At 35.0% G+C, this 57,274-nt stretch overlaps 1 protein-coding gene, 2 long non-coding RNA genes and 3 pseudogenes across 5 annotated transcripts; 4 read left to right on the forward strand and 2 right to left on the reverse strand.

Moving 5' to 3' along the window:
* The first annotated feature begins 6,779 nt into the window (after positions 1-6,779).
* Positions 6,780-7,696, forward strand: LOC147391733 (benzyl alcohol O-benzoyltransferase pseudogene; annotated as a pseudogene).
* Positions 7,697-10,368: 2,672 nt separating this feature from the next.
* On the forward strand, positions 10,369-13,447 carry LOC147391734 (benzyl alcohol O-benzoyltransferase-like; annotated as a pseudogene). Its single transcript, XR_015182611.1, has 2 exons — positions 10,369-10,864; positions 12,355-13,447. The product of XR_015182611.1 is annotated as a benzyl alcohol O-benzoyltransferase-like (transcript).
* A 2,650-nt stretch (positions 13,448-16,097) lies between these two features.
* Positions 16,098-27,931, forward strand: LOC147391735 (uncharacterized). The gene is made up of 4 exons (XR_015182613.1): positions 16,098-16,210; positions 16,295-16,339; positions 27,271-27,415; positions 27,618-27,931. It is a non-coding gene; the product is annotated as an uncharacterized LOC147391735 (long non-coding RNA).
* LOC147391736 (uncharacterized) lies at positions 20,545-26,650 on the reverse strand. Its single transcript, XR_015183179.1, has 5 exons — positions 26,293-26,650; positions 26,050-26,208; positions 21,261-21,530; positions 20,763-21,170; positions 20,545-20,663 (listed from the first exon to the last, which is right to left on the reverse strand). It is a non-coding gene; the product is annotated as an uncharacterized LOC147391736 (long non-coding RNA).
* A 3,898-nt stretch (positions 27,932-31,829) lies between the features above and the next one.
* LOC147391737 (benzyl alcohol O-benzoyltransferase-like) lies at positions 31,830-35,101 on the forward strand (annotated as a pseudogene). The gene is made up of 2 exons (XR_015182612.1): positions 31,830-32,352; positions 33,821-35,101. The product of XR_015182612.1 is annotated as a benzyl alcohol O-benzoyltransferase-like (transcript).
* Positions 35,102-36,910: 1,809 nt separating this feature from the next.
* Positions 36,911-52,769, reverse strand: LOC147391738 (uncharacterized). The gene is made up of 14 exons (XM_086459103.1): positions 52,548-52,769; positions 48,757-48,858; positions 46,375-46,548; positions 44,621-44,707; positions 43,605-43,754; positions 42,924-42,974; positions 41,821-41,919; positions 41,526-41,582; positions 41,381-41,427; positions 41,156-41,299; positions 38,017-38,083; positions 37,889-37,932; positions 37,437-37,461; positions 36,911-37,021 (listed from the first exon to the last, which is right to left on the reverse strand). Exons 10-14 carry the CDS (start codon positions 41,251-41,253, stop codon positions 36,911-36,913), a joined length of 345 nt encoding a protein of 114 aa, XP_086315229.1. The 5' UTR covers positions 41,254-41,299; positions 41,381-41,427; positions 41,526-41,582; positions 41,821-41,919; positions 42,924-42,974; positions 43,605-43,754; positions 44,621-44,707; positions 46,375-46,548; positions 48,757-48,858; positions 52,548-52,769.
* Positions 52,770-57,274: the final 4,505 nt, after the last annotated feature.

The following is a 57,274-nucleotide window of genomic DNA, read 5'->3' on the forward strand; positions in this document are numbered from 1 at the left end:
CTGGTAACAAAGTAAAGCAATGGAATACACATCCATCATTGGGAATCCTTGCGATCGGGTTGACGAGTTGATTAATCAGGCGAGTGCAAAAATGGGGTGTCTACAGTATATTTTCATGAAATGGTATTATTGTATGTGTTGTTCTATCAAGTTGTGTGTGTATTTACCTCACACCTCGAGATTTTGACTGATGAATCCTCGGGATTCATTTTCAGATTTCAAGGTGAGACAGAAAATGTGGATAGGATTCTAAAGCTCTTTATCTATAAAGACTCTCAAAGCATATGGACTCTTCAAGGAATCTTTAAGTATTTGGACTCGTCATACGTGTGTCATCCATACACCCCCACAAGCGTAACGATCTATGATGGATAGTAAGCTTGTCAGGAAGTAGAGTAACCCGTTGAATAATAAAGGCCTTGGTCATAGCATCGACAACTTGATCCATAGAGGAAATGAACCAAACATCAAGAAATCGTTGTGAGACTCTTTCTCGAACATAATGAAAATTAATTTCAACATGTTTTGTACTAGCATGAATCCCCGGATTAACAGTAAGATAAGTGGCTCCGAAGTTATTACATCATAAGGTAGGTGGACCATCAAGAGGAACACGAGGAACATATTGAATCCAAGTGATCTCAGTTGTGGCAAGAGCAAGACTTCGAAACTCAAACTCAATACTTGACCTTGAGACTGTGGGCTGCTTATGAGAACTCCATGAGATGATGTTTGGGCCGAGAAAAATGCAATATCCACCTTGAAAATGACGGTTGTCTGGGCATCCTACCCAATGTAAAAGACAATTTAAGAAGATCAAACAATGTGACTTATTAGGCTTTTATACCATGACAATGTAAATGAAAATTTGAAGATTCTCTCAATACATTCACGTGAGAGAGAACTATTTAATATATATAAATAACAAGTGATTTACATTAGATAGAACTCCTATCTTTTAAGGACTTTAGAAACACGAGACTCTTCAATAGAATGTGTGGATAAGACTCTAAAGAGCCTTATCTATAAAGACTCTTAAAGCATGTGGACTCTTCAAGGAGTCTTCAAGTATTTGGACTTCGTACATGTGTCATCCCTAAGCTACAATGTGGACTCTATCAAGTATGGCATGATGTTTCAACATCCAATACTGGTGAGCATAATTTGTAATCACAAATCATCAACAATATTGGTTATATTCAATACTTCTCTTTAATGATTTGTGTGGTTTTTACAATTTCTACTCATACAATTGTATGGCCTAGAATAAAACACATAGCATTGATATTTATAATAAGTGATTGTTTGCTCACAATCCAACACCTATTTGACATGTGGCGTTTATGACGTAAGTAACAAGAGAGAAATTTATCTCTCCTGCCTACACATACACTGTCTAGAAATCTTAGGCCTCATGTGGATACAAGAGCTAGAAGTACTTGGAACATAAGTACTCCCAGAAGTACTTTTTGAAGTACTGTCTAGAGTAGTCCTGACAGAGTTTTATATTTGGATGGAGAATCTAAGAAGTACTTCCAGAAGTACTTCTAACAGATTTTTGTGTTTGGGAACTATTCTGTATTCTGTTAAAATGACCAGAATATCCTTATATGTAACAATATAAAATAGTATAAACATGTTGTGAATATTGAAAATGATTTAAATCCTCAATACAAGACATGCTACGTAAAAATTTCTCAATTGTAATCATTGATTCCTAAAAATTCCTAAATTGATTCGCTACAAGTTGGATGAGCAGACTGATGAGAATCACTATTTTTTTTTGGTACTGGGTGTTGGTTTGTGAGCAATGGAAGCCAGTGTAGGTTTACTTGCATGTTCTCACGATAGGGTTGACCTGATTAATAAAATTCAATTCCCATGCAAATACATAAACCCAATACAAGCACCACAATCACACAAGCTAGAACCCAAGTCACCTGCAAATACATAAACCCTAACCCTAAACCCACCAAATAGATCAGGTAAAGTATGGTAAAGTAAGGCGATTAATACAAAAATTGAAATCATATAAATTTAATTCAACCATAGAGGGCTAGCGGGTATGGACTTTACTGATTCTATTAGAAAACCACAAAAATTCATTAATTGTGTCACCAGGGACAATTGGACTTGTATTGTTTGTGAGACTTTTAATGTCTTTTAATGGCGGACAAGAAGAGAAGTTGATGCAAGTTAATTGTTTGCATTTTTTATGAATATCGAACTAGTTGAGAAAGAGAGACGGAGAAAGAAAGAGATAAAAAAAAGAGAGAGAGCTTATGGGTTGAAATGGGTTTCATGATGATGATGACAATGAAGGAGCGTGGAGGGCGAGATGACTATGTCTCTATCGATCTGCAATCTTCGCAATAGAGAGTTCTCAACTCTCACTTCTTACTGTGAATGATGAGGAGATGATGAATTCATTGCTACAACTGTTAGAGAGATCGCCGCCAAAGTCACCTGAGGGAAGAGATGCGAAAAGGGAGAGGGTTTATGTCGAGGATTTCCACAGGTGAAGGGTTTTTGTTTTGATGAGTTGACGAGGGATATATCGAGTAAAATGTAAAATTTCGTGAGGGTATAATTGGAACTGCAACTTATATTTGACGAACAAAATTGCTCCGCGCAAAAACAGTTTTGAGAAGTATTGGTCTCGGTACTTCTCTCAACAGTACTATTTTTACTCTTTTGTGGAATTATTTCTCTAAGTGCTTATATATTCAAGTGATTGATATAGTGCTCTAGCTCCCCGTAGGAGTCAGAAGCACTTGGAGAAGTCCATCCAAACATGCCCTTAATTTTTAGATTTCAAATCTTAAAAAGTATGTGAGATCTATATGGATAATATTGGCAATCAAACACCACAGAATTCTAGATTTCATGAAAAAACTCATGGTAAAAAAATGAAAAAAAAAAAAAAAAAACAACGTTTTTCAAGCTTTGATCAATGGTGTAGAAAAATGACGGTTACTAAGCACCCAAATTTAAAATTAAAAAACATTGGTGAAAAATAACTTTTTTTAAATTCTATTTTTTGAAATTCATAGAATTTCATCCTCTACAACACTGTTGTATTGGATCATGATTTTGAAGACTTTAAGGTGATCTTATTAAGAAATTTTGGCTTTTTACAATGTGCAAGAGGGAGAAAAATTCTCCTTATGTCTTTGTGTACCATGTAAGAGATATCCAAATGTCTTTGTGCGTATGAAAGTAGGACTTTTCTAGTATGAGTTCACGGTTGGGGTTCTCAATTATATTGGAGGTTATAAGCATGGCCTTAAAACTCGTCCGAGACAGAGATGTATCTCCCAGGTCACCCAAAAATGAAACAGATAGACATGTATTTTGGGTTTTACGGAATCTCACAAGACAAATAATACGTCTCCAACGAGGTATCAAAAATCTCATCCAACATATCTGAGATGAACGAGATATATCAGTTTTCATCTCCAAACACTATCCTTTACACCTACAATTTGATTTTTTTTCTCATCTCAACCATGTGAACCAAAGAACAAAGGGGTTTGGTAAAAAATTTCATCTTCCTCCTCTACACCAAGAGGAAATCGGAGAGGGTTTTCAGAATTTTTTTAGATTTTTTACATGGCTTAAAATTATTATCTCATTGCTGAACAAGACGAGATGACACATTCAAGACAACTCAGTTTCAGACATGGATGATACGAAACATGAAACCGAATTTTAAAACCATGATTGTTAGTTATTGATTGAAGGGGAATTACTGGTGGAAGAAATATCTCTTGTATCATGTTTAAAAACATCACATTGTTCAAGTAAAAAATTGAAAAGATATTATTGATGGAAGAATGACTAGTGCCTTAGGAATGTAGTTTCAACCAACATTAATGCTGGGGTGACTCAGGATTTACTATGATTCTCACAATTCTGATGTAGTGCTGCTCACATAACCGTAGATGTGATAAAAACCATCTACGGTTATGTGCGCAATGTATCCTTACCATACTACTTCACACAAATAAAACAATAAATGTTGTCCAAACTTGCCCATATCACACGTCTATCTCTCTGTCCCCCTTTTTTTTTTTGATAAATAGTGTTTCATTCATATAACAGAAACAGGTCGGTCGAGATGACCAACCTGACGAGACCTTACAAATCCACGCTAAACACCACTAGAGCAATAAATCCCATTCTAGTTATGCACAAAATCCTTGAAGAATAAACCCCTAAACTCCTTATAGACTTTGGACCAACAAAAAATAAACTCCAAAGTGGAAATAATCATATCTGAGCAATCTTTTTGTTTCCCTTCAAAGATACGCCTATTTCTTTCAAACCACACCCCCCAACAGATTGCGAATGGTGTGATACTCCACAACCTCCTTTTTGCACCACCAAAAGAATACCCAATTGCCAACCAAGAATTAAATAAGTCCCTCACTATTTTAGGTAAGCAGGTTAGTACCCCATATAACTTTAAAAAATGAGTCCAAATATGTGAGTGAACCTGCAATGAAGAAGAAGGTGGTCTGATGATTTTCCATTGTCCATAAATAACACACAACAACTCGCCCCGCACCATCCACGCCGCATCAAAAAGTCCACCGTTTGAATTCTTCCTAAGGTCGTCGTCCATGTGAAGAAAAAGACTTTACTTGGCATGTTTGGTCCCCAAATTGAGATATGAGGAAAACTGTCTAAACCTCCAAGTCTACCAACACAAATTCACTACAAACAATACATTTATCCCTCTTTGTTCTCCCATTTTTCAGAATGGAAACCTCAACTTCTCTCTAATGTTCAAGGTAAGAAGGCGTGAGCCCGAATTAATTAAACCCGCTAAGCCCACACCCCATGAGTTCAAGCACCTTTCGGATATTGATGACCAAGAGTTTTTTTGGTTTCAAATTCCTATTGTACAATTTTTTGAAACAATGTGTCAATGGGAGGGAGAGACCCTGTTGAGGTAATTAAAGGCGCTATTGCTAAAGCACTTGTTTTTTACTACCCATTCTCAGGTAGACTTGGGGAATGGCCAGGCCGGAAGCTTGTCGTGGATTGCAATCTTCTTTTAAAAAATCTGTCATCTTCAATTTCCTCAAAATCGTCTCTTATTGTTGAGGTTTGAATATTGAATGTTGAGGTTGAGAGGAGTGTACAAAGTTTTACAAACTAATTGCGAAAGGTGGATTTTTAGAGAAAAACAATATCTTTCTTACAAGAGGTTGAAAATGATCAGTTAACTTAGATCATTTTCTGTTGTCCTTAAGAAAAGGGAGTCACAAATGGTATCTAAGTAAGTAGTTTTAAGAAAAATGAGAAAAACAATATCTTTTTCAGAAGAGGTAGAAGATGAGTAAATTTAGATCATTTTTTGGTCTGTCCTTAAGCAATGATAGTGACAAATGGTATCTCAATTGAGTGATTGTTTGCTCACAATGCTTTGAGCAAATTTGCTCACTGACCAACACCATTTTGGCGCTGATGACATAAGCAATAATAGAGATTTTTTCGCTCTCCTGCCCATGGTAAAATTTCAAAATTTCCTAATAAGATCATCTTGTCACATTCAAAAAAAATGATCCAATATAAAAGTGTTGTAAAAGATGAAATTCTATTAATGTAAAAAAAAAGGTTATTTTTCACCGTCGCATTTTAATTTTAAATTTGGGTGCTCATTAACCGTCCATTTTCAACACCATTGATCAAGCTTAAATTTTTATTTTTTAACCATGAAGTTCTTCGTGAAATCTAGAAGGTTGTGGTGTTTGATTCCCAATATGATAATTTGTGTGGTTCTCACAATACTTTTTAAGATTTGAAATCTAATAAAGATTTCTGGGCAGTGATTGTGTGGGCAAGAGTGATAAATTTCCTTCTTATTACTTACGTTATCAGCACCACATGCCGAAATGGTGCTGGTCTGTGAGCACTGTGAGCAAACAATCACTCTATCTCAAATATTGATCAAAACTAGAGGTGTATGTCTATAATTATATTATAGATATAGTTACATATAATTCAAGAATCCTGATAATCTGACTCCCCCACGTGGTATACTCAAAATACTCTCCTAATGTGGCATGTGCTAGAATTGTAGATCTTTTGCCTCGGGATACACATATGCACATCCCCATAAATATGTTTAGTTGTGTATCCCAAGGCAAAAAAGCACATGCCACATAAGGAGAGTATTTGAGTATGTCATGTGAGTGAGTCAAAAAATCATTACTCAAAATTCAATGAACTCGGATCGAATTCAGGTTTGTGGTTTGCCACTCTAGATTGAATTCGGATTGTAAGAGTAGGTAGAGATAATTTGTTTCTTGGTTTTCTTTGGTTCCTAGATCGGTTCATTAGGTTGGTTGCTAATGTATATATAGAATTCAATACAAGTTATAAGTATCATTGTAATGTTAAAAAATTATAAGTTCGATAGATATAAATATTATAATAATTAATTTTTAGATATAACAAATGAAAAAAATATCTATAATAAATTGTTATCAATTAAAAAATGATTCCAAATCTACATGCTTTGATTCGCCAAACCGACATGCTTTGGTTAGTTGAGCCCAATCAAAATACAATGGGTTCGTGGTCCACTTGATTTTATGAACCCATCCAAACCATACCGCCAACTAGTTTGGTTCATAGCGATTCATGGTAATTAGGCCAATACTAACCCCTAAAAAAGATAATTAATAAAATAAATAATCAAAAACTACATCTTTTACTTTGATTAGTATAAACTATAAATGATTCGAAAAAAAAGAAAGTAGGAAACGTATGCAGGTGACCCGTCTGTTGTGTGGTGGATTCATTTTTGCTCTTCGCCTAAACCACAACATATGCGATGGTTCGGGTTTGGTCCAATTCTTGACCGCATTAACTGAAATGACCCATGGAGCAACCACCCCATCAGTTCAACCCGTATGGCAAAGAGAACTCCTCAACGCACATGACCCACCACATGTGACATACGTGCATCACGAGTACAATGATCAGGTGCTCCAACCCAACACCAAGAGCACACTTGTTAATGAGATGGTTCACCAATCTATCTTCTTTGGCCCACAAGAACTATCAGTTCTACGAAAGCACTTGCCACCTCATCTCTGCACGTGTTCAACGTTCGATCTAATCACCGCACACCTATGGCGATAACGCACCATAGCACTTGAGTTCGATCCAAACGAAGAAGTCCGTCTCTACTGCATTGTGAACGCTTCTGGATTCTATGGTAACGCGTTCGTATATCCAGCAACGTTGACCAAAGCAGGGAAGCTTTGTGGGGATTCATTTGGTTACGCGTTGGATTTGGTGAAGAAAGCAAAGAGTAGAGCCAATGAAGAAGATTACATGCAATCAGTGGTAGATCTGATGGTGATCAAGGGTAGGCCCCACTTTGTGACTATACAAACCTTTATGATATCTGATTTGACACTTGTGGGGTTTGGTGACGTGGATTTTGGGTGGGGAAGTCCGTATATGGTGGGCGTCCAAATCCAGTAGTCAAGGGATGGTAACGTACTACGTACCAGCAAGAAATAGGAGAGGAGAGGATGGAGTTGTGGTTCCTATTACTTTGGAGGGGCCCACGATGGAAAGATTCCCAGTGGAAATAGAAAGAATGACCACAGAACCTGCCAAGGTTGAGGTCCAGTATAGCAGGAACTCCACGTTTATCACATCGTCACTCTAGTTATTGGTGAAGAGTAATGCCAACCGTCACGTTAATTAAAGTTAGCGAGCAAGTGATATACTGTAATTTTCCTGCATTAAATGTTGCGAATTGAAATTTCTAGTTTGACGTGTTCGATTGGTCATGTCAATAGCAAAATAGGTCCTTACCTTCATTCAAAATCAGTAAATTGTGAATTTCATTTTCTCTTTCCTTACCAGGTTTTTTTTTTTTTTCTCACAAGGTCGTTATCACTTGTCACCTCAAATCTAAGGGAAAAAATTTGGTGAACTTTGAAAAATGTAATTTTTTATTATGAATTTCAATTTTAAATTTTAGGGTGTATGTGAAAATTCAATAGTCAGTCTATTTCCAAAACATTAAATCAAATTCAAAAAAATATTTGATTTTCTATAGAATTTAAAGGGTAGTGACGTTGGATTGCACATGTGATAATACATCTCAGTTCAAGGATCCCTAGTAAGAGTTAAAATCTTAAAAAGTAAGGAAAGTATTTTTCTTTAATTTATGAGAGAGTAAAGGGGGAATTCTAATCTTTTAATGATAAGTCTGGATCTTATGCACCTAGGGTGAAGGATTGAAATCCTCCACCACTTCAATATATGTCACATAAGTCACATTCTATCAAATTAATGCCTAAAATATCTTTTTTTATTAAAATTTCATTGAATTGTAACTAACAAGACATGTATTGAGGTGTAAGAGGGTTTCAATCCTTCTGAACAACGATTTGCTATTAAAAAAAATTTGTGCTAATCAATGGAATGACATCACATGTATTGAAAAAGAGCAAACTTGATTGATTGGTGGAGAGAAAATTAAGAAAGAAAATATCTGAGCCGTTAAGAGTTTGGATTTTACTTGTTTTCAATACATGTGGCAATATCTTATTGATTCATCAGCTTATCACAAAAATTCTTAATAGCAAATCTTTGATCCTCCACCTTGCATACATACAATCTTGACTCTTTTCTGAGAGTCCCCTTTCATAATTTTAGTAGATTTCTAAGTTACGCTCTTCTCCTAAGTCCTAACTCGGAGCAGATCGTCTATACCTCTTTGTAACTCTTGCTCTACAATCCATAAAACATCACATTTAACAAAAACAACAACTCAGTCATCTTTTACTCATGATTCAAATTAGATTTGAAAGGAAAAATAAATAAAAAAATTTAGGGTATTTCTTTACAGAAGTTAGTTTTAACTCCAGAAAACTAGTTTCTAAAAGAAACAGAAGTTCAGAGCCTGGAAAGTCACATCTAACAGAAGCTTGTTCTTTACAGAAGCACATAAATCAAAAATTGATGTTCGTTTGATAGCTTTTTATTGTAGAATTTTATCAAAATGACCAAAATACCCTTAATGTTGATAATGCATCCAAAATGATCAAAAATAAGCAGAATACCTTAATAAATATATAATTATAATATATATATATATATATATATAATAAATTTATATTAAAATTTTATAAAAATAATTATTTTCAATTTAAATAAAATTATAAATTTTATAATTCTATCAACTTAAAAATGAACATATGATAAAGAAAATACCTGCATAATACACAATCCAACAGTCACATAAAAATGAAGGGTATTTTGGTAATCAAGAAGTGATGATGAATTGGTTTTGATCTTCGTAGTAAAGATGAATGTATGTTGGTAAAGAAAAATGTTATTTTGATAAGTCCCTTCTATTTTTTAAGGTTAAATTTGATTGGAAATTTAATTAAGATGAAGGGTATTTTGATAATTTCGTTTTGTTTTTAAAGGTTAAGTTTGATTGAAATTTTGATTAAAGATGAAGGATATTTTAGTATAAATGAAGGAAATTTTGAAAGACGAATAGTATTTTGATAATTAGTAAAGATGAAGGGTATTTTGATAATTTTTATTTTTATTTTTTAAGGTTAAGTTTGGTTGAAATTTTGATTAAAGATCAAAGATATTTTGACAAAAATGAAGGGTATTTTAGAAGATGAAGGATATTTTGGTAAAGATAAAGGGTATTTTAATAATCTCATTTCATTCTTTAAGATTAAGTTTGATTGAAAATTTTGATTAAAGATGAAGGGTATTTTGATAATTACACTTGAACCGTTTTACATTTTTGACTTCCCATAAAATTCATTTGAAGAAGTTTCTCTTAAACGATTTCTTGTAAGAACTATTTTTAGATTTCAATTGAAATTCATGAGAGTCAAAAATACCCAAACGAACTTTATTTACCTGACTTTTTTGAATTAAAAACAAAAAAAAATTGACTTTTGAAGTTCAAATGAATTGGACCTTATTCTCTAATCATGTGTTTCAAAATGACCAATGATAAAACTTCTAAATTTAAATGGAAAGATGTAACCATGTTGATGATGTGGGACACATCTCAACCGTTTAAAATAACTACACAAAGCCACATAGATATCCAAATATTTTTGTGTGTATGAAAGGACTTTTCTAGTATCAGTTCACGGTTGGGGCTTTTAATTGTATATTGGAGGTTGTAAATTCTGCGCCACCCCGGCACGACTCTTCAACCATATCTGTCCTTATCAAGCTCCTTCGCACAAATAAAAATAAATAAACGTTTTCCAAACTTGCCCATATCACACGTCAATCTTTTTCTTAGGTTTCTATAAATAAGTGTCTTAACCCCTAAGTCTACCAACACAAATTCACTACAAACACTACATTTATCCCTCTTTGTTCTCCCAATTTTCAGAATGGAAACCTCGACTTCTCCTCTAATGTTCAAGGTAAGAAGGCATGAGCCCGAATTAATTAAACCCGCTAAGCCCACACCCCATGAGTTCAAGCAGCTATCAGATATCGATGACCAAGAGGGTTTTCGTTTTCAAATTCCTATTATACAATTTTATAGAAACAATGTGTCAATGGGAGGGAGAGACCCTGTCGATGTAATTAAAGATGCGATTGCTAAAGCGCTAGTTTTTATTACCCATTCGCGGGAAGACTTAGGGAATGGCCAGGCCGGAAGCTTGTCGTGGATTGCACTGGGGAAGGTATAATATTCATAGAGGCGGATGCGGATTTTAGAATGGCACAATTCGGTGACGCACTTCAACCACCTTTCTCGTGCTTTGAGGAGCTCCTTTACGATGTTCCGGGGTCCGGAGGTATCCTTAATTGTCCTCTGCTGTTAATTCAGGTAACTACTATATTGCTTTTGCCTCACTCGCCCTACCATCAGCAGCTTGGTTTGTGTTAGTAATTAGTGTTATTTGTAAGCTAAAAATCCTTACAGTTTCTTTTAAAAAATCTGTCATCTTCAATTTCCTCAAAATTCTCTCTTATTGTTGAGGTTTGAAGATTGAATCTTGAGATTGAAGAGGAGTGTTTAAAGTTTTACAGACTAATTGCGGAAGGTGGATTTTTAGAGAAAAACAATATCTTTCTTACAATAGGTTGGAAATGATCAGTAAACTTAGATCATTTTTCTGTTTGTCTTTAAGAAAAGGGAGTGACAAATGGTACCTAAGTAGTTTTAAGAAAAATGAGAAAAACAATATCCTTTTCACAAGAGGTTGAAGATGAGTAAATTTAGAACATTTTTTGGTTTGTCCTTAAGCGATGATAGTGACTAATGGTATCTCAACTGAGATTTTTTTCTCACAACGCTGTGAGCAAATTTGCTCACAGACCAACACCATTGATCAAGCTCAGTAACCGTCCATTTTCAACACCATTGATCAAGCCCAAAACGCTGTTGGTCTGTGAGCACTGTGAGCAAACAATCACTCTATCTCAAATATTCATCAAAACTAGAGGTGTATCACTATAAGTCTGTTATAGAAATAATTACATATAATTCAAGAGTCCTGATAATCTGTGGCATACTCAAAATACTCTCCGACGTGGCATGTACTAGAACCATAGATCTTTTTGTGTCGGGATACACATAAGCACATCCCCGTAAATATTTCTAATTGTGTATCCCGGGGCAAATAGATCTATGGTTCTAGCACATGCCACATAAGGAGAGTATTTTGAGTATGTCATGTGAGTGAGTCAAAAATTCATTATTCATAAGTCAATGAACTCGGATTGAATTCAAGTTTGTGGTTCGCTACTCTAAAATGAATTCTGATTGTAGGAGTAGGTAGAGATAATTTGTTTTTTGGTTTTCTTTGATTCCTAGACCGGTTCATTAGGTTGGTCGCTTATGCATATATAGACTTCAGTACAATTTATAAGTACGATTGTATATATATGTGTATATAATAAATTGTTACCAATTAAAAAATTATTGCAAATCTACATGGTTCGATTTGCCGAACCAACATGCTTTGGTTAGTTGAGCCCAATCAAAATACCATGGGCCCGTGGTCCACTTGATTTTATGAACCCGTCGGTAATTAGGCCAATACTAATCACTAAAAAAGATAATAATAAAAAATAAATAATCAAAAACTACATCTTTTACTTTGATTTGAATTTTTTTTTTTTTTTTGAAAAATGTCAATTCGCGATATTACAAAATCTGAGATTGACCAATAACATGAATAATATGTATTTAGGGCATTTTCAATTTACAAAACTACCCTCATTAGGCTTAATTAGCTGGATTAGTGACTTTTCTGTAAGGAAATATCTCTCACAAATGACTTCTCTTAATTTAATAAATTAAAACGTATGCAGGTGACCCGTCTGTTGTGTGGTGGATTCATTTTTGCTCTTCGCCTAAACCACACCATGTGTGATGGTCCGGGTTTGGTCCAATTCTTGACCGCATTAACTGAAATGGCCCATGGGGCAACCACCCCATCAGTTCAACCCGTTTGGCAGAGAGAACTCCTCAACGCACGTGACCCACCACGTGTGACATGCGTGCATCATGAGTACGATGATCAGGTGCTCCAACCCAACACCAAGAGTGCACTCGTTAATGAGATGGTTCACCGATCTGTCTTCTTTGGCCCACAAGAACTATCAGTTCTACGAAAGAACTTGCCACCTCATCTCCGCACGTGCTCAAAGTACGAACTAATCACCGCATGCATATGGCGATGCCGCACCATAGCACTTGAGTTCGATCCAAACGAAGAAGTCCGTCTCTACTGCATTGTGAACGCACGTGGGAAGAATCATCGAGCGTTACCTTCTGGATTCTATGGTAATGCGTTCGTATATCCAGCAGCGTTGACCAAGGCTGAGAATCTTTGTGGGGATTCATTAGGTTACGCGTTGGATTTGGTGAAGAAAGCAAAGAGTAGAGCCAATGAAGAAGATTACATGCAATCAGTGGCAGATCTGATGGTGATCAAGGGTAGGCCCCTCTTTGCAACCGTGCGAGCTTTTATAGTATCTGATTTGACACGTGCAGGGCTTGGTGACGTGGATTTTGGGTGGGGTAAAGCAGTATATGCTGGGCCTGCAAATACGGCAGCTAATGGGATGATAACGTTCTACGTAACATCAAGAAATAGCAGAGGAGATGATGGTGTTGTGATTCCTATAACTTTGGAGGGGCCCACGATGGAAAGGTTCCTAGTTGAGATAGAAAGAATGACCACAGAACCTAGTAAGGTTGACGACCCACATTGTAGGAACTCCAGTTTTATCAAGTCGTCACTCTAGTTAGTGGTGATGAGTAATGCCATGCGTCACGTTAATTAAAGTTAGCATGTGCTCCACTCAATTATCTAATAGTGATGCCTACTATCATTAAACTGATATACAGTAACTTTCCTGCATTAAATGTTGTGAATTGAAATTTCTAGTTTGGTGTGTTTGGTTGGTTGTCCATGGCAAAATAGATCTTTACCTTCAACCAAAGATTCATGAAAGTGTGAATTTCATTTTCTCTTTCCTTACTAACCATTTGCTTACAAGCTCTCTATTACGTGTCACCTCAAATCTAATTAAAAAAATGATGTGATCTTTAAAAAATGTTATTTTTTAACTTTTGAATTTTAATTTTAAATTTTACGATTTCTATCAAAATTCAATGGTTATCTATTTCCAAAACCTTGGATCAAGCCCAACAAAAGTATTTGATTTTCTTTTTATCTAAGTTTTTCTGTAAAATCTAGGGGAGGGTTGGGGACGGGGACAATGGATTGCAAATGTGATAATACATCTCGGTTCAAGGACCCTTTTGAAGAGTTAAAACCTTAAAAGGTAAAGAAAGTGATTTTTTTTTATTTATTTATGAGACAGTAAAGGGGAATTCTAATCTTTTATTAATTTGGTTATGAGTCTATGCACCTCTTCCACTAACACCTCAATATATGCCATGTAAGCCACAATCCGTCGAAATAATACCTAAAAAATCTCTTTTTAAAATGTTCCTTGAATTGTGAGAGTCTGTTTCATAATTTTAGCAAATTTTCCAAGTTACACTCTTCTCTTAAGTCCTAACTGGGAGCAGCTCTGATATAGCTCTTTGTAACTCTTGTTCTAGAATCCATAGAACATCGCATTTAACAAAAACAACAACTCAATCTTCTTGTACTCATGATTCAGATCAGGTCTAAGAAAAAAAAATCATTTTTTTCTCTAATTATGTGCTTGAAAATTGACGGTGAAAAAAACTTCTAAATTTAAATGGTAAAATATAACTGTATTGATGATGTGGCACACATCTGAACCGTCTAAAATAACTACAGAGTGCCACAGAGAAAACGGGCTACAAAGGATCTGCTCGCTTCCTAATTTTATGTGCTAAGCTAATGATACAATGGCATGCAGACATGTGTTTTAAAAAGCAACAATGATTGGTTAATGGAGAAAAAAATTTGGGAGAAAATTTTGTAACGGCTTGTTCGTTTGGATTTTACTTGCTTTTTTCAAATAAACGTGGCTGCATGCCATTGGTTCATCAGCTTAGCATATCACATTCAAAACAGCAAATCCATATTCTCGCTAAATTGACTTCATTTGTGATATAAATCATACAAAAAATGATTAAAGCTTCTGTCCAATCAAACTCCTTGAAAAAATTTGCAACTTTTGGACTTCTTCAAATTATTCATGATTTATTCTTTTCTTGGATTAAAAAATCAAAAATACTTTCTACAAAGAGGGTTAAAAATACAAATTAACCCTTATTTTTATAAATAAAAAATTTATGTCAATATTATTTTTTTAATAAGAAAACAAATATTATAATAAAGGAAAACGAGATGTTTGGGAGACCGAATTTGTCCCCAACAAAAACCTTGCAAGCCAATAATGGCAAATGATCTACAGAATAAAAAACAAAGGACATTTTAGATGTAGAAGTAAGAACCGCTAACCCATTAGCCTCCTTGAAGACATGTCTAATATCCCATTCTCTCTCATTCAACATTGACAAACAATTGTAAAGGGAACTTTCCAACATCCAAGGGTGATTCCCACGTTTAATAGCATTAGCAAGAAGACTTGAATCTATCTCAATCAATACCTTAACGCCAACAAGAGGGATAAGCTTTAAGCCTAACAAGAGAGCATTGAATTCTGCAAAGTTATTCGAGCCAAGACCCAAATAAGCACTGCCAACCTTGACCAACTCCCCCTCTTCATCACGAAAAATAAAACCAGCCCCTGTATGGCCAGGATTGCCAAGACTCGAGCTATCGATATTCATTTCAAGAGCCCCATTGGCGGTCTTTCCCATTTAACCCAAATAAGACGATGCCTGGTCTAATTATGAGGAGAATGAAAAATAAAACCAGCCCCTGTATGGCCAGGATTGCCAAGACTCGAGCCATCAATATTCATTTCATGAATATTTCGCTAAAAATAGGCACCACTATAGAGCACGGTTGCGTGCGAAATGTAATGAAATTTCGCTAAAAACCCCTCTGTGTGTGTGTGTGTGTATCAAGTTCATCTCATCTCCTCTACATCTAGGGTTTCGATGTTAATGGAGGAAATCTTTCTTTCTAATAGGTCTCTCTCTCTCTCTCTCTCTCTCTCTCTGTATCAAGTTCGTCTCATCTCCTCCTCACATTCTCTGAAGTTTTGAGAATCGAAATCTCTCTCTCTCTCTCTCTCTATATATATATATATATAGGGTCCCTTTCAGCAACAAACATTTTGACAAACATTTTGGCAAAACATTTTTCAAAACATGGGTTAGAGGTTTTGGAATGGGCTGATTTTTGGTGAGGATGATCTCTACGGTGAGGAGATCATCCTCACCAAAAATCAGCCCATTCCAAAACTTCTAGCCCATGTTTACAAGTTGAAAAATTGTGAACCGTCCATTTTTTGTAAGTCATTTTTGATGGGTTATAAGTTTTGGAATGGGCTGATTTTTGGTGATGATGATCCCCTCACCGTAGAGATCATCCTCACCAAAAATCAGCCCATTTCAAAACCTCTAACCCATATTTTGAAAAATGTTTTGCCAAAATGTTTGTCAAAATGTTTGTTGCTGAACATTTCCCATATATATATATATATTAAATTCGTCTCATGTCCTCTTTACATTCTCTGAAGTTTTAAGAATCGAAATTGGAGATTTCGTAGCTCTTTGAGGGTTTGAGAAGCCAAATCGTAGAACGAGGTATGATTTTTATAATAAGATTTCTACGATTTCTTTCTCCCATCGAATTCAATGGACTTATGGTTTATGATTAATTTTTTCCAGATTTCGTAGCATTTGGGGGAGATTTTCATCAGAATCCCAACTGAGGTATGTATGGAATTTTCCTTATCTTTCCTTTGAAGTAATGAGCAATTGTGATATAGTTTAAAGATGATTTTGTCTTTTGTACATTAAATGAGGACTGTTTAAGAAGATCATTGCCTTTGAATCTGAATAATTGTAAAAAGAAAATTTATTTTGGTTTGTGAATTTGAAAGAAATCAGGATATTTTGTTCTTTGGCAATTATCATAACTCCAATCAAGATAATTGGCAAAGGCCTTCTCCTTACTAGTTTGCTTTCTTCATATTTGTTATTTCTGATTTCTCACATCCGAAATTTTTTTGATAGAATCGAGTCTGAATTTAATTTCTAGAACCCATCTTTGACTTAGTCTAATATTCCTTACTAGAGTATTACTAAGTGGCATGTTTGAATGATTTTCTGCACCAGTTTTCGAGATTGAATCACAATTTGTATGTTTGGAACCAATTTTTCAATTTTTCAATGGAGTGCATAGCAATATAGGGCATGTCATAACTTTTCTGCCCAAAAACACCTTTGGGTAATCTTTTTTGTGTGTGTGAGTGTAAGCTACACTTGAACCCATGACACAAAAATGCATTTTAGTATGTCAACCAAACCAAGCCATAAGTCCAAAGCCTTACCTGCGGAAGCAAATCAGACCATTGACGAAGAAGATAGTAAGCCTCCCCATATGGAGATGCATTGGATTAAGTTGGTTTTGGGATGATGTTATGCTTCTGTAAGCATTTTGGAAATAATTGTGTTAGGCTGGGGTGTGATCTTAGTGAGAACTTACCCTGTCAGTTTGAACATGATGTATACACATGTAGTAAGTTGTCCCCAGATAGAGATGTGCATTGGATTAAGTTGGTTTTGGGATGATATGTAACGGGTTTGTTAGCATTTTAGGGATAATGTTGTTAGGTTGGGTGACTAAATGACAACTTTCCATGTCAGTTTGAACATGGAGGGCACTCAGGTTTTGTGGGGTCCAACTTTGAAGCTACCAAGCCGCTTCAAAGAGAGGGTTCTACTGAACTTTTGAAGCGAGGGATGGGCGCTTCAAAGTTTTTTCCGATTTTGTGTGTCAGCTCTATAATTAGATGTTCACATGTTTGATGTTTCACACATGAGGTATACATGTGGTACATATCATAAAGGACTCAACAGACAACAATACAAGTTAACTTTCTATATCAGAGTATACTATAAAATCATTTTCATAAACATATTAGGATACATAAACATTTTAATTAATAGGATCCATATTAGATCAGAGTATACTAAAAAATCATATCAGGATTGATATGGACCCATTTCGATATCTAATCGAATCCAATGGCCCAAATACCCCAATCCATATCCAAACCCAATGTTGATTGATCCGATTCATGACAATTCCAGAACACCTTTAACCTTTCATAAAATTGGTTACAAGGATTTAAACGTGGCAGATGAACAAACTCTTATACAATAGTTTAGTAACCCATTAACTGAAACACAACAATGTGCAGGCCACCATGATCTCTACAACTGGTTCTCACCATCATCTCATTTTGCAGAAACTGCTCTCTTACGTGTGCCACATGTGATGTAGTTAATTATTATGTTTATCATGATCAACATGAGCTGAATGGTAATTCTTCTTTTTTGTTTTTTTTTTCTTTTTTCTTTCTTTAATTATTTAATTATATTTATTAATCTGATTTATCCTTTTATGTTATATCTTTCAACCTGGCTTATGAATCAGTCTTTTTTTTTTTATGTAACATAACGAAGGTGCTTTGGCTATGTGGAACATATTGTTGAAGGGGAGGGATGAGTTTTGAGTATTTTGGAAGAGTCTAGAGCTGTTAGTTGCTCCAAACAGAAATATTCTTTTTTTATATGAATTTAAGTTGTATCATCTGTAAAAAGATGGGAGAATTGTCTCATACATGATATGAAAGAAAAAAAACAGTCAGTAAAATCTTTCTTAATGCCATCAAACCCAAAATAGCATTGAAAATAACAATAGATGCTAAATAGAGAACTTGGTAAGTTGAGATGATTAACTACTTAGAAAGCAATATATTACCAGAACAACCCAAGACCTTTTTATGGGGGGCGGGGGAAGGTAGCAAAAGAGCTTCTACAAACAAATGTCAAATGTGGGTTGAGTTAAAAAATAAAAGAATAAGCTTGAATATATGGTATAGGAGCTACTTCTACATAGAGAGATTCAATAGAAATTGGATCATTACCTTAACCTTATTATAGGGAATGGATGGGTATCATGTTGCTCTGTACTCCACTGATGTCAAATATGTCAATGAAATGGAAGCAGCATATGAATCTTAAGCCATTTAGCAAAACTTACAAGCAAAACGTCACAACTTTAGAGAGAACATCACAAAAGTAGACCTTGAGCTGCCCAACCAACAATAATTTTGATCGTAGAAGAATAATCACAGAAGTAGATCCTTGGCATCCCTAACAACAGAATGTAAGATTGTGGAAGACTTGGACTAAGCTTCAAATGAAGACGAAGACGATTTGGAATGCTACCACCAAAGATTTACTATATGATAGATGGTTGTTATCAACATTTACTACATTCCAACCAAAGAGACAATTACTTCAATACAACTAGCAAAAAACATGAAACAACACTACCAACACAGGTAAAGACCAACTAAATAACTTCAATAGAACTTCTACATTTACTTTATCTGATGTAAACTTCTACCATACCACATATGTATATTAGATTAAGAGGCAATACCAAATAATGCAAAATGAAAGAACCCAACAATGCATGCCAATTAGATCTAGAAAGGAGTACTTGGTGAATAGTGATCTTAGCCGTGAGTTGGCTGATGAGCAAAAGTTTTAAACCTCACATTATCCTTGATAAAATGTTGGGTCTAGGAAGCTGTCTTGATCATAATAGATGCTCTGTGTCTCTTGATGCTTTTTATGACCAATATTGTTACTCTGAAAAAGGGTACCGGATCTCTTTTGCTTCACGTGCTTAATTGTCTTAGACTTGTCTACTCCTATCAGCAGCCAGAGTTAGTTGGTCCATACTTCACTACAAAATTTTAGGTTTTTAGCGGGGGTCAAAAACCGTCGCAAATACCAAAAAACCGTCGCTATTAGTAATAGTGAGGGCCACGTGTAACGCCACTATAGGTGGTGTTGCTAAAAGTCATATGAAGCTCTATAGTGGCGGTCAAAAACCGCCGCTAATTGATATATTACCGTCACTATAGATATGAGTGAGACCTATAGTGACGGTCAAAAACCGCTGCTAATATATTGTATTACCGTCGCTATAGATATAAGTGAGTTCTATAGTGACAGTCAAAAACCGCCGCTAATTGATATATTACCGTCACGATAGATATGAGTGAGATCTATGGCGATGGTTAAAAACCGCCACTAATTAGGTTTTTAGCGTAGCTATAAATACAATTTTGAATGCTTATAATGGCCACCACTAATAAGATTTATTTATTTTTTAATTTATTTTATTTTAAAATTATTTATAATTAAATACCTATTTTTATACAACCTGTCAATTAACACAATTACTTAGTAAATCAAATTAGTTAAGAGACAAGTACAACAAAAAAATAAGTCGATTGAATTAATAGTCAATGCTTATAAATCCATGTTTGATGCTTATAATCCAAGTTTATCACTCAAAAAACAAAAGCTATCTATCATGGTTGTTGTTGTGGACACTGATCATTGTCGAGTTGATTGTGTTGCTCATCAACCTACAATTCGTATACATTAATCAAATTAGTCATATAAATAAATATTTATTTATTAATAAAATATTTTAAAACACAACATATTCTATTATCGGTGAGAATTTACTTTTCTCATTAGAGTAATGATCAATTCCTTGAGTCTCTCCACCTCAGCATCTCTCACAATCTGTTGTTGCTCCAAAGACTCTAATTTCTTCTTCAACCTATGTACCTCAACAGAATCGCTAAAGGAATTTTCAGTATATGATGCAAATAATTTGCTAGGAGTCGGTCCCAGGCCGACACCACGAACACGACCATGTCTATCAGGACCCAAGACTTGAGATAATACATCATTTCGACCTGTAATGTCTTGAGAGTCTTCTGGTAATAAACTCAAAAGTTCTTTTATCTTGTCCTGCAAAATATTTTAAACATGCTTAGTATCTTTAAATTCAGATATTAACATAATTGATTAATGCTTGATGAAAATTATTTAAAATTAAACTTACAATCTTCTCTATCGTGGTCAAATCATTGGATTTGTGTGTCATGAGAAATAAGATTGCTCGACTTGGCTCAGTATTCGTTAAACTCTTTAATTTCTATGTGCATCACATTCAGACAATGACAACAAGATTAGTTTATAATATAAATAATTGGGCACGGAATTGATAGACAACATAATAAAAATATATATATACCTCATTATATCTAATACAAGCTATACTCTTCGTCCCAATTGTATGGGTCATTGTCTGTTGAGCACGATTTGCCTTATTTCTATGACTTCGGGACTGTACATTAAATAATTTGTGAGAAGTTAAATATATGAGATATAGAGTACCTTATAATTTGTTTGCAACTTTTCATAATTCAATATGTATAAATTTCAAATATAAATGTACCTGCTCCTCCTCCGAATTTCAAAAGGCTACGAGAGAATACCATTGAGCCTCCAAAACATGGGATGGACGATTGGCACATCGAATTGCATCATTTTTATATTTATCATAAAATTTGATTTTCAACTTACATTTATGATCCCTCCACTTCTTGCCAATAGATTGTAACACAACTTGTTTAAGCGTGGGTGGGATATCAAATTTGGCCTGTATCAAAATCAATTGAAAATTATGAGTCAAAATTGTTCAATGCTAAACTCATAAATTATCTAATATTATATTATAATTAATTTTTACCAATGTTGTTTGCCATGCATTTTCCTTCATTGATTCTGGCATTGCATGCCAATCAAGGATGTCAAGGGGAAACATATGGCCATCTCGAGCCAATATACCCAAGTATCTTTGGAGCTTAGCCACATGCTTCCCCACAGGCTGTCCATGGCTATCTCGCATTATTTCAAACCTTTCTCCTGACTTTAGATTCTGTAATGAGAGGTATCGAGTGCGGCCTCTTTTTCTCTTCGACTTTGTCCTCTCACCAAATGAACTTTGTCCAGGTTCCATCTGCAAATGTAACGTGCAACAGAATGTTCAAAAGGGAGTATAATAATAATGCCACTTATAATGCCCCTTTCATGGTTACCTGTTGATTGTGAATCAAATTCCATTGGAATCAAACTAACCAAAATCAAAATAAAATCAATACGAAATGCCAATATTCTATAAATTATAAGTAATTTATTTTAATGAAAAAACAAATATAAAATTTCATACAATAAATCATAAATCTATCTATAAAAAGTTATTAGTTTATTTATAAAAGACCACTAATCAATATCCTAACTCCTAAAATAATTCATAATAATTATTGCATTGGGGTTCGATTCTCAATTTGGCATTTCTATAGGATGTCCTTAACTTTAAAATCAACTGTGTTTGGATACATGCATGCATACAGCATCAAATCTAGAATAGTGTGCAAAAACACAGTTTTTTATCACAGATTTAATAATTAACATCACGGGCATAAAATCCCTTCATGGGCCCTTTACAGACATGTAGAGGAAAATAATTCATAGTATATTTCTTAGAATATGTGTTGACACTTGATCCACTCGCTCTCACTTCAATCTGAATTTCCAAAGCGTTATGGGTGTATATATAAAACTACAAAAGTACTCTAACATCCAATTCACTCAAAATAATGTACTAGGAATTTAGGTTATTTACTTGGCACTTATTTTTTACTATTTTATAAGTTTTAGGATTATAGTGTATAACTCTCATCATAGTTACAGTATGATTTCTGCCGCCTATAACATCAGTTATGTTCTACATTTTGCAACTAATTGGTGGCTCTAGTTTGAAATTGTCAAGAGTGCCTTGCAGCCCCACCATATTATTTAAAAGTTGTAAATGGCCGATGTACCTTGTTAGTGCTTCTAAGAAATTGAACCTAACCCCTTAGGATGCAAGAATACATCTAAAAAATTATTCCATCGAATGTGCTCTATGTTAGCTTCAAGAATTGCTGCATAAAAGATTAAAAAAGGAAAAAAATAAATTCCAAACTCTAAAAGAAAAGATAAGGATAAAATGTTGGATTTGGCCTTAGTGCTTGGCTATGAGATAACACACCAGACCCTATAATAAATGTGTGTTATATTACAGGATACTCTGATTTGTAACCCCATTCATTGTTTCTAGATCAATGCTTTGTATCAATCTCAGTCGATATCAATATGTATAGACGAATGCATTCTGGTATTTTCAACCATGAGTTTGGTTTGGCCAAGCCCCCTCTTCCCTCATTCTATATAATTAGGCATAAGGAGCATACCAAACACAAGAACTACAATTCCAAGAAAAAATTGAAATGCTAGAATCCCACACCAAGAAGAAGAAAATTGAAATACATGATGTAAAATAACAAGAGACAAAAATAATTATGATGTGCGGAATGACCTAGAACCTGATTTCACAGTGAGTTAATTTCCCACCCAATATCCATAACCCACCTATTAAGTCTGAATTCAACAAAGGCTCTCAATTTTCCATAACACAAAAGTACCTATAATAACAACAATAGATCATTAACTTCTAGTTATCATTCAAGAGAAGATGAGAGAGTACTAGTTTGAATTAGTTTGCTTATTAATTAGGTGTTTAGTGTCAAGGGCAAAATGATTGTTCTCCCAATAGAGGATAAGATTGGTTCCCATTGATACCCCCAATCAACTAATTTTACTTTCCATGAACAACAACAGCAACAACAAAAGAAGCGGAAGGGCATTGGCCTTTGGGTCATAGATTAAAAGGAATAAAAAAAAGAAAAATAAAATCAACTAAATATATCTATCATTCTCTCACCATTTCTCACCTATCCTTAGAAGGTAGAGCAACTACAATTGCGGAAATGCAAGGGATCTCTTCAACAAGTTGGAAGATAACACGCACAACAGTGAAAATCTAAAGATCATTCAACTGCAATAGATACAATAAATCAAACGGTCAAGCAATCAAGCCAAAAGGCTTTAAATGATGAAAAAAATTCAATATGCTAATCTTTTCAAATTAGAATGACCACACAAACATTGTATAAGAGATGGTTGAGTAAATAGGGAATACAAATTCTGAAATCTAATTTACACTCCAAAAGGTAGAGTGCAAACCAAGTATTTTTACCACAAACTCTCCTCGTCATTACAACAAAGATTAGAACTTCAAAAAAAAAAAAAAAAAGCTACAACATAACCAACAATCATTATAAGTGTCACCATTACAACAAATATTCTAGTATCAACAATCATCATCAAAATCTGAATCAATTTTATTGTCAACAAATTCAATAGAAGAAACGAGTTGCGAAGAGAACAATTGAGGATGTGCATCCACTGTTTCTCTAGGCACATCTTCCCTAACCCAACTAACATCAGCATCATCATCATCTCGTTCCAAAACCCGTAAGTGTTGATTTTTGAATGGCTCATTCTCCCAAACCACATCATCATCTTCAATATATTCGCCATTCATATCAAACAAATCCCTTGGTTTAGTCTTGATCACAATTTGCCAATCTAGTTCAAGGGGATCTTGCACATAGAAAGCTTGCTCTGCTTGAGATGCTAACACATATGGTTCATCAGATGGATGAGATCCTTCGAATAACAATCGTGTGAAGTTCACAAGAGTGAATCCAAACTCATCAATCTTAATCCCTCTTCCTTGGGCCCTTACATCAACCCAGTCACATTTAAACAATACAAATTTAAGACGTTGAGAATACGTCAACTCGACAATGTCAGTTAAACGCCCATAATATACTAAGTCTCTTGTAATAGGCCTTGTATCCCTAGCACTTGCATAACTTGTGGTATTTGCAGTGACTGCAACACCACTATTTTGACTCATGCGTCCCTTTTCTTTATACACGGTTCGAAACCTATATCCATTTTGAACATATCCTTTGAGCCTTTTAGCTATTGAGTCTGGACCCCTAGCAAGCCATATAATTTCATCTCTACTTTCCAGCATAGGTTAAAGTAATGGATCAGATCAGTCCAGAAAATTGATCCATACAATCAAATAACTTCAAATTTGGATCATGGATTTGGGTTCTAATAAGGATCTAAACTAATAAACCAGCACACCAAGTCCATTTATGATCTTAAAAACTCCCATATTATTTTTAGTAGACTTGGAGGGGAATCAAAATGTTTGAAACCTCTGCCTATACAAGTCTCGTTGTAGTAAGATCTCCAAAATCTGAAAAACTTCAAGCTCTGATTATGGTTTTGAGTGTTCAGTCGGTCAATAATAGAACCATAGAGCTGTTAGACCATTTGCTGAAATTTCACTTGAGGTCAAGATTGTTGGAATTTTGGCTATTGTTCTATTTCCAATTTTATAAGCCCAAGGGTCATCATCATATACACGGGTAGGAAACTTGAATCCATTTTTACCATCAAATCTGTCAAGAAAAATATACTTTGTCGGGCCATTTTCAGATTATTTCTTCCTTCTCAATCCAAATCCTCTTCTCACCATTCTACTAGGGTCATTGTCAGTGGTACTTTCCACCACCATCCCACATGTGCTCATTTCTACTTGGCAGCCATGTGTCATAACAGCAGTCACCTGCTGCCATTTCATATCCACAAGAGCTTCCACCTCCCTAGTTAATGTGTTTGAAAGTTATACCTCTATATGACAAACTAATCTGCCAGTAGGATTGGACAGTAAGTTTAGTACATGTCAAGCAATTTTGATTTATAATTTGTACGATGCGCTACTAAGATAGTAAAATGGTGGGGTGTGTGGCACAAATAAACAACTTTATCAGTGCTGGTCATAAGCAAGTATGGCTCAAGTTGCATATGTGATCATATTATGAAGTGTTAGCAGTCAATGAGACACAATGGTTAAATTGTATTAAAGGAAGTACACTGCAATATAAAATCACCCAATAACTATAACATAACTAAATAAATGATTGGAAACCATGCCATCAACACGTGGACTAAGCACTGCAAACACATCAATCCAAATTCAGGACAATAGTTGAAATACATTAAAAAGATATATATATATATATACAAAGGAAGGGGTTTAGCCAAATTAAAGAACAATTCAAAGCAAACTGATTATCACTAAAAACAGTCTACATATATCAAAATTAAAACATCATGGGGAGAGATCAGAACCATGCTTGACAAGAGGTGTACCATCTAAGATTAGATTGAAATACATTGATTACAACCTAAACACCCTGTTCTGAGATCCTATTGTCACAACGGGACCTTGCTGTAATAAGCATGGATGACAAGATAACTCAACCTATGATACATAGGTTGGATCTAACCTGAACTAATGAATGGAATTGAACTGAACTTCCATGGTTTATAAAACATATCAACTAAAGCTTCATAAACCAAGTTTCCATGCATGAGGTTATCATCAGGGGAAGTGATTGCATTGATGCCAACAACAAAGACATAGTACCTACTAATCAAACAAACAAAAAACTCTCAAATCTACCACATCTCAAATCAATTATACAGAATCTGGAGTTTCAAGATTGTACCTACTAATTGAGTAATATTGTTTATCTTGATCTTTAAAACCAGCAAACTTAGCTCAAATTCAAGCAAGCTCTATTGAAAATCTCCCCCAAATCCTACAGCAAACATAGCTCAGGTTCAAGCAATCTCTGATAAAAAATCTCCCCCAAATGCTACGAAATCTGCAAAAAAATAATCCTAAATCATAAATCTATCGAATTCGATGGGAGAAAGAAATAGAATAAATCTTATTATTAGAATCATACCTCATTCTGCGATTTGGATTCTTAAAACCTCAAAGAGCTACGAAATCTGCTATTTCGATTCTCAAAACTTCAGAGAATGTGAAGAAAAGATGTTCAGAGCAGATTTTGATTCTCAAAACTCCAAAAACTGTGAAGAGGAACTTAATACACACAGAGAGAGAGTGATTTGGATTCTCAAAAACTCAAAGAACTTTGAAATCTGCGATTTCGATTCTCAAAACTCCAGAAAATGTGAAGAGGAGCTTGATACAGAGAGAGAGAGAGAGAGAGAGAGAGAGAGAGAGAGAGAGAGAGAAACCTATTAGAATGGAAATCGAAACCCTAGATGTAGAGGAGCTGTGATGAACTTGAGAGAGAGAGAAAGGTTTTCACAAAATCTGTTGATAAAGGAGAGAGAATTTTTTTTTTTTTTTTTTTTTTTTTTTGCGAAATTTCGGTATTTGGCGCTCAACTGTGTTCTACAGTGACGCCTATTTTGGCCGTCGCTGAGAATGGGTCCCTAAAAAGCATTATTTTTGTAGTGCTTGTTATAAGCTCTCAATGTGAACACATGGCATAGCTTTTAATCACCAATGTATTCATTAGTGCTCTAATAAGTCAACTTAAGACCGTTTAGACAGCAGGAAGTTTCCAATTCATGGTACCCTTTTGGCGCAGAATGATGTTTTGTGTTTAGCACGAAACTGATAAGTGTGAAATCTTGTCTTTGTGGTGCCTTTTTATCCTCTAATTATCCGTTCACACTCTTATCTGTCATGGACTAATTGTGAAACAAAACCAGCACTGACAAGGTTGTTTATTTGTGCCACACACCCCACCATTTTACTATCTTAGTAACGCGTCGTACAAATTATAAATCAAAATTGCTTGACATGTACTAAACTTACCCTGTATGTGCTGGGTTCGCCCATTTGTTCCATGCTTCTGTTTTATGGTTTAATTTTTTTTCTTTTTTTTTTTTCCTTTGTATATCTATAGTGATCGTTTATAGTTACATCTGCTCAAAGACGTGATTGGAGGCGTAGAGTCCTTGGAATTTGATTTGGGCACAATCAAAGTTGCCACAAACAACTTTATCGATGAAAATAAACTTGGTGAAGGTGGATTTGGTGCAGTATATAAGGTAAATAATAATTATATATTTTGACACACATCTATTATTTATTTATTTTAAGGATAATTGAATTAATTTGCAATAATTTGAGTTTGGTTTTTCTTACTACTGATGACTGTGAAGTGAGGATGGACTTGGTTGAGCAATATATTTTTTTCTTCTTCGATCTCTTAGCCAATTGTTATTAACCTTGTGTATGATAAGCTTGTAGATGGGCAAGAAATAGCAGTGAAGAGGCTCTCTAGGAATTCAGGACAAGGTTCACAAGAATTCAAGAACAAAGTGATGTTGCTGCTTAAGCTTCAACATCGAAATCTTGTTAGGCTTTTGGGTTTCTCACTGGAAGGAGAAGAAAGTTTACTCGTCTATGAATATGTTCTTAACAGAAGTCTCAACAAATACATTTTTGGTGTGGCCCATTATACATTCCTTGATCTAATTGAGCAAAAGATTTGCTTATTGATGCATGTCATTTTTCCAAATATTTGAACACTATAATAGTGGTTTAATTCTTACTCTCTTATATAATCCTCTATTTTTGTATAAAATGTTATATAGATCCAAACAGAAGAGAAAATTTGAATTGGGAAATGCGTTACAAAATCATAGGAGGGATTTATAGCTACGGTAAAAAACTAATTAGCGGCGGCCACATTTATATCTATAGTGACGGTAATACAATTAGCGGCGGTTTTTGACCGCCACTATAGGCCTCCATATGGCCTTTAGCTACGCCACCAATAGTGGCGTTACACTTGGCCATCACTATTGCTATAGTGGCGGTATTTTTGGTATTTGCGTGGTTTTTGACCCTCGCTAAAATCCTAAAATTTTCTAGTATCAAGAACCCCATTGGCGGTCTTTCCCATTTAACCCAAATAAGACGATTCCTGGTTTGATTATGAGGAGAATGAATGAAAGAAATTTGAGACAACAAATTTTGTACTTTAGAAATAATGACCCTGGCAGTCAGTACATGTCCTTAAAAAATTGCTAAGTTCCTTGCGAACCAGATTTCCCAACTTATTAGCTAAGGAATTGAGCCAACCCGAAAATCATAGGAATTTAAGTACCATAATTAGCAACAAAGTGACGCCAAATTTTAGTGGTTACTTTGCAATCCATGAAAAGATGTTGGAAGGTTTCTTCCCCACACCTACATAGAGAACAAATAGAAGCCAATGATAAGTTCCTCCGTTTTCTAACTTCATCCAGAAGACAAATGCGATGAACAAGTTTCCACCCAAAAAACTGAATTTTGTGAGGACATTTCAAACTCCAGATCACATTTCATTTCCTATTTATTTGGTGATGAGCCCGAACTACCTCCAAAACAGATTTTGACGAAAATAATCCAGTAGAATTTCGAATCCAAACCGGCCTGTCCTTCAGCCCTTGTTGCACTTAAATAGAATAAATCTGACATGATTTGGGTGTTACTCAGAGGGATATTACAGTTATTTGTGATAGTCAGAGTGCCATCCATTTGGCAAAGAATCATGTTCACCATGCGAGGACTACATATTGATGTCAGGTTCCACTTTATCAGGGATATCATGGAGGACGGAATCGTGATTTTAGAGAAGGTGGATACTAAGGAGAATGCGGCTGATATGTTGACAAAGGTGGTACTCGGGGTCAAGTTGGAGCATTGCCTCAACTTGATAAAACTCTCTCAATGTTGATACCCCATGAGGGTGGGCCCTTTGGGGCAATGGAGGCCAGGAGGACGACGACGAGCAGGTTACTTTGCTTGGGATTTCATGCCAAGGTGGAGATATATGTGCTGGTAGATGTCTTGAAATGGTCGCCAAGGTGGAGATACTGTAGTAATTTGGTTCTTGAATTTCAGGAACATGTAGAGGTTAAACTGCAGATCCTATTTAATAGGATTTGGGACCAATTATTTTGGTCGTGTAGAGGTTAAACTACAGATCCTATTTAATAGGATCTGGGACCAATTCTTTTGGAATAGGGTTGCATACACGTTTTTTTTTTTTTTTTTTTGATAACTATCAGGACACGGAAAGATAGATACAACAGCTATTATTTTCAGGATATATAGCAGCGTATACAGATTTTTTTTTAGGCAGAGAAGGGGATTTTAACATTGACTTCTACAAGGTTTCTCAATCAGAAAAAACGCAGCAGTCTTTTCGCAGCAAAGGAGGGCAGAAACTGAATCATACCTTATTAGTTTTTTTTGTATTGAAGGATAGAGAAGAGGGGTTCCAATCCGTGCAAATAACGGATTATTCTCATGCTAGAGAATTGAGATAATAGTAGGTAGTTCTCAAGAGAGATTGTAATCTTCTCGGATTGTCTTTTCAATAATAAAGAATACTCGTTGTGGTCCCGTGGATGTAGGCACATTGCCGAACCACGTATATCTTGTGTCTCTCTATTTTTTTGCATTTTATTTTGTTTATTGCTGATTCACGTAGCATTATTGTTGGTCGTTTGCACTCACCAATTAGGTCTTGGCTTGTCTTGTGAATAACACGTGGTTCACTTGATTTTATGAACTCGTCCAAGCCATACCGCCAATAGTTTGGTTCATAGAGATTCATAGTAATTAGGCCAGTACTAACCCCTAAAAAAGATAATAATAATAATAAATAAATAATCAAAATTTACATCTTTTACTTTGATTAGTATAAATTATAAATGATTTGAAAAAAAAAAATTAGAAAAAAAATGGATTTGAAATTTTACAGAATTTGATATTGACCAATCTCATGAATAACATGCAGTATATGCAGAACGTTACCATCAAGAATTGGGAGAGGAGATGATGGAGTTGTGGTGCCTATTACTTTGGAGGGGCCCACGATGGAAAGGTTGCTAGTGGAAATAGATAGAAATACCACAGAACCTGCTAAGGTTGAGGACCAATATAGCAGGAACTCCACGTTTATCAAGTCGTCACTCTATTTATTGGTGATGAGTAATTTTCCAGCATTAAATGTTGCGAATTGAAATTTCTTGTCTGGTGTGTTTGATTGGTTATGTCCATACCAAAACATTTTTAAAAAAATGGACGGTCCACGATTTTTCAGCTAGTAAACATGGGTTAGAAGTTTTGGAATGGGCTGATTTTTAATGAGGATGATCTACTCACCGTAGAGATCATCCTCACCAAAAATCAGCCCATACCAAAACCTCTAACCCATGTTTTGAAAAATGTTTTGCCAAAAAGTTTGCCCTTAAACGTTACCCATATATATATAGGATCAGGTTCAAGGGCCATATGAGAAAACATATGTAAAAACTTTCGTTTTTAATAAAATTTTAAAATATGGGTTAGAAATTTTGGATTGAGCTGATTTTTTGTGAGGATGATCTCTATGATGGGAAAGATCATCCAAAAAACAAATCAGCCCAATTTGAAACTTCTAACCCCATTAAAAGTGATTTAGAATGTGGACTGTCGATTTTTTACCAATTTTTATCACTAATTTGTAAATCACTTTTGATGGATTTAGAAGTTTCTGATTGAGCTGATTTTTTGTGAGGATGATCTTTTCATCATAGTGACCATCCTTGCAAAAAATCAGCTCAATCCAAAACCTCTAACTCTTATTTTGAAAAACAAAAGTTTTTTCATATGTTTTCTCATATGGCCCTTGAACCGCCCCCATATATATGTATTTTGACAAGTTTGACTCAACTTAATGAGCATGTTTGTCTAATCGAATTTTAGAGCATTGGTGTGAGTTATGCTTTCAAATTAAGGGTACGTATGATTGCATATGTAAAATTGGTATATAAAAAAAAATATTTATTTTCTGAAAAATACAAATTTTAAAAGTATGATTGTATATTTTTCTCGAAAAAAATGAATTCTGGTTAAATTCAATTGTTTAATTTTTTTCAGAAAATAATTCTCCACCCCCACCACGTTAAAAAATGATTTTTCCCACTTCCTAATGCCTCACGATTCACAATTACTCCCACTACGACCTCCAACTTCCAACTTTCAAGTTGCAAATGTAAAATAAATCAACACTTTTTTTACTATTACGTGGAATTTATTCTTTTCAGCAGGGAGTTCATTTTCTCATAACCATATTCCCAAAGATTTATATTCTCTTGAAAAACAAATTATGAGAGGATTTACTGGTCACCTTGGCCACATGAATCGATCTGCTACAAATATGGACCTAATCAATGGTTTTTGCTACAATCTTTTAATGCTGGGGTGACACAGGATTTACTTCGATTCTTACAATTCTGACGTGGTGGTGCTCACATAACCATAGATGTGTTTCCTCGCGATACGAATAAAACCATCTACAGTTATGTGCGCAATCTGTCCTCATCATGCTCCTTCACACAAATAAAAAAATAAACGTTGTCCAAACATGCCGATATCACATGTCTATCTCTCTCTCCCCCCTTTTAGGTTTCTATAAATAACTGTCTTAACCTCCAAGTCTACCAACACAAATTCACTACAAACAATACATTTATCCCTCTTTGTTCTCCCATTTTTCAGAATGGAAATCCCGACTTCTCCTCTAATGTTCAAGGTAAGAAGGCGTGAGCCCGAATTAATTAAACCCGCTAAGCCCACACCCCATGAGTTCAAGCACCTTTCGGATATCGATGACCAAGAGGGTTTTCGTTTTCAAATTCCTTTTATACAATTTTATCGAAACAACGTGTCAATGGGAGGGAGAGACCCTGTTGAGGTAATTAAAGACGCGATTGCTAAAGCGCTAGTTTTTTATTACCCATTCGCGGGAAGACTTAGGGAACGGCCAGGCCGGAAGCTTGTCGTGGATTGCACTGGGGAAGGTGTAATGTTCATAGAGGCGGATGCGGATTTTAGAATGGCACAATTTGGTGACGCACTTCAACCACCATTCTCGTGCTTTGAGGAGCTCCTTTATGATGTTCCGGGGTCTGGAGGTATCCTTAATTGTCCTCTGCTGTTGATTCAGGTAACTACCATAATGCTTTTTAGTAATTAATGTTAGTTGTAAGCTTATTATCCTTACATTTTGCTTTTAAAAAATCTGTCATCTTCAATTTCCTCAAAATCCTCTCTTATTGATGAGGTTTGAAGATTAAATCTTGAGGTTGAAGAGAATTGTACAAAGTTTTACAAACTAATTGCAAAAGCTGGAATTTTAGAGAAAAACAATATCTTTCTTACAAGAGGTTGAAAATGATCAGTAAACTTAGATCATTTTTCTGTTTGTCTTTAAGAAAAGGGAGTGACAAATGGTATCTAAGTACTTTTAAGAAAAATGAGAAAAACAATATCTTTTTCAGAAGAGGTTGAAGATGAGTAAATTTAGATCATTTTTTGGTTTGTCTTTAAGCGATGATAGTGACAAATGGTTTCCCAAATGAGTGATTGTTTGCTGGCAAAGTGCAACAGCATTGATCAAGCTCAGTAACTGTCCATTTTCTAGACCATTGATCAAGCCCAAAATGGTGTTGGTCTGTGAAAGCTATGAGCAAACAATCACTCTATCTCAAAGAAGTCCGTCTCTTCTTCATTGTGAACACACGTGGGAAGAATCAATGGTTCGAGCAAATAGATCTTTTTGCCTTGGGGTTACACATATGCACGTCCCCATAAATATGTGTAGTTATATATCCCGAGGCAAATAGATCTATGGTTCTAGCACATGCCACATGAGAGTATTTTGAGTATGTCATGTGAGTGAGTCAAAAAATCATTACTCATAATTCAATGAACTCGGTTCAAATTCAGGTATGTGGTTCGCCACTCTAGAATGAATTTAGATTGTAGGAGTAGGTTGAGATAATTTGTATCTTGGTTTTCTTTGGTTCCTAGATCAGTTCATTAGGTTGGTCGCTTATGTATATATAGAATTCTGTCCTCCAAGTTATAAGTACAATTGTAATGTTAAAAAATTCTAAGTTAAATAGATATAAATTAATATAATAATTTAATTTTTAAATATAAACAATGAAAAAAAATTATAATAACTTGCTACATATTAAAAAATTACTGCAAATCTACATGTTTTGATTCGCCAAACCAACATGCTTTGGTTAGCTGAACCCAATCAAAATACCATGGGTTCGTGGTTCACTTGATTTTATGAACCCGTCCTAACCATACTGCCACCTAGTTTGGTTCTTAGCAATTCATTGTAATTCATGATAAATAAATAATCAAAAACTACGTCTTTTAATTTGATTAGTATAAATTATAAATGATTTGAAAAAAAAAATTAGAAAAAAGTCAGTTGAGGATTTCACAAAATCTGAGACTGACCGATCACACGGATAACATGTATTTAGGGCATTTTCAATTTACAAAACTACCCTCATTAGGCTTAGTGGGATTGGTCATCAATGCAGGAGTGACTTCTCCGTGAGAAAATATCTTTCATAAATTTCTCTTAATTTAATTAATTAAAACATATGTAGGTGACCCGTCTGTTATGTGGTGGATTCATTTTTGCTCTTCGCCTAAACCACACCATGTGTGATGCTTCGGGTTTGGTCCAATTCTTGACCGCATTAACTGAAATGGCCCAATGGAGCAACCACCCCATCAGTTCAACCCGTTTGGCAGAGAGAACTCCTCAACGCACGTGACCCACCACGTGTGACATGCGTGCATCACGAGTACGATGATCAGGTGCTCCAACCCAACACCAAGAGTGCACTCGTTAATGAGATGGTTCACCGATCTGTCTTCTTTGGCCCACAAGAACTATCAGTTCTACGAAAGAACTTGCCACCTCATCTCCGCACGTGCACAAAGTTCGAGCTAATCACCGCATGCATATGGCGATGCCGCACCATAGCACTTGAGTTCGATCCAAACGAAGAAGTCCGTCTCTACTGCGTTGTGAACGCACGTGGGAAGAATCATCGAGCGTTACCTTCTGGATTCTATGGTAACGCGGTCGTATGTCCAGCAGCGTTGACCAAGGCTGGGAATCTTTTTGGGGATTCATTGGGTTACGCGTTGGATTTGGTGAAGAAAGCAAAGAGTAGAGCCAATGAAGAAGATTACATGCAATCAGTGGCAGATCTGATGGTCATCAAGGGTAGGCCCCACTTTGCGACCGTGCGAGCCTTTATGGTATCTGATTTGACACGTGCAGGGCTTGGTGACGTGGATTTTGGGTGGGGTAAAGCAGTATATGGTGGGCCTGCAAATACGGCAGCCAATGGGATGATAACGTCCTGCGTACCATCAAAAAATAGGAGAGGAGATGATGGAGTTGTGGTGCCTATTACTTTGGAGGGGCCCACAATGGAAAGGTTCCTAGTCGAGATAGAAAGAATGACCACAGAATCTCCTAAGGTTGAGGACCCACATAGGAACTCCAGTTTTATCAAGTCGTCACTCTAGTTATTGGTGATGAGTAATGCCAAGCGTCACGTTAAGTAAAGTTAGCATGTGCTCCAATCAATTATCAAATAGTGACTATAACTGATATATTGTAAGAGTCAGTGCTGGGGTGACACAGGATTTATTCTGATTCTCACAATTCTGAAGTGGACATGCATACATAATCATAGATGATTTTTACTCGTATTACGAGAAAATAAATCTATGGTTATATGCACATCCCACATCAGATTTGTGAGAATTGCAGTAAATAATTTTTGTCATTTCAGCATTTTTCACACTGTAATTTTCCTACATTAAACGTTTCCAATTGAAATTTCTAGTTTGGTGTGTTTGATTGGTTATGTCCATGGCAAAATAAATCTTTACCTTCATCCAAAAATTCATGAGAGTGTGAATTTCATTTTCTCTTTCCTTACCAACTTTTAGCTCACAAGCTCTCTATTATGTGTCATCTCAAATCTAACGAACAAAATTTTGTGATCTTTGAAAAATGTCAATTTTTTACCATTGAATTTTAGTTTTAAAATTTAGGCTTTTTGTGAAAATTTCCAAAACCTTTGATCAAGCCCAAAAAAAATATTTGATTTTCTTTTTATCTGGGTTTTTTTGTAAAATCTAGGGGGTTGTGAGGATGGATTGCAAATGTGATAACACATCTCAGTTCAAGGACCCATAGTAAGAATTAAAATCTTAAAAAGTAAGGAAAGTGTTTTTCTTTAATTTATGAGTAAAGGGGAATTCTAACCTTTTGGTTATGAGTCTGTGCACACACCTCAATATATGCTATGTAAGCCACAATTTTTCGAATTAATGCCTAAAAAATCTCTTTTTAAAATGTTCCTTGAATTTTGAGAGCCCCGTTTCATAATTTTAGCAAATTTTCTAAGTTAAACTCTTCTCCTAAGGCCTAACTGGGAGCAGATCCTCTATATCTCTTTGTAACTCTAATTCTACAATCCATTGAACATCGCATTTAACAAAAACAACTCGGTCATAAACTACTTGACTGCTCCTCAATAAGAGCCATAAATTGTGTGATTTCTCCCTATCAAGAGTCATAAATTGCTTGATTACTCTCCAGTAAAAGTCAGAAACTGCTTGATTGCTCCTTAGTAAGAGTCATAAACAATGTGAGTACTCCCCAATGAGAGTCATAAACTGCTTGATTGCTCCCCAATAATAGTCATAAACGATTTGATCGCTAATTACACATCGCTCCTCAACATGAGTATAAATTGTCCCCAAAAAAATAACAAATCAAACAAACAAACAAACAAACAAACAAAAAAAAATGGCATTTCAAATGTAAGAGTTTGGACATAATTTTATCATCGAAGAAGTCAAGTGTCGAAACAATCTTAGATCATCGAGTTTCAACCATTCTACAGACTTTTACAACTATCATTGCACTTTCGTTCTAGAACTTTAGTGTCACAGTTGAGACAAAGCCTTGAATTACAAATCGATGTAATCCCTATGAGACTTTTAACTTGGGAAGACCACTCTCTTCTTTTTAATTTTCCTTATCAAATTACTGTGATCTAAGCTTTTTTAAGGGCCAAGTTGAATAAACTCTCTAAACCAGGATTACCCAGACAATTAAAGGACTCTTTTACAATTCATTGCAAACAACTCTTGCAAAGGGGGTAATTGTAGACAAACAAATATTGCATGGTTAATCCTTGGTGTAGATGCGTGATTTTTTATTTTTGATTTTTGAAGGTCACCTCTACAGGAGTTTGGAGTCGCCAACATTCCTTTTTGTAAAAGGGTGTGAAAGGTTACTCGAAATGCATTTTTTTAAAAAGAGTATCATTTTGACGTTTAATGACTTTCGTATGAATAAAGTACTAGACTGCCTAAGATATAGGTACATGGTTTGATTAGAAAGAGGGGAATGTGTTAAGCTCCTTTTTCTCTCTACCCATTGGCGATAACCTCGAAGGACTTAGTCATTTTCTGATAAAATGAAATAAATAATAAAAAGAAAATAGTAGCATGGTTGATAACTTGTACCCTAAGAATAGATTTGTTATTGACTCGAATTCTAGGGATCATCTAATTAAGGAGATGATCCTAATAGAAATCTAGCCTTGAGAACAACATATCACTACAACATTTTTGACCTACAGCGGCGGATTTTTCCGCCACTACAAGGTAATTTTTCCGCCGATAAAAGCTATTGCGGCGATGAGGAGCGGATCCAAAGATCCGTCATGGTAGCCTCCGTCACTAACTATAGCAGCGGATAATCTATTCCGCTGTTGAAGGTAGTATATTTAGCGGCGGATACAAATATCCGTTGCAATAGGTCACTTTTTTTAATTAATAGAATATAGTACATGTAGCAGCGGATCTTACTAACCGCTGCAATATGTCGATTTTTTAATTAATAGAATATAATACCTATAATGGCGGATCGTAATATCCACTGCCATAGATCTTTTTAAAAAAAAAAAATATAAGACATATAGCGACGGATAATAATATCTGCTGCAATAGATATTTAAAAAAAAATAAAATATAAGACATATAGCAGCGGATATTAATATCCGCTGCAATAGATCTTTAAAAATATATATATATATATATAAGACATATACCGACAATATTAATATCCGCTGCAATAAGTAAATTTTTATTTATATATATAAATTTATTGTTTTTGAGAGCCACCAACGACCTAGAAGAACCAGAACTACTGAAACACAAGGAAAAATATGAAAATATGAGCATCTAATAAATATAGAAAGTTGGCTGCATTAAGCACACGTAAACAGGATTTATCTTGTCTATTATTAATGTAAGGCACAATTTGTTTCCCATTTTTTAGGTGAAGTATCTTGTTTCATAGATCAATAAATGAATTTACACTTTTTTTTTTGTAAGTAAAGATCATTTCATTAAAGCGGCAGAGATGACCAACTATTACAGACGAGACACTGACACCAATGAAGGCGAAATACCACAAACTTGATCACACCAAACTAAAAAAAATTCAAAGAAGACCCCCTTTAACTAACTAAAGACCTTACACCCAAAAAAAAGTACAAAAAAAAAAGAAAGAAAGTCTAACACCAACAATGAATAAATGCATTTACACATACTTGACTTAAGTGGCAACATACCTTATATGTTCAATTAACTGACGTGCACAGGCCACTAGCATTGGCTGCGAGCATTGTAGTTTTGAAGATATAATGATGTTATGGTAAACAAAGACAAACTACACGGGGTAATGCACAAGCTAGCTTACCTCATCTCGCATACCGAATATTACTGACACATTGAAGGTTGGATTGATTGACATCCCTTCCTCCTTCCTGGTGGATAAAATAGAATAATGTCACAAAATCTCTAGTTAAGAGAAAAAAAAATACAAAGAAAACTTGAAGATCATCAACCAATTGTTCAAAGTGCACTCAATCATAAGTTGATATGTAAAATGAGAACATAGCAGTTATGGGTGCTGACATATTGTCCATACTCCATAAAATGCATGTTCTAGGACAGTGGTTCAATGTAGATTGAAATTCTCTTCTACTGAAAACTTCATCTCTCAATGTTCTAGCAAATCACTGGCGAGGGGGGGGGAGGGGACCCAGCATTGAAAAAACTGTAGATGACATGCACAATAGTACACTTTAACAGACAATAGACCCTTTAAATGAATCTAAAGCTGATTTGGTAAACTAATTTCCTAAATTATAAGTCTTCAAAAAGTTATCAGCATATATAACTATAGAAAATAAGTCTTGCAAATCGAAACCTAACATCCAGCACATGTATATCAGACATGGGGCATAGATATGCTCAACTAGTGAAAGATGTGCAGACCTAGCATGCAATATCGTTCCCATACTTCCTATTTGAGTTACCAAAACCTACAAAATGTTGAAATATTAGAAATGTCTCCACACATCACTCCATATAAAGGGTATTTAACAACTCACAAGACTGTACTGTACGTCTCCACATACATAACACAAGCTATTTCATCCAAACTATAGCTATGGAATATAAACCATACAAAAAAATAGGGAGCAATGAGTTGAATGAAATACAAGACTGCAAGAGAAATGGGATGAAAGTCCCAAATCAATGTAAACATTCAAATTCCAAAAATAATTTTGAAGAATCCTCAGCTTGAGGCAAAGAATTGACCTATGAATCAAATTAGCCCTAACCTCTCCAAAGCAAACATAAGAATACCTATAATAATGCAAAGATGATAGTAACAGGACTTCCCAAGCAGAACTTAATTGGTATATATTATTTGTAGATGAAGTAGTGTTTGTTGATGAGATTGAGATGGTTAACACAAATTAGAACATTTAAAAAAAATATAGAAAACTAAAAGAGCTACTTTTGGACTCCCAAATACTTTATAATAAGTAGAATCAAGACAAAGTATATGGCATGTAACTTTAGCAATTACATCATAGAGGAAGAAAGAACCAATAAAAGCTAATGCACATGAAGTAACCCATGCGACTATTGTAATTACCTTGGTCATTTTATCCATAAGGGTGAAAGATTGAGGAGGAGGTAGGATTAATATGAAGATGTACTATTTGGGTGCCACGCGACTAATGCATCCCAATCAAACTAAAAGTAAAAATTATAAAACTGCAATAAAATCAGCTATGCTTTACGGAGCTGAATGTTATATTCAGAAAAGAAGATGAGAATAAAGCATAGAAGAGGATGCAGAGATGTATGAGTGGAAAAATGAGGGAAGATAAAAGTAGAAGTGAATACATTCAAGGAACTGTAGTAGATCATTTGCTCATGTGCAATGAAGGGGGATTAAACCCTAGTCAAAAAGAATATGCAAGTTGAAGGTTCTAAATGAGTGGAGAGGAAGACTGAAAAAAATGCGGATTGAAGCGGTGAGAACATATATTAACACACTAGAATTAACAAAAGACATTGTTTTAAACATAATCACCTAGAGGAACAAAATTCGTTCAAACCCCGCATTTTGAGATAAGGCTTTGGTGGTTGTGGTGGTGGTGATGATGATGATGATGAATAAACAATTATCACTAGCAAAGCAAATTGATTTACAAAGATAAACAGTTACAACAAAGTGCACCACCACATAATGGAGTTGCAAAAGTAAATTCAAGCAAGCATTGAAAAAATGTAGCAATAATTGATTAACCCTTCTCCTTCCTTCAGATCCTCAAGTAATATTTTTCGATTTATAAACTAGAAATCCAATGAACTTTGATTAATTGATTAATCTTGTTTTTCTTTCAATTTACTTTATTTTTGCTTCCACTCGCTTTGTTTTAGGCTAATTGCCTCGACTTCCTTTCTTTTTTTATCTCTTCTGATGAGATTTTTATACCTATGAAAAATTATAGGGGAACTTTCATTGAACATTGAAGTTTGGGGCCGAAAAAGAAAGCACCAACATTGTTACTGTTCTACCATAACTTAAGATTAAAAGAAGTAAAAAAAAAGGAAAGAAATTTGAGCTCGACCGCTCCTTACAAAATCAAATTCCAATCAAGGACCAACATATTTTAGAATAAAATGAAAAGAACCAAACACTTACTAGTGATCGAAAACATAACAGAATTTTTTATGAGCTGCCCATTGATCTCAGCTCCTCTAATGCCAGCTTGATTTGATCTTGCACCAACTCCATCCATTTCCGTAAACCTCCAACTCCAAAATATGTTGCTTACTCCATTTCTCATCAACAACCTCCCCACTCAAGAAATTCATAGCTAGATTTCCCCCAAAATTCAATGGTAATGGATTCAACGCCGTACTTCCTAACCCTCTCACATTGTAGGGACCGGTAATCACACTATAAAGCAACTCTTTAAACAGTGGTGAGAGACAACTCCTCACTGTTTCTTCAATTACATTGGGCATCGAAGATTTCACAGGACAGTTCAAAATATTCAGATGTTTTGGGTTCAATGTTTAGTTTTGGTCTCAATCAAAATTTGAATATCTCAGTCTAGACCTTCTGATATGGTACATAACTTTTAAACCCCATAAATGTTCTTACTTTAGTTTATGAAAGAGTATGATCATAGGCTCTTGTTAGAAATTAGAACCTTCAACTTCCGCATTCCCTCTAATTGAGGTTGTAATCGGCTTTCATTACATGTGAAAGAACAATCTCAATCAACATTCCCATAGTTTATTATCTATTGGGTCTACTCCTATATTTTCAAGAATGCGTTCATTTCTAGTTGTTTCACTCATCCATCCCATAGTTTATCATCTATTGGGTCTACTTGATAAGAACATACCATTATAATCTCTCCATATTTCATTTAGACTTTTTATTTATGAAAAATGAAACAAGAAAAAAACTACATAAATTATAGGATTAATCATTCATAGGTTAGAAAAAGAAACATAAATACCATGAACCATCAGGCATTTGTTTCTCGTCGAGGTAACGTATGGCTTTTGCAATGAAATATTCAATTTCTTTCTTCCTATGTCCAGGATATAACTTCATGAAGCATACTAGAGCCTCAATTGCAGATGCAGTGCATTCAACATACCTGGGATACCACACATGTTATAGTGTGTTCGCCAGTATGAAGAAAATTAAAACAGAAATAAAAAAGATTAAGAAATATTACTCCTGATTGACGACAATTTCCTCGAAAAGTTCTGAAGGATTGAGCACCTGCAAACAGAACACAAAATTTCTATGGTACTAAAAATATTAATTAGACCACATTCGACTATCGTTAGAAGGATTCCAATAACTTTTAGAATCGGTACCTCCAGCCATTTATGTGCTCTTACTGACTCCCAAGCTGCCAAGCCACCATTTTTACTCTGGAACCATTTACAATAGAGAGAGTGTCCATATCAATGTAACTTTATCCAAATAAAAGTGAAGATAGTAAGAAATTCTTTTAGTGTTGATTCTAAATAATTTCACTTGTTATTTGTACAACTCTAAGAATTCACAAATGAAACCTTGTTATTAGAAAGCCCTTAGTTAGTTGTCCAATAGATGTTTGTCTAAACTCTAGAGACGCGTATAACAAATTCCATGGAAGATAATCCTTACCTGTAAAGAAAGAATTACATTAACAGAGTCGTATAATCACTCTGGCTCCATTTTTTCCCCAACGATTTCCAGTGGCACTTGTGAGAGTAAAAGGCACCCCTATCAAAGAAAAAGAATTTATCATATATAAATTCAGAATATTTATTTATTATAGTACTACACTTTATCAAGTATGACACTTTGTACAGGGTATAAACAATGTGATAACATTTTAATCCATGTTTATAGAGTGAAGAAAGAACAGAACTATAATTTTAAATTTAGTGGCAAACATATTTAAATGGATTTTTTCCCCATATTTACAGGGGATTGGACAACCTAAGATTAATTCTTCTTATCAGTGACAAACCCATTGCACAAGGAGGGTGCAATCACCTATAATTTTAAAATGAGTCTTACTGGAGTAACACTAAAATTGACATCGATTATCACATTGCTATGTGTAGGTGCACACATAGCCATAGATGCTTTTCACTCATATATCAATGAAAAGCATCTATGGTCCCGTACATACATCCATGTTAGCAATGTGGGAATCGATGTCAATTTTAATGTTACTCCAGCATTTTCCTTCCAAAATTGCTCTATGTTAGTTAGAGTTTTTTCCTTTTATTTCTTTATGTTGATAAGTAGTGCAAGCATTTTAAAAATAAAGTAGTTGTACTCCTTTAGAAATAACTCAAACCATGAATCAGATTTGAGACAATTCATTGTAGTTCATGAATGACAATAGAGGGCAGATGTCCATAGTTCAAGAATAACAAAAAGGCCATTGTGATGCTGAAAATACCTTAATTCCGACAGTTGAGCCTATGAAAGGGTTACAAAATGCCGTAGAGGCATGTTCATGAGAACAATAACAACATAACATGTTTTAGCAAAAGCTTCAAAAGGCTTAGTTAGCAATTAAACAACAGATCCACCTAACTACATCCATAAGAATTCAAAAAAAAAAAAAAAAGATCAAATCGATGTACTCAGTAGCAATTAAACAACAGATCCAATGATTCAATTAATGAGAAAAAGTAAGATATCAGATAAATTGAAGCAAGACAGAAGATAGCAGAGACAATTTGTGATAAGAGTACTATGTCAAGACTAACTGGTTTGCCATCTTCTGCGAGTATCTCAACTATGGCTCCTGACCAATCAGCCTAACAAAAAGAAGAAACAAATTCGTGGAATTAAACCATTTGATCTTGTGTACGGAAGTCTAGAGAAATAGCTCAAAATCCAAATGGCAACAAACAATAAACTAAGAAAGTGTCAGCTGAGATGGTTTGGGCATGTTCAAAGCAATGGGAAGATGCAAATTAAAGTGATACAATCTAATCTCACCATTTTATCTATGACTATATTTCCCCAAAGAGTCGTGACTTTCTAACTCTCCTTCTGACACACATCCTGATGTGGCATTTGCATTTGTAACAAGAACCACTACCACCCAATACATGTAGACTACGTTTGCAATTATCAAACCCGCACATTGCCCTTAAATTAAGTTTGTATCACATAGCATATTTTCTCATGCATAAACACCTAAAACCATAACGCCTACAGTCACTGTCCCCCCATGCTCATGAAACAAAGAAAGGAAATAAAAAAACACTAGCTAAGCAATAGAGGCAATGTAGACACCACATGAGGATAAAGACCGTATGACGAAACCACCACAACAAATGATCAAGAGATACTACTGTCATATTACTCTGAAGGACATTGTGGAGCTGACTCAACCTAACAATGGTGTAGACAACATAGAGAGAACCAAACCTTCAACTCACCCCAGTAATGGAAGACATGTCAACTTTGTATAGTGTTTTTATCATAATCACATCATCATCAGCTATGTGCTCTTCCACAACTTCATCTGCATATCCAAGGAGTGACGAATCAAATGTTTCGTCTCCTTCCATATCAGCAAATGTTGAAACCTGCCAAAGAAGGATCATGGAGCAAGCACAAGATAGCCAGGATAAAGTAAGAATGCGAAAATTATTGGAGATGAGATGCAAGAAAAAGGAGTAAAAAAAAAACAACAATCTCAAGAACATCAATGCCTTGTCAATCTGTTTAAAGCCAGGTCTTTTCTTCGTTCAGATCTTTTCTATTATATTTTAGTCACAATACATGTTTAGGCTAAAATGAATCTTACAATCATATCAACATTCTAGTAATAAATATAATAGAAAAAAAAATGCTTAGGGTATAAATGTATAATTATAAAATGAATCTTATAACCATTCATGTAAATATCACACTTTATCACGTTGATATGCAAGGCACAGATATTCTGAAAATAGACTACGTCAGACTACACTGAAGAATGCTTACATGTTTTCTATCATATTTTAGGACTTATACTGAAAATACCAAATGTTATTATATAATATAAATGACTAATGTCCAAAACCACGTCAATGTATAGCACAAATAATATACTATTTCTAAAATGGTCCAAAGTTCTCAAAATCTGGATTTAGATAATAATATTTTAGTTGGGGATGACATCAAGCACATCTAATATTTATTATAAAAAAAATTGTAATAATCTTCAATGATATCGACAAACCAGGTAGCATAGGCCATAGGTATGGATCAATGTTCCCAAAGGAGTTGGAGGCTTATGTCGTCGCCCAACACAAGGCTCTCATAACATGGTCTAAGGCTTACGAAAGGATCTCCTCTAGAAGGTTTACTCCTTACTCGAAGAGGGGTCCGAAGAGAATCAAGGTATAGACCTAACATGTAAGCACCTTAACAGGCAGAATCATTTAAGAATGAGGAATATGAAACATACCGCAGTCGCACCAGTCGCCTTGGCAACGTGGCGCAAATCCTCTTTGTGGACACGCCTCACAGCAATAGCCCCAGCCTCCACAAATTACTGAAATAACATTTGAGAAAACAAAATCCATTAGTAAAAAAATAACAGTAGGCAGTTTAAAATATCACATGCACAACTATGTACACATGTACTCCATGGATATGAGAGGCTTAGAATAGTTGGACATGAACAGAATGGGAAGGGACATTCAACAATGTCTCAGCCTTCTGAAGTCGTCACTATCATCATGCCTAACAAATATTCGGGTTGGCAACATCAAATCCTATTTCTTTATTCAACACAATCTAGAGCCAAATCTCCAGTATAGCTTTCTGAGGTGAAAACATCATACATATGATGTATCATATATCATAACCTCTCTAAGGTGAAACATCGTATCTATGATGTATCGTATAATGTAACCATGCAAGTGAGAAAAATGGAAAATGTCAGATATACCAAGAGAAAAACTTTAGTTGGCAGGGGAATAAACATATGTGCAAGATGAATGGAGCTTTTAAAGGGGTGTTTTTTGAGGAGTTTGTTTTTAAGTGAGACTCATTGTGTTCTTTGTAGTTTTTGTCATACATTCGGACATGTGCTCCGCAAGCAATGGATATTCAACTCCAGCAATCAAGCCTTTTCGCAGGATAATATGTGGAGGCTCCAAATAACACATAGCAATCAAAGACATAGTACGGTCAAAATGATATACTTCTGGAACATGATCTGGGCATAAACAACCATGTGCTTTTAAGGTCAATGCTTCAAAATATGCATGTTCTTTTGTCATTGGCCATGACTCCCCTATACAACGGATGTAGGGAAGAGCCTGCTCTCTCGCAAAAACAAGATACAACCATAGAAAAGAGTTTATATGGTTTTCAATACCCTCAAGAAACAAGGAATTGTAATTCACATATCTGTTGGTTAATCAAATATGCAAGTTACTTGATTATGTTCCCGTTCTACATTTTAATTTCTTTGGTTCTCAAATGTGTGAAATATATCACATTGTTTAAGGAGAAAAGATTAAAAGGGATGACACCACATGATTGGATTCAATCCCTATCCAGCATCTTGTAATCTTAATAGTTTATATATATAGAAGTATCTAACATGATGTAAAACCTTTTTAAGGTTGAAAAGAGCTCCCCTCGTATATGTGGGAGTCTCAAAAGGACTTTGGGCACTTCTGCATAGCATTTGACATATCTAGGAACTATCCTCACAGTGAACATCCCATTAGTTGAAGATTATGTCTTCAAGTGCGAGGATCTTTGCAATGACTAATCTTTAGTTTGTTGTTGTGGGCTGTTTTATTGTTTCTCTTTGTCGCTTTTTTCTTTGTTTTTTCTTCTTTTTGTCTTGGGTAGGGGCCACCTCAGCCTCTGGTCTTTTTAATCAATAAAATCTTATACTTATCAAAAAAAAAAAACCAAGTACAACTTCTTTCATCCAAGAACTTGCAAGGATATGCAACAGAAAATAAGCAAGAATATGCATAAGTGCCAGAGATTTGTGAACCCCTAGACAGGCATTCAAGTCATCCGCGAAAATAAGATGAGATGGGATAAGCTAATTCAAGGTAAACAAATAAATACAAAACTAACAATAAAGTAAAACATTAGCATTTAATAATTCTTTAAACTAAATCCAAGGCAAATTTGGTCCCAATGAAATAAATGCATAAGGAAGGAAACAAAAATAATAAGCGAATATTATACCTAGTTTGCGGTGAATCGATCTTCAATGGAACGCCACTGGGACTCCAACCCGTTCTCTAAAAAAATTTCCTATTTTTTAATGATTTTCAACCCTTTCCTTACTGCAACTCCCGCTCTTTCTCTGAGTATTCAAAATCCTTGCTTTAGATGAATCTCCTCAGCTCACCATAGTTCCTACGATTCAAAAGAGACAACAAAAACTCCTTCATCTATTCTACTCAAATGAAACTATTTTTAAAGAAATAAAAAGAAAAAATGGAGATTTGAAAAACCCCATTTTCACAGAAAAATAAGGATTTTTTTATATTTTTTGCTTTGAACCTATTTATGAAGGAAAAAAAAAAAAACAAATCAAAATCAATAAAATAGGGTTCTTCTTCAAATCTCTATCATGCATATATCGATTAAAAAAAAACATATGGCATCTCTTCAAGAAATCAAAGATTAAAACACGAGACACGAGCTTCTCCGTTTAGCCTTAAACGATGATAGAGTCATTAATGGATTAAAGTTTCATTTGGAAAACACATCATATAAATCCCATTATATAGACCTTGCAAGATCTTTGAAATAATTCTTAAGTTGTATATAAGTATCCTTCATATTCTTGTCAACTTCTTATATTTTCTTAAGAAATTTGTAAAAACTTTGGGCCAATGATTAATAGGAACATCTAATCATAGCATTGTTAATTGATTCAAATCGTTACTGTTCCTCTAAACAGAAGTTAAGAAATAAGCGCTTGTTTTCTTTTAACATCTAACCTTGTCGAAACAATCAATAACATGTGTTACCTTACCTATCCCTACTAAAAGTTGAATATAACAGAAAATTTCCTCAATTTTTCCCCCCCATGATTTTGTTTAGATGAAATCAAACAATGAGTTTTGATTTTCCAACCATACCCATTTTTCCATGGAAAGTGACTTTCCACACAATCAAGCATACATTGAATTTTTATTTTCTTTTTCTTTTTTCAAAATACTTTAATAATGTAACATATGGTGACTCTATTACTGCAATAGCTTAAAATTGATTATTGGGTGGCTAAAAAGCAACCACTGCAGTAGGTTTTTCTGTGGTTGTGGTTCTTTTAATCTTCAATTCTCAACTCCATTTGCTTGTTTTAAAATGTTGTTATCTAAAGCATGCAATTTAGAGTATTTTATAGACTAATTTCTATCTTTTTTATGTGTATCCTCTTTCAAAAAAGCAAAATAAGGTTGAAGCTATAAGGAACCGAAGACTCCTACATCTACAAGCGTGATAGCAAAAAAAAAGATATTGCGGAACATTGAAATATTATTGTAGACTTTAGCAAGAACTTGACAAAAAAAGTAGATGGTTGAGAATAACTTTTGCAATATTACTTTTAAACAACAAAATTATGTTTTGGTAATGCACTGATAAAAGTACTTAATGAATTAACAGTGTTTTAATTTAACCAATTACCTTAAATTAAAAGCATGCAAGATGTTAAAATTTCATTTGGATTCTACGCTAAGAATAATTTCACAAATCATAAACCAATTTTATATTGGATAATGTTGAAGTGACCTCAGGATCGAACCTCATATCGCACTTCTTGATGTGAGTGTATGAGAACCATAGATGCTTTTCAATGAGATACGAGTGAAAAAACATCTTTGGTTCCTATCCACTTTCAAATCGAGAAGTGTGATATGAGGTACCAGATTTAGGTCACTCCAGCATGACTCTTTTATATTTATGAGGACTAAATTCTATGAACTTTGAAAAAAAAAATCAAAACAAATTTATTTTTAACCATCGAATTCTAATTTTAAATTTGGAAGTTTGAAAGCCATCTATTCTCAAAACTTTGGATCAAGCCTTTTATTTATTTATTTATTTATTGTTTTTCTTTGGGATCTGAGTTTTTTCACGAAACCTAGAGAATTGTGGAGTTGGATTGCCAATGTGATGATCCAATTGAGCTCAAAGACCATTAGTAACATTTTAACTCAAACTAAGTTAGTGAGAAAAGTATTTTACTTCTTACCCGTGTTCTCTTTCTCTTACACGGTTATGCCGAGAAAATTTTACTTCTCGCTAAGTAAAAAGTAGAAGTCATCTTAATTTGACTTCTACTTTAAGTGTTTATTTTTGTTTTCATGTAGTAAGTACTGGACCAAGTTCAGAACCTTCCTGGTAAATGGGTTCAAGGCAGAAACTCGGGAGAGAAAGCATTGATACATGCAACACTCATGAGAAAACCAGAAACCAAGAAGAAAAAATTAGATATTGCGTCATTTGGTTGTGATGAAAAGACAAAAGGCATTGACTTAATCATTACTCTTTCTACATGTACACACAAACAAATTGGGGAACTAAATAAATTTGGGTTGGGCAGGGGACACATACCTTCGAAATCTAACATTCTCTTAACCCAGTGCATTTCTCAACGTTGCATCACCATTTGCGAGACGAAATGCAGCAACACCAGGTTAATTATACCGATCAGACCTGAAACTCATCACAAACAAGCAAACAATTCAAAACCTGACCAGCCCAGATGTCAAAAAGTGGTTTCCAACTGTGCTGGCAGAAATTTCTAGAGAGATAAGAAACAAATCAGATTTGTACAAAGATATGCTCTGGTGGGTATTGTCTATGTGGTTTTGGATATATGGACAAAACAGTCGTCATAGTTTGGCCTTTACATTAGGGGTGTGATTTGGTTTGGTTATAACTTCTTGAGTTGCTACCCCATCAGCACCCATCCAACATGTTGGCTTTGATTTTTCTTAGGCCGTGAATGGATGGGGACCTTTCTTTTGTGCAGGGATGTGTTATGTTTAGGTTATAACTTCTCTGTGTTGTCTCCTCATCGTCCCCATCCTAAATGTTGGCTTTGGTTTTTCTTAGGCCATGAATAGATGGGGACCTTTCTTTTAGCTACAACAAAAATAAAACAATGCCATTTGAGAGGGAAGGGTGAACCTGATTTTGGATTTCAACATCCAAATAGTGCATCTCAGTGCAAAACCAAGGTGTTCTATTTAACCAGAATATGTTTCTTGTGACCAATTGAGTTTATATATATTTCTCACTGACTCACGTTGTTGTCTCTGATTATTGATTCTTGAATTAGTTGGTTGTTTAGCTATTCAGTTGTTACCGTGCATTCTGATTCATCACAAGGCATTTGATTTGTTTAGCCCCAAATCTTTAGTTCCATAACCATGAGAAAATTTGTTTTATGTTGTACACGCAGCTCAGAATATACCCAAAGACTTGTGGGTTCTTTATGCTACACAGCCACAAAGGCAAATCTAATAGATGAGCTGGATTTGAATGCATACTCTTAAAAGTGTATTGCACTACAAGGAATGTAAAGGGTGGTTTAAGGAGGATTTATTTTCTATTGATTTAGGGATCGATAGGTGGTTTTTTTACTTTCTATTATATCTCCTTTTGAGGTTTTGCTTCTATCTCCATTGACTCCTTTGTTAGGTGATATATATTCATCACTTGTCAAAAAAGAAGTGGCTATTAGGTAATAGGTGAAGAGTTATAGTAACATGGAGAAAGTATTTGTAGTTAGATTGGAGAAAGTCATAAGAGTCAAGTCCTAGATATTTTCAAAGAGTTACTCTTTTTGTCTTAAGTTGAATTACAGTGGAAATAGAAGTCTTTAAGGCTAATGTCCTGCTTTTTGAATGATATCATTTGAAGTTATTTTGATCGATCAGATCATGGTTTAAAATGTCTTATTGTAGGAATGTTTTGGACAAGGAAAAAAAAAAGGCCATGCGGACGAAATCCCTAAAATGTACATCATTTATAATATCCAAAAGGAGAGGAATCAATGACAAGCACACACAATCTAGAGAGACAACTTAAGTTTGTATTAATGTGTGATCTACAAATTAATGAGAACACATGAGCAATACATATCAAACTTCCAATCTTCTTTAATCTTCTTCTAACTCTACCCAAAGATCAAACAAAGAAGGAAGAAGAAGAATCCACTGTTTTGGAAAGTCGTGTGTAACTCACCACACGATGGTCTCTCTATTATAAGTCAAGTTTTAAATATTTACAAGTATAACTCCCAAACTATATCTATTTATTAAGATACCCAAGACAAACAAAGAATATGAAAAACCACACTAAACATACATACGACTAACACCCCCCCTCAAACTGATGCGTATCATCAAGGAGCATTAGTTTGTCTAGAAGAAAGGCATATCGGGCATGAGACATCGGCTTGGTAAAAACATCAGCAAGCTACATTTCAGAAGTAACATGGGGGAGTGCAATGACGCCAAAAAGATAGTGGTCACTAACATAGTGACAAGACACCTCTATACATTTCGTCTTCTCGTGAAAAACAGGATTGCACGCAATCTGAATAGCACTTGTATTATCTGCATATAGAAGAGTGGGGGAACTTTGTTGGATACCAAAATCAAAGAGAAGGCGCTGAAGCCAAACAATCTCACTCGTAGGAGCAGACATAGCTTCTTTTGGCTCATAACATACCCACTAGAATCCTGAGATACTTCCAATCCCACGAAATTAGTCAATTTTACTAAGTCTTTCATCTTTAAGGAGAATTGAAGATGATGCTTAAGTTGAGTCATACCCGACACATCATTACCCGTGATTAAGTGTCATCAACATAAACTAGATAATAGACAGAACCCTGGTTTCCATTCTTTAGAAATAGAGAGTGATCACATGAAGTTTGCTAGAATCCAAATGAAGCCACAATATGACGAAACTTCTCAAACCAACATCGGGGAGTTTGTTTGAGACCATATAAGGACTTCTTCAACCGGCATACTAGTCCTAATTTTTCTAAGGCCATTTTAGGAGGTGGTGCCATACACACTTCTTTAAGATCCCCATGTGAAAAAGGCATTCTTAACATCCATTTACCAAATAGTCCATTAACGAGATGCAAAAATGGCTACAAGCACACGTACAGTGGTCATATTGGCTACTGGAGCAAAGGTCTCATCATAGTCGATCCCATATTCTTGTTTGAAACCTTGAGCAACTAATCGTGCCTTGTAGCGATCTAAATTGCCATTAGAGTTTAACTTCACAGAGTAAACCCATTTGCTTCCTATAAGTTGTGTATTTGGGGGAAGTGGAATGAGTGCCCATGTTTCATTTTCATCCAAGGCATGCAATTCATCAGTCATTACCTTATGCCAATGTGAATTCCCAGCAGCTTGATAGAAACAATATCGAGAATAGAGAAGGGAGCATGGTGAGAAAACATGAACCTATCTGGTGGCCAAGAAATACGAGAGGAACAACGAACATGAGTAAGAGGATGATTATAGGGAGATAGAGAAAAGGTAGGGATTGATGTGTCAGGTAGATCTTCAAATGAGATGATTGTAGGAGCTTCAGAAGGAGGTGAATGAGGGCATCGATGATAAACTTGCAAAAAAGTCTCAGGCATACTAGAAGAAATCGAATGATCATTATCAAATGAAGTGGGTGTCAGATACTCCATAGATGAGAAATCTATGGTAGAGTTGTGAGGGTAATAAAATACAAGCTCCAAAAAGAAAACATTTTGTGTCTCTACCTATTGAACGGGACAAACCTTCGCATAGATTCGATCAATAACTTATGAAAAGCAAATTAAATCGAGTAGATGCAAATAGTATGGGAAAAATGTAATACAAATAATACAACATTGGTTTCAGGCTACTCAATACCCCACCCTTCCCCACACGAGTTTTCCTTCAACCCTTTAAAGGAAAGAGTAACCATTTAACAAATATATATATATTAGAATTGTTTCTAATCCAATAGTGTGTAATGCTCCATTTTTCAAACAAGATGACAAACTTATGTTTTTCAAGTTGATTAAATTTCACTACAATCCAATTTTTAAAAAAATATAATTGTGTAAAATTTTGAATATTCTAGAACACAGGCTTCAAACATATTTGTTTCTGAATAAAGCTATGAATAATAGCATACTATGTAACCAAGTATAACGAAGATATTGGCGAAATATGTCATGGACCTATATTGGAAGTTTGCTCTCACAATAACATTTTTTCAATTAACATGGAGATTTGACCATCTATTTTGATATAAAAAAGCATCAAATTATTCTAAATAATTTTGATGCGTGCATGAATTGAAACTTGATTAGAAAGAAGAATAAGAAACATCACCTGATTGAGCTTGCTCCTTTCGTTGACCGATCGAAGAAGCTCTTTAGTTGATTCCAAGGCAAATCTCAACGAAACTAGAGCTTGACCCACTTCTTCACCAAGAATCTCTTCGCTGTCCTTTAGTTCTTCAAAAAAAATTTCCAAAAGCTTCCTCCTCAGGAGATTACTTTAAAGCTTCTTCGATGTATTTTGACACTCAGAAAAAAAAAACAGAGAACGCTTTGGTGTTCCTAATCTGTTTTAGGATTTAAGATGAAAGATTGTTTTGTGGGTCCAGTCCAAAACTCTATTTGAGCTTTACAGCACATTGAGGTAACGCATGGTTGGGGTTTTTATGAAACCCTAACCTTAACCATTACAGCAACAGCAAGGGTGCATGAACCACCCTTTTAGCCAAGGACGGTGGACAGGAAAACACGACAAGACACCGGCGACAACAACTCTAGTGATATTTTCGTCAACCGGTGATAGATTGGTAGGTATATATATATAATTAAGGAAAGAAAGGTTTTATAAAACCCTTTTAAACTTTGAATCAAGAACAATGATCTATTCCATTAAACCTTGAAACCAATCGAAATCACAATTAGCAAAAATCCAAATAAGAAATCAATAGAACTCTAGGGTTTGAAATTTGTGTCATATTGGGTGGTTGATTCCATGGATGTTGAAGGGTCTGATAGAAATCGATGGGTTGCAAAGAGTGAGAAGGAGATGAGTGAGAGAGAGAGAGAGTAAGAGCTTACCAAATTTTAATGAATCATTGTCGAAGTGGTCTCACAAGCATAAACACCAACAGATTAGAGAACGTGAGCGAGTGACAAATGAGCCAACAGATGAGAGAACGAGAGAGAGTGAGAGACGAAGGAATGAGGGGGAAAATGAGAGGGAAGAGGGAAAACAAACTTCGCGCGCTGTTCTATGGGATTTTTTTTAGAAAGTTTTACTGACGGATCATTTTTTCCACTGTAACATATGATTCTCTATAACAGCGGATAAATGAAGCCGCTACAACAAAATAACACTACAACAGCAAAAATCATAATCCGCTGTTATAAATCGCCCTACAACTGCGGAAAGTATAATCCGCTATCAAATTCATAGATAAGTTGGCTCTGTAGCTGCGAAAAAAAAATTCGCTGCTATATTAAATTTAACAAAATTATACAAAGAACCAACTAAACCGAGTTTTTTATACAAATAAAATGATTTTTGTGGCGGATATACACATCCGCTGCTATAGTTAATTAAATAGAATTTATAAAAAGAAGAACTCACTTTACCGATCTTTAAAAAAAATCTTTTTTAGTGGCGGATATAATAATCCGCTGCTAGATTCAATTTTTTAAAAATTGATAAAGAGAAGAACGACTGACCATTTCATTTTATATTTTAAAAAAATTGATTTTTTAGTGGCGAAAATTTAATCCACTGTTATATTCCATTTTTAAAAAATTGGCAAAGAGAACACAACAAACCGAACTTTTTATATTGGGGAAAAAAGGATTAAAATTAATTTTTATAGTGGCGGATATATTTTTCCGCTACTACATGCACTGAATAAGCACGCCCAGATATGTTGGGGTCCTGTAGAGGCGGATATCATTTTTCGCTGCAAAAAATCTTCCTATAGAAGCGGATAAAATTATCCGCTGTTATAAATCGCCGCTGTAGGTAAAAAATGTTGTAGTGTATATTTAACAAAAAAATGTTAGCTAATGGTTACGAGCCCATTCTCATAAGTTGAGAAGGACCCAATTACCGATTGCCTCAAAATGAATTGAGTGAGATGTGTGCAAAAGGTGTTTTAAAGGTTTAAAATGATTTTCTTTTTAAGGTGGTTACAACCCCTATACTTTCAACTGAATCGAAGTTCGATTTACTAGAGATAAGGGAAGGGAAACACTATATCTTAAAGGCTTGCTAAAATAAAACAAAAAAGACAGGAGGAGATAGAAGAGGGAGATGGAGAGGGGAAAGAGAGGGGGGAGTGCAATGCTATCCTCAACCCTACTTTGAGACTTGGGCCTTCCTTTTCTTCCTATTTTTCTTTTTCTCTTCTTCTTCCTCTTCTTTTTCTTCTCTTATTCTTCCTCTTCTTATTCTTCTTCTTAGATCCTTAGTAGAATTGTGAGGATAGATATTTTAGAGTAAATAAAGTGAGGGAAGTAAATAAGAGTTGAGTTAAGAAAAAAAATTAAATTTTTTAAAGAGTTGATAGCATGTCCCTATTTTGAAAGATGATGGGGTATTTATGGGTGTTGAGGGTTGTTTTTAGAGGTATGATGAGGTGAAAAGGTATAAAAATGAAAAATGACATGAGATTTGAGGGTGATGGGTGTGAAATTTAGGGTTGAGATGAGGGTATTTGTGGAATAGGAGGTAAGTGGATAGCTTTTGATCCAAATGGGATGGATCTCTCAGCTCATTTGGGTTTAGTATTAGGTGAGGTAAAGAAGTATGGTGTTTAGTTAAAAGAATTGGGTTGAGTGTTAGGTGGGATGAGGGGTGTGATGTTTGGTTAAAAGAATAGATCGTGTAAGGATTAAGTGATTAGGTTTTAGAAGGTAAAGGATATGGTAACATGTGTCTAAAAGGTATGAAAAATAGAGTATTTAGATGAATTCATTAAGAAGAATGAGTGTGGCAATGACTTGTGAGGATGAGTTTAAAGAAAATAAAAAAAGAAAGGTGTGGGTTATGATGTGGGTAGATGATTTTATTAGAGAAAAGTGATAGGGGTAGTTAATTGAATGAGGAAGGTGTGTTAAGGAAGTAACATGTGTCCTATTTAATAATCAAGTGTTAATTGGTTGATGTGAGTAATGGCTTATGGATTATGAATATGGATATGGATATGAGCTTCAATAAATGCGGTCTTTGACATGTTGAACTTAGGATTTTGGGAAGATTTAGGTTGTTGGATTTTATTTAAAATTGATTAGGATTTATTTTAAGATGGGGCTTAATGGGTTGAAGGTAAGTGGGTTTTAGGATTTGGGTTGTATGGGATTAGGATGAGGCTAGGTTAGAGCCTTAACTAGGGTTGAGTTCATTTTAAGGTAAGGTAGACAATGATTTTTAGAGAATTGAGAGTTGATGGGCTTTAAGCAGGCTTGGGGTAATTTCGAATTCGAGAATGGAGGGGTGAGAAATGAAAAGGGTAGAGAGCATGAAATATCTCATTATGGGTCCATGAGACCTTTAGGGGTCGTAAGAACCTTTGATTTGATTAAAATGCCGAGTTTCGACAACTGAGGTTTTTTAAGCTCGTTGACGGATTTTATCAGAAAAGTTTTTTTTTTTAGTCATTTCAAGTGGGGGCCCGTTCAAATTGGAGTGTCTACACTTGGAAGAACCCAAAAACCTCCAAGCCCGAAAACCCTTAAAACCTTTCGGAAATGAGTTTAACCCAAAGAATCTTTCAAAAGGACTTCAAAGCCCATCAAAAAAGGACCAAAAGCCTAAGAAAAGTTGGATTTTAGCAAAGTCGTGGGTAACCATGGCCCATGCCATATTTTGCCCAATTATTGCCTCACCTATGACTCAGAGATCATTTTGCTTGGTTCTTGTCTCACCCAAGGACCCATGTAATCTTGCTTAGACTCCTTCTCACCCAAGGACTAGTTAGTTATTGTGGGGACCAATGCACTTGAGTGCTTAAGGGGATTAACCCCTAAACTCTCATTTTCCTTAGACAACAATTTCATTTTACCTTTTTACACCTTATTAGTGCATGCTTAACATTTCTCTATCGATTTTAATGTAATTGTGTTTCTCTCCCAAATTGATCTTCTTGTGTTTAATTTATTGAGATTCAATTAAGGTAATTGACCTTTAAGCCCATCACCTTCATTTTAAGTCAAGGCATTTTCTCTTAAATTCTTTGCAAATTGACCAAGTTCAAATGCCCTTGACCTTTTTCTTATTCACAAGAATTCTCTAAAAATCTAAGAGCTTTTACTCTTTACCCTCAAGTTGTTAGGAGTTTACTTCATGCAATTGTCCTAAAAGTCACAATTCGCCATTGCAAATTACATGTCATTGTTCCTACATTCTCTAAAATTTGACTAAATTCAAGGGACTTAAAAACTTCTACCCTCCCTATAAATTCTTTACAACTTTGTGAGCTATTACATCTCTACACTTTAATGATCAAAATTGGTAAACTCAATGAGGTACAAGGACCATCATTGACAAATTGATTAAGAGTATTTGAAGTCATTTATTGAGATTTTCTTAAGAATATTTTGAAGTTAAGGCATTTGGACAATTATATCCCCAAGAGTCTCCTATGAGTCGCTTATAAATAAAGGCCCTTCCAAGGCAAAAGAAGAAGTGGAAATCTCAAAATTCTTACCAATTGATTTCCTCCCCATTTTATAAAATTCTTAAATTTTATACACATTTAATTCCTAGTAATATAAGTAGTTTAGTCTCCTTTCAATGATAAAGAAGAAAAGAGTAATCCTTCACTTGTGAGGTAATATTCTCTTTTCTAAGTCCATAATGAACTTCTTAGAGAGTATTTAATTTTCATAGCAATTTATTTCTATTTCCTTTAATTTTCAAGTACTTTAAATTTCAAGTTAATATATTGGCCAAAGAAGGAAGAGAGTAATCCTTCACAATGTGAAGTAGTCTTTTTTTTTCTAAGCCAATGAACAAGTTCCTTATGGAACCTTACATCCGTACACCTAATGCACACACTACCCATTTTCTTTTTT

This window comes from Akebia trifoliata, chromosome 11, assembly GCF_017979445.1.
Source record: "Akebia trifoliata isolate Shusen 1 chromosome 11, ASM1797944v1, whole genome shotgun sequence".
NCBI classification, from domain to species: Eukaryota; Viridiplantae; Streptophyta; class Magnoliopsida; order Ranunculales; family Lardizabalaceae; genus Akebia; species Akebia trifoliata.

Excerpts from the sequence above, each read along its gene's own strand:
- LOC147391738 (XM_086459103.1), bottom strand. The coding sequence starts at position 41,253 with ATGAAGTTATATCCTGGACATAGGAAGAAAGAAATTGAATATTTCATT. Across the intron at positions 37,933-38,016 it reads TATTCGGTATGCGAGATGAG|CCAATGCTAGTGGCCTGTGC; the intron begins GTAAGCTAGCTT and ends CAATGCTCGCAG. Across the intron at positions 37,462-37,888 it reads CAGTTAATTGAACATATAAG|TAGTTCTGGTTCTTCTAGGT; the intron begins GTATGTTGCCAC and ends CTTGTGTTTCAG.